The sequence below is a fragment of the Littorina saxatilis genome, linkage group LG16 (assembly GCF_037325665.1).
Source record: "Littorina saxatilis isolate snail1 linkage group LG16, US_GU_Lsax_2.0, whole genome shotgun sequence".
Lineage (NCBI taxonomy): Eukaryota > Metazoa > Mollusca > Gastropoda > Littorinimorpha > Littorinidae > Littorina > Littorina saxatilis.
This window is the reverse complement of record NC_090260.1, coordinates 94,005-145,000: the sequence shown is the minus strand read 5'-3', so window position 1 is coordinate 145,000 and position 50,996 is coordinate 94,005. Positions and strand designations below refer to the sequence as shown.

The 50,996-nt window shown below is 40.4% G+C and overlaps 2 protein-coding genes and 1 long non-coding RNA gene across 3 annotated transcripts in view; 2 read left to right on the top strand and 1 right to left on the bottom strand.

The window, feature by feature from the left end:
- LOC138950227 (transient receptor potential cation channel subfamily M member 8-like) overlaps positions 1 to 16,787 on the bottom strand; it is a 57,159-nt gene extending 40,372 nt beyond the window's left edge. The window contains exons 1-5 of the mRNA XM_070321966.1: positions 16,746 to 16,787; positions 15,240 to 15,414; positions 14,789 to 14,943; positions 4,483 to 4,583; positions 4,108 to 4,315 (exon numbers count right to left, since the gene is read on the bottom strand). Coding sequence (XP_070178067.1) covers positions 4,108 to 4,315; positions 4,483 to 4,583; positions 14,789 to 14,943; positions 15,240 to 15,414; positions 16,746 to 16,787 — 681 coding nt within the window. The remainder of the gene's footprint in view (positions 1 to 4,107; positions 4,316 to 4,482; positions 4,584 to 14,788; positions 14,944 to 15,239; positions 15,415 to 16,745) is intronic.
- A 10,569-nt stretch (positions 16,788 to 27,356) lies between these two features.
- Positions 27,357 to 38,106, top strand: LOC138950142 (uncharacterized). The gene is made up of 5 exons (XM_070321891.1): positions 27,357 to 31,875; positions 32,395 to 32,486; positions 33,384 to 33,615; positions 34,149 to 34,297; positions 36,715 to 38,106. The coding sequence occupies exons 1-3, from the start codon at positions 31,838 to 31,840 to the stop codon at positions 33,554 to 33,556; spliced, it is 303 nt and encodes a 100-aa protein (XP_070177992.1). The 5' UTR covers positions 27,357 to 31,837; the 3' UTR covers positions 33,557 to 33,615; positions 34,149 to 34,297; positions 36,715 to 38,106.
- Positions 38,107 to 47,195: 9,089 nt separating this feature from the next.
- Positions 47,196 to 49,337, top strand: LOC138950141 (uncharacterized). The gene is made up of 3 exons (XR_011450520.1): positions 47,196 to 47,619; positions 47,999 to 48,147; positions 49,185 to 49,337. It is a non-coding gene; the product is annotated as an uncharacterized lncRNA (long non-coding RNA).
- The last annotated feature ends 1,659 nt before the right edge of the window (positions 49,338 to 50,996 follow it).

Sequence of the window (50,996 nt, the reverse complement as noted above, 5' to 3'; positions counted from 1 at the left end):
AAACAATTCTAGCTCCGAACTGGCAGTAGGTAGGTAAGTAAAACCTCTGTTAGTTTTTAAAGGAAATTGAACCAAGAATCTGTTTTTAGTGTCTAAACTTAGAAATAACAATTAGTTTATGTGCACATGCACATGGCGGGTATACCCGTCTTAAGGCAGTCAAGGGAAAAAGACAAATAAAGAATTCGAGCGAAAACAGCAGCGTGTTACAGACTGCCAAAGCATCGTCTGCTGCAGTATCAAATCGATCGCTTCCGATCGCTTATTTTTCTTTTACAAAGACAAACCTCGGAAATACTTATTGATTTTGGAGGTTTTGAGTGGCAACTTCTTAATTCAAACTATACATCGCACAAACAAGACGAAATACTTTACTTACCAAAGATTTATTGATGCGCAGAGTTTTGCTTCAAATGCTCGCGCAAAACGAAGTCGTAGTTGTCTCCCATGGTAAAAAAAAAAAAAAGTCGCCCAACTATGGCTGGTCAGTAAGGGCACATCAAAATATACCGTTTTTCAACTTGAAAATTCTCCATTATGCAGAGGCGTGCATTGGTATAACTTGCTAGAATTGTTAAATCTACATTCACTTTACCATTTTCATTTGATATAATTTCTGTAACCATTATTTTTACCCCTTCCCCCCCCCCCCCCCCCCCCCCCCCCGTTCCCCAGGTTAAAGGATCGTAAGGAGAATCATATAGAGAAGAAAAATGTTTGAAATAAAACGTCATAAGGTGACGTCATTGTGTCTCGCCGTATCGAATGACGTCATTTGTTTGTTCAAAACTTAAATGACGTCATGTGTGTGTTCTAAACTTTAAATGACGTCTTTTTTGTATGAGTCCTCTGACAAGAATTTTAAAACTATCATTATACGAACATTAGAAACCCCTTGGACTTACTTTGTTTTGTCAAAACATTCATGCATACTTAAAAAGTTGTTTTTGGTTGTGGACTTACTTGTTCATATCAGCTTATCTGAGCACTCTAAAACGTAGAAATTAACACAAAAGATGTGCATTGATTTCTTCTTTTGGATGAACGAAAAATATCATTTTTGAAAAAAAAAAAGGACTTACTCGGTTTTGTCAGCACACGACAGAGTTACCAACTCTGTTGTTTGGTGGCATCTGACTGGCGCAAAAAACCAACCAAAAAACCGGAATCAGGGGATCTTTCTTGCGGGAAAGTTCCACGGCAATAACGGGTTGCCGCAATAGCGAGTTGTAACCCATGCAAACGGCGCTCCGTTTTAGCTATTCTGATTTATTCGCAGAACCTTGATTTTGTGAATTTCATTTTTGGGAGGTATCTTTTTTGTCGGTTCTACTGTACAAAGTTTGGCTTATGCAAAATTAATTCGTTTGTTGAATAAGGTAGGGGAATGCCATATCACTGGTTTTACAATAAACGACCGCCTCACAAAGATATGCACTCAAATGCATCGGCCTGGTTTTGTTACGATGCATAGTACATGACACATGACTGATAGTGACACAAGCTACTTAGGCACTGGCAAGATATTACATGGTTAATTGGTTATTATTGTTTATCGTTCCTTGAACAGTTAATGGTAAGATACATGGTAAATTGGTTATTATCCTATGACCTGCCTCTTTGTCTCTGTTAGCTGAGGAGGTCATTATTCTGGATAATCCATCACATCCATATGGATAATCCATCACAACTGAGTCTCGATCTCACCTGTCATTGGTCATTGTCTTTGATCTCAGAGTACAATTGAATAATTTATAGAGGTCATCTGCATATTTATCGTTAATTCGGAGACTACTTTCTTTAGCAAAACGATTGAAATATTCTGCGGTATAAAAGTCGAACTCACGTTTAGCTAACGATCTACATACGCAATCTCTGTAATTCGTCTTCTTAAGCAGTATTAATGACTAAATACAAAAAGCAGACGTTTTATGGCGCGTTTACCAAAAAGACAAAAGGGTACTCGTTCCGCACATGAATTTGCGGTGGCTGAAGGTTTGGCCAGTAGAAAACAGGCACTCGCAGAGTTTGTGTCAAAAAGTGGGTTTTTTTTTTAATGAAAACGTCGGAGTAATGGGATAAAAAAAACTTACACACCTCGTCCTTGATATTGTGCATATTTTCCCTCGGGTAGATTTTCAGGTATTACCTCGCCAGAGGCTCGGTAATACCTAAAATTCGACCCCAGGGAAAATATGCACGATATTTAGAACTCAGAGTGTGTAACCCATATTTATTGTTTATCGTCCCTTGAACAGTTAATAGTAAGATGCATGGTTAATTGGGTATTAACAGCTTTTGTGTTTTTAGCGTAGCAATAGTGTCGATATTTAGACGAGAAATGCCGACGAGTCGAAGACGAGTTGCATTATACTTGTTCGATTCTAAATATCGGAGCCTATTGCTACGCTGAAAACACAATAATGTTTATATAGCTATTCTGACATTATATTTTGTGTTAAAATCATGTTTTTGTCAGCAACAACTACCAGAATGGTCCATGTCGTTGATTGCAGACGGCGGTTATAGTGCGCATATCCCTTTGCGCATGAAGCCACGGAAATCACCGAACATTGAAAAACACACGGAAATGTATTACCTAGAAGACTCGAGATCACCGAATGTTTAGCATTACGTCAATATGCTAGGAATCATATGACGTCATGACGTATCATGCTTTGTTACATAGATTCTATGTTCGAAAGTCTGACTTCTGTTGGGAATTCGCGTGGTGAAGACTGCGGTAAATCTGTAGATGATAAGAGAACAAGGATTGTCTCAGAAGAAACGACGAAATGTTTCAGACCGGCAACTTCATTTCAACATTGTACCATACAATGGGCGTTCTATGTGACAGGAGAGTTTGCTGATTTTGTGTTAAACATAGGAAAGATCGTCTGCTAAAATCAAAGATAGGTCGCTTCAGATTGCAGCTTCTTGAACTTTGCCAGGTTTGTTGCCTGTTAAAGAACTGGATTTTACACGTAATGTATGTCATGTACATTAAGCAACAAAAAAAACACACACAAAGCAAATGGCATCGTCTGTCGACTAGTCCTAGAAACAAACCTGGCGAGGTATGTGTGTACTTATACACGTGGAAGAAAGCGGAACCATGCGTCTTTGTTATTGCCGATATGGTTTTTATATCGGCAAAAAATTACCAACTTCCGTGACGTTATCCTTGTATGATCGCAATAGAGATGTGTGAGACCATCCAATCACAGCCCCCGAATTCCCCCACGTGTCAATCAGAATAGCTATATTATTGTTTATCGATGCAGCTCCATGTGATAGTGGCCCTGTCGCGACAGTACGCTTGCAATATCCGTCGCAGCATCACACAGTGTGTGTTGTTCGTCCGTCGATTCGACGAGGACCACTCTAGATAGTCATCCGGGAGTTGCTGGGGCTGGCTATTTCTGTGTGTGCGTAGATGGCTGACAAGGCCGATCCTGGCACGGAAGGTTCGGACACAAAAGGGACAAGGGACGAGTGGGACGTCTCCAGGAGGGTTGATGGCACGGGCTTTTCGGGTCTGTCTCATCAATTCAGCGGCGGTGGTTCTGCTGGCCTCGCACATCTTGGCGCCTTTGTGGATGGAGGAGCGCCAGGTGGCACGATCCAGTGCAGATTTTTCCCACGTGTCAGGGTTGATGGAAAACGCTTTCAGTGAGGCTTTGAGAGTGTCTTTGGAGCGTTTCTTCTGTCCTCCGTGGGACCGCTGGCCCTGTTGCAGCTCGCCATAGAACAGTCTTTTGGGCAGTCTTTCGTCTGGCATACGAGCTACGTGCCCAGTCCAGCGAAGCTGGGACTGCATCAGGATGGTAGTGATGCTGGGGAGTATCACACAGTATCACATAATCTACTGAATGAGAGGGAAGGCACTAAATCTCAGTATTGATTAATTGTTCTTACATGATATTTGTATGAATGGTTTCCCTTGGCGTGCGATTTTGTTTCATACGCACTAACAAGATGAGGACAAAGTCAGTATGAATGCAGCCATACATATTGTATGCTATTGTGTAAAACCATAACATTATTTGAAGGAAAGGCCTTTGCAAAACTGGGGGTGAGTTTGTGGCACAAATCAAGGTAACACACCTGGTCATGGTAGCCGTCCCACTCCCGTGTCAGTTGCTGGTGACACGGCTCCTGGGAGATGAACAGCTTGCTCCTGGTCAGCATGGCCAGCTGTAGCACGGACACCCCGCCCCACCAGGGACACTCCTTGTTGAGCAGGTCACGTGTCTTATTCTCGTCCAGCTCGTTCGATGCTTTCAGTGTGGCCACAGCCAGGTCATCGAAGCGTCTGTAACATCCACATGCATGCACATTGTTTATATCACCTGCTAGTACCTCACATTTACACCTGCATTTGTAGCACAGCAATATTTACCCCCCTCCCCCCTTCCCAAAACATACATATGGTATTCCTCCACACAGGCTAAACACCCAGCAATCCTATTCAGTACACACCTGGCATAATCGTTCAGCTCCTTTTTGACGTCAACATTTGTCTCTGTCTTCCTCATTCCCAGGAACACGACACGTGCAAACAGGGCAGCCGCCATCTTGTCCTGCACACAGACAGACAGCCAGTGTTATATTTTGTCCTGCACAGAGACGGACAGCCAGTGTGACATATTGTCCTGCACACACAGAGACAGCCAGTGTTACATCTTGTCCTGCACACAGAGAGACAGCCAGTGTTACATCTTCTCCTACACACAGAGACAGCCAGTGTTACATCTTGTCCTGCACACAGACAGACAGCCAGTGTTACATCTTGTCCTGCACACAGAGACAGCCAGTGTTACATATTGTCCTGCACACAGACAGACAGCCAGTGTTACATCTTGTCCTGCACACAGACAGACCGCCAGTGTTACATATTGTCCTGCACACACAGAGACAGCCTGTGTTACATCTTGTCCTGCACACATACAGACAGCCAGTGTTACATCTTGTCCTGCACACACAGAGACAGCCAGTGTTACATCTTGTCCTGCACACACACACACACACACACACACACACACACACACACACACACACACCCACACACACACACACACACACACACACACACACACACACAGAGCCAGTATTACATCTTGTCCTGCACACAGAGACAGCCAGTGTTACATTTCGTCCTGCAAACAGAGACAGCCAGTGTTACATCTTGTCCTGCACACAGAGACAACCAGTATATCTTGTCCTACACACAGAGACAGCCAGTGTTACATTGTGTCCTGCACACAGAGACAGCCAGTGTTACATCTTGTCCTGCACACAGAGACAGCCAGTGTGACATCTTGTCCTGCACACAGAGACAGCCAGTGTTACATCTTGTCCTGCACACAGAGACAGCCAGTGTTACATATTGTCCTGCACACAGAGACAGCCAGTGTGACATCTTGTCCTACACACAGAGACAGCCAGCGTTACATTTTGTCCTGCACACAGACAGCCAGTGTTACATCTTGTCCTGCACACACAGACAGCCAGTGTGACATCTTGTCCTGCATACAGACAGCCAGCCAGTGTTACATCTTGTCCTGCACACAGAGACAGCCAGTGTGACATCTTGTCCTGCACACAGAGACAGCCAGTGTGACATTTTGTCCTGCACACAGAGACAGCCAGTGTTACATCTTGTCCTGCACACAGAGACAGCCAGTGTGACATCTTGTCCTGCACACAGAGACAGCCAGTGTGACATTTTGTCCTGCACACAGAGACAGCCAGTGTTACATCTTGTCATGCACACAGAGACAGCCAGTGTGACATCTTGTCCTGCACACAGAGACAGCCAGTGTTACATCTTGTCCTGCACACAGAGACAGCCAGTGTGACATCTTCTCCTACACACAGAGACAGCCAGTGTGACATTTTGTCCTGCACACAGAGACAGCCAGTGTGACATCTTCTCCTTCACACAGAGACAGCCAGTGTTACATCTTGTCCTGCACACAGAGATAGCCAGTGTTACATCTTGTCCTGCACACAGACAGCCAGCCAGTGTGACATTTTGTCCTGCACACAGAGACAGCCAGTGTGACATTTTGTCCTGCACACAGAGACAGCCAGTGTTACATCTTGTCCTGCACACAGAGAGACAGCCAGTGTTACATCTTGTCCTACACACAGAGACAGCCAGTGTTACATCTTGTCCTGCACACAGAGACAGCCAGTGTTACATCTTGTCCTGCATACAGAGACAGCCAGTGTTACATCTTGTCCTACATACAGAGACAGCCAGTGTTACATCTTGTCCTGCACACAGAGACAGCCAGTGTTACATCTTGTCCTGCACACACACAGAGACTGCCAGTGTTACATCTTGTCCTGCATACAGAGACTGCCAGTGTTACATCTTGTCCTACACACACAGAGACTGCCAGTGTTACATCTTGTCCTACATACAGAGACTGCCAGTGTGACATCTTGTCCTGCACACAGAGACAGCCAGTGTGACATCTTGTCCTGCACACAGAGACAGCCAGTGTGACATCTTGTCCTGCACACAGAGACAGCCAGTGTTACATCTTGTCCTGCATACAGAGACAGCCAGTGTTACATCTTGTCCTGCACACACAGACAGCCAGTGTTACATCTTGTCCTACACACACAGACAGCCAGTGTTACATCTTGTCCTGCATACAGAGACAGCCAGTGTTACATCTTGTCCTGCACACACAGAGAGACAGCCAGTGTTACATCTTGTCCTGCACACAGAGAGACAGCCAGTGTGACATCTTGTCCTACACACACAGAGACAGCCAGTGTGACATCTTGTCATGCACACAAACAGACAGCCAGTGTTACATCTTGTCCTGCACACAGAGACAGCCAGTGTTACATCTTGTCCTGCACACACAGACAGCCAGTGTTACATCTTGTCCTGCACACAGAGACAGCCAGGGTGACATCTTGTCCTGCACACAGAGACAGCCAGTGTGACATCTTGTCCTGCACACACAGACAGCCAGTGTGACATTTTGTCCTGCACACAGAGACAGCCAGGGTGACATCTTGTCCTGCACACAGACAGACAGCCAGTGTGACATCTTGTCCTGCACACAGAGACAGCCAGTGTGACATTTTGTCCTGCACACAGAGACAGCCAGTGTGACATTTTGTCCTGCACACAGAGACAGCCAGTGTGACATCTTGTCCTGCACACAGAGACAACCAGTGTGACATTTTGTCCTGCACACAGAGACAGCCAGTGTGACATCTTCTCCTACACACAGAGACAGCCAGTGTGACATCTTGTCCTGCACACAGAGACAACCAGTGTGACATTTTGTCCTGCACACAGAGACAGCCAGTGTGACATCTTCTCCTACACACAGAGACAGCCAGTGTGACATCTTGTCCTGCACACACAGAGACAGCCAGTGTTACATCTTGACCTACACACAGAGACAGCCAGTGTTACATCTTGTCCTGCACACAGAGACAGCCAGTGTGACATCTTGTCCTGCACACAGAGACAGCCAGTGTGACATCTTGTCCTGCACACACAGAGACAACCAGTGTTACATCTTGTTCTGCACACAGAGACAGCCAGTGTTACATCTTGTCCTGCACACAAAGACAGCCAGTGTTACATCGTGTCCTGTACACAGAGACAGCCAGTTTGACATCTTATCCTGCACACATACAGCACATTTTGCTAAGACACCTTGTGATGTCCTGATGAGAGGGCAGCATCTCACGCAACATTAAAAGTATGGATAATGTCCTGATCAGAGGGCAGCATCTCACACAACATTAAAAGTATGGTTAATGTCCTGATCAGAGGGCAGCATCTCACACAACATTAAAAGTATGGATAATGTCCTGATCAGAGGGCAGCATCTCACACAACATTAAAAGTGTGGATAATGTCCTGATCAGAGGGCAGCATCTCACACAACATTAAAAGTATGGATAATGTCCTGATCAGAGGGCAGCATCTCACACAACATTAAAAGTGTGGATAATGTCCTGATCAGAGGGCAGCATCTCACACAACATTAAAAGTATGGATAATGTCCTGATCAGAGGGCAGCATCTCACACAACATTAAAAGTGTGGATAATGTCCTGATCAGAGGGCAGCATCTCACACAACATTAGAAGTATGGATAATGTCCTGATCAGAGGGCAGCATCTCACACAACATTAAAAGTATGGATAATGTCCTGATCAGAGGGCAGCATCTCACACAACATTAGAAGTATGGATAATGTCCTGATCAGAGGGCAGCATCTCACACAACATTAAAAGTATGGATAATGTCCTGATCAGAGGGCAGCATCTCACGCAACATTAAAAGTGTGGTTAATGTCCTGATCAGAGGGCAGCATCTCACACAACATTAAAAGTATGGATAATGTCCTGATCAGAGGGCAGCATCTCACACAACATTAAAAGTATGGTTAATGTCCCGATCAGAGGGCAGCATCTCACACAACATTAAAAGTATGGATAATGTCCTGATCAGAGGGCAGCATCTCACACAACATTAAAAGTGTGGATAATGTCCTGATCAGAGGGCAGCATCTCACACAACATTAAAAGTATGGATAATGTCCTGATCAGAGGGCAGCATCTCACACAACATTAAAAGTATGGTTAATGTCCTTATAAGAGGGCAGCATCTCACACAACATTAAAAGTATGGATAATGTCCTGATCAGAGGGCAGCATCTCACGCAACATTAAAAGTATGGATATTGTCCTGATCAGAGGGCAGCATCTCACACAACATTAAAAGTGTGGTTAATGTCCTGATCAGAGGGCAGCATCTCACGCAACATTAAAAGTATGGATAATGTCCTGATCAGAGGGCAGCATCTCACGCAACATTAAAAGTATGGATAATGTCCTGATCAGAGGGCAGCATCTCACACAACATTAAAAGTGTGATTAATGTCCTGATCAGAGGGCAGCATCTCACGCAACATTAAAAGTATGGATAATGTCCTGATCAAAATGGAGCAGATCACGCAACATTAAAAGTGTGATTAATGTCCTGATCACAAGGCAGCATCTCACCCAACATTACAAGTATGGTTAATGTCCTTATCAAAAGGCTGCTTCAAACTAACAAACAAACAAACAAATTCCCTCTTTTTAACCGACTTTTTCGGAAGATTAGACTGGTTTTAAACTGGTATATTCCAACACAAACAGAAATATCCCAGGACAAATTGTCTTTGGGCAGATCAAACAGATGCTATTTGTTTATAGTCATACAACTTATTAAACCTTCTGAACTGCAGTATTTGTTTGACATATCTTATGTCTGTGTGGAAGGCACATGTTTGGCATTCAATTAACATTGCTTCATATGGGGAACAATTTCAGAAACCCTCAAAGTGTCTTCATTAAGGCTGTTCTTAACCAGACGAACCATTGGTTCGCCGAACTAAGGTTTGCGAACCATGGTTTGTGTCTTAACTGGGTGAACTTGTTCGGCAAACTCAAGGTCTAGTTCGTCCAGTTAAGACACGAAACCTGGATCGCCGACAAACGAGGGGAGCTCACTCCGAGTCGACAATAAAAGCAAGTAAGTTATTCCCCTTCCAAAAATGGCTGCCTCCAAGACGAAATCACCGATTGAGTGGTAACTCCGTGCTGGTTGTCGATTTGGGTCTCTCCTTCCCACTTGATCATGGTGCACGAAGCCTGGTAATCTTGAACTTTAGTGTGTTAAATTCATAGCTCAGAATCGAGAGACATACTTACTTATTTTAGATCCAAGTACCTGTAATCAAGCCCAAGAACATTTATCGTGAAATTAATTGACGGATTAAGCTCCAAACCTAAGCATAATTAATTAATTTGGTTGTTTGATCGGCGAAAATGGCGTACGTTGTCAACCAAGAGATTTCAATTACATGACAAAGTTGCCTCCCCTGTCCGCTGATACGGATAACTTGATTCCTTCTTTGACGCATGAAATTTGTAAACGAAATGTATTCGTACAAGAGTACGCTATGATTCGTACAGTTCATCGGAGTTCATTCCGTGACTTTAAAGGGATCTAAAAGACTTGTTATGATTACAAGTGCAGGTTCTCCAAATTTGGAGGCTTGAATGCCTCTGAATTATGAGCTATGAATTTAACACATTAAAGTTCAAGATTACCCGAAGCCTTCTAAGTTCTATGTCATTTACCCTCCTGGGTTAAAGGTTATAAATTGATTCGAGAAAATAACATGACTGGTATGGGCTGATCATTGTGTCTACCGTGGAGCCATCAGGGTTCTATGGGAAATGCTACACACCAAAACTTAGCCTGTGAAAAGGGAAAGACGGTGACCAAAAATAAATGATGATAGCGATATTTCTAATTGTGGATCAGCAGAGTCGAGAAGCATACATGATGTTTAGGCCAAAAAAAAAAAATTGTCTGTTTCTGGTCACCCGACCGACCCTAAATTTCGGCGCCGACCCTAAACTTTTTTTTTCCAAACTCAAAATTGTTTTGGTTTTTTGGGGTGGTAAAGGACAGGGTGAGAAAATGAACAACAAAAACGTGTGAAAACGAAAGTCCGCTGACGATTTGTAAATGTGTTGAGTGTCTTGTCTCTATGTATAGTGAATCCAGTCTCTTTGCGCGATTTTTAAAGTTAGTTTTATTGGTCTACATTTGGGGTAAAAAAATGTGTGGATGTATTGCTTTAAGGGTCTACAAATAGTACTACTGAACCAAAATCATCCTGTTTCTTTACGTTTTGAGCAATTCAATATATTGGTCTTGGTTTTTTTTTATTTTTTTTAATTTGATTCCTCTTCATTCTTCTCAGAAAAAAGCTTTCATTGCGATAAACAAAACATTACTGGATAGACGTTTTCTTGGAGAACGTCTGTATTAGCAAACATTTAAAGTAGGAGGACGATATGGAACGTACGATAAAAGGATATCTATATTTATTCCCCCCTCTGCTTCTTTACCTCTGTAAACTTGTAGAGCTAGTTATTTTTCGATAATGACCCAGCAACCAAACAAATAACGAGCCAGCAACAGCCTGAATCCTCGATAGTGCAATGGGTTGAGAAGCTGTTCTGTTTCGGTACTACTTTTGCGACTGAAAAGTTCCGAACGCTCTAACGTACGAAGTATACATTTCTGGAGCAAACAATACAAACATACCGCATTTAAATTAACAACTACAGCCCTGAACACATGAATCTCCATATAAAATCCATGAGTTCGGTTGTTTTCTGAATCTAGATCTGCCGTGCACAAACCGTTCATCACAAGCAAATTCCCAAGGCAAGTAACTCATACTCTAGCGACAAGAGTAGTTCCCCTTCTTTTAACGCAGTTTCTTCGACAACACTGACTGCAATCCGACGGTCAGTTTTTAACAATATTTCATTTTATAAACAGATCACACGCAACCAAATGCACACATCTCATCAATTTAAACAACATAAAGTTTCATACACTATTTTCCCCAGAAAACTGAACTTCATACAGTAATTAACGTTGGAACACGGGTGCAAATGTTCGTCTGCTAGTCCCATTTGACGAAAGAACATTATCTTAAGCGATACTAAAACATAAAAAGAATACACAATATCTGCCTTTACCGCCACAACAGAATAACAGCATATCTGTGTACTTGATTTTAGTCCAAAACAGGGAAACTGACAAGAAGTGTAAACAGAATGGAATGATTTGCACGGAACTATACAACCGCGCATTAGTCGATCGCCTGCGCATGTTGAGTGATTCGGATTCGATCAAACTTTCGCACAAAAACTATTTTGTTTGAATAACTGAAGAAAGGAGGAATAAAGAAGTTACACACCTCGTCTCAGTGATTATTAAAAATAATGGTCTCAGTTCGCGGTCATGAAAAAGCTCGCTGAAGCTCGCATTTTTCATGATCCGCTAACTTCGACCATTATTTTTAATAATCACTGAGACTCGGCATGTAACCTCTACATATATACGACTTGTGTCTGTGTGTGTGTCTGTGTGTGAGTTCGCGATGCACGGCCAAAGTTCTCGATGGATCTGCTTCAAATTTGGTGGGCATATTCAGGTAGACCCGGGACAGGACACAACCTGGTCGATATTTCAACACGTGCTCTCAGCGCGCAGCGCTGAACCGATTTTGGTTCCACCTCAGCTATTTTGGTTCCACCTCAGCTACCCGGGCCCCCAGTACCGACACACCAAAGCCAAAGTTCTCGGTGGATCTTTTTCAAATTTGGACACCGTATTCAGCTACACCCCGGACACAATATGTGACCCTCCACCACGAAATGAGTCGCATGTCACCTCATGCGGTTCTGCGCTAGGCATGATATAAGTCCGGGGAGTGTCTGGTAACAGTGTGAGGGTCACCATAGTCACAGGCTTATAACTCGACAAGTGTTCACTCTTTTCTAAAACGGTTTTCACCGCTGGATAGAGAATAAAAAACTCTTTAAGAAAATGTAAAAATATGAAAATCATGAAAAGGTGACATGCGACTCATTCCGTGGTGGAGGGTCACATATCATCGATGAGATATTTCAACACGTGCTCTAAGCGCGCAGCGCTGAACCGATTTTGGTTTTTGTGTTCATTTCACCATTCCCAGTAACTCTTCCTTATCTTCTCATCTTCTCCATGTTTTCAGCGTTTACCTCCCTTCCTTCGTATGGTGCACTATAGTATGAGGGGGCATCTTCGGATATTCCCGGCGTTCTGTTACTATTTTTAGAAGGTTACCGCAGTGTCCAGAACGTAAATTGGACCCGTAAATTATCCTCACTGTAAAAGTGCAAAGGTCGAATCAATTTATAGCCACGCGAAAAATACACTGTCATCTATCTCTCTATATATACGGCTTCTCTGTGTTTGTGTGTGTGTGTGTGCGTGTGTGTGTGTGTCTCTCTATGTGAGCAACACCTGGGGATTGTTCAGTTCTGTTTGTGATGTGGTCTGGCGGCTTTTGTGTATTTGTATGTACTGGCCTTCCTTTGAAAAGCCATAGCAGTTCAAAAGGGCTTACAGATAAGCTCTAAATTGCTCAATCCTGTTTGAGTGGAGTTCGCCTCCAAAGGTGACAAACACGGTTACATTCGTCGACAAGGATGGGACTCGATATGGTCAGGAATGGCATTATGGCCACTGAATCATTTTCGTGCGGTTCCCATTCCACGAATCTGGGAGGGACCTAAGCTTGGCGGGTCCATTGTTCGGACCCGGCAAAGCCGGCGTACGGCTCTAAGTATTTCATCCCGGCGAAGCCGGGTACCCGGCGAAGCGGGTATTCCTCTAGTATATATATATATGTGCTTTAGCTTTCTCTCTCATCATTTATAAATGTTGCCCATCAATCACACACACACACACACTTTTGATCCAGCTCCAACCATATTTCGTAAGGCTTTATTCAGGGTTGTTTCTTGTTCTTAAACATCCGATTTCTAAGCACACGTCTGTGCTGAGAATATGAACATCCGATTTCTAAGCACACGTCTGTGCTGAGAATATGAACATCAATGTCAGCCGCCTTTTTATTATGAAATAATGTTCATTTGTGTTCCAAACACTTCCGAAGAATACTTGTTGGTGTGTCTTCAGTCGCCCTGACATCATCACAACTCGACCCTGTCCTGCAAAAATACAAATATATATGCAGGGTGACACCCAAACATTCAACCCTAACAAATGCCTATTTCTTTTACATCTGTTGACCGAATTAGTTATCTTTCTTTTTTTCTTCTTTTTTTTTGGTCCCTGTCCTGTCCTGTCTTGTCTTGTCATGCCTTGTCTTGTCATGTCTTGTCTTGTCATGCCTTGTCTTGTCTTGTCATCCCTTTATTGGCCTACTGGCAACCTTTTTCTAACTTGTCTTGTCTTGTCTTATAATAAAATTATTGTCATCTCTTGACCTTTCTGGCAACCTTTGCCTTACTTGTCTTGTCTTGTCTTCTCTCGTTTTGTCTTGTCTTATCTTGCCATGCCCTGTCTTGTCTTGTAATGTATTGTCTTTTATTATTTCCTTCGCGTGACGTCTAACCCTCTTACGTCATAATGTTACGTCAATGTAATGTGACGTCTTCAAATGTTAGAGTTTCTACCACAGACATACACACGCACAGACGCACGCACGCACGCACGCACGCACAGACAGACAAAGTTACGATCGCATAGGCTACACTTACGTGAGCCAACGAGCTCAGCGAAATGAGTAACACTGCCTCACCTGCACTAACACAATGCTGCAGAAGCGAAGGTCGTCTACGACTGGAAATTTCGAAGTCGAACAGCGGCGTTTTTTCACTCTCAGCGGTTGTCTTGCTCGGAAAAGTGAAAAGCTTAACTTGAAATCGAACGGAAGTCACCATTCTACCTTTTCGTTCAAGCGTTGTTTTTATAAAATCTCAGAAAATGTAATTTTGACTTGGGTGATTTCGTCCGCCATTGAGATTCAGTTTTTCAATAATTTGTCTTCCTCCTTGGCAGAAGAGTCAAAGGTTCGGCCCGATCTTCAAGGTTTCCAAGACATGACTTGCAAACCTTTTCCAACCCACGAACCTTGTTCGCGAACCCCCCAAACCTTGTTCGAAAACTCAGGTTCGTCTGGTTAAGAACCAAGACAAGTTCGCCGAACCAGTCTTGAGGTTCGCCGAACCCCACGAACCTAGTTCGCGAACCAAAGGTTCGTCTGGTTAAGAACAGCCTTTAGATCTATATTTCGTTGACACCTGACCAAGTTTACAATGCACACATCGCATTCCCCTTCCCCTCCCGCGATTTGAAATTATAGCTGTCGTACATCACAGTGTATCCATAGCGACTCGGTGAGATCCATGTTTCCTGACAGGAGTGCCCACAGGAACAGTTCCTGTATGGGGTGTAGACACGTCTGCAGGAAGTGGTCTTTGGCCTCCTGCATTGGGTCCTGACAAGTAGTCAGCAAGCTGGCGTCGGCTGACATGAAAAACACCAGACGGAAAGGTTATGCATGCATGTCAAGCAACTTTAATGTAAACATGCCCGCCTCTGACAGTCTCAACCATTTCAATGGACATTCCCATCAAAGGTAGTGTGCCTATTTCAACATTTCTAGGATTTACTTTGAATTTGAGCATGATGTGTTCCGTTCCAAAGAAAAAGGAAAACGATGCGAAAAGAAATAAACACAAACCTTGCATTATTTGTTATATCATCATCTTCATCATCATGAGCATCATCATCACATCATCATCATCAACCAGCAAGTTTACCTTTACCAGTGAAGTTGCAAACTTGGCATTCGACTCCACGACATCTCAGTGGAAACCTGGACAAACTTCCTGCGTACGTCTTGAGGTCTCGGCGTGCATGCATGAACCTGGCAAAGGGCTTGACAATGTGTTTGGCGCCCTCTGTCAGCTTTTTGGTCAGCAAGAACCGGACGTCCTGCAAGATTACACAATACATCATGTGACCTCACTCGGCAAATCTTCTTCTGCGTTCAAATCAAGGTCGGTTGCTGCAATTCTCGTTGGAAACAATCTGTTTTATACTTTCTGAGTAAACGGAATTGCGCATAAGAAGCTAATTTATTCAGGACTAATGTTGATTAATAAATAAACCTGCTAGTGGGTGTATTTGTTTCTGCTGTGATTAAATATCTGCAGTTAAAATAAGGCAGAACTGTCACAAAACAGACACTATATACTTACATTTGAACACACCCGACGTTTCCCCATTCACCAGCTATAATTCAGAATGTGTCTAAAACTGCTCAACAGGAAGACAGACAGAAGCATGCTGGCAATAGACCTGTACCTCTGACCCTAGTCGGTTTATCGCGAGGCAAACCTAAACCTCTCTCTTTCTTTTATCGAGGCGTGTCTGACATACTTTTCCCTAGAAATATATCTATGGAACGCCAAAAGGCCCACAGTATCGAGACTGAGTATCGATACTGGGAGTATCGATACTCAAAGTCTCGATACTCCGAGTATCGAGACTCGTTCATTTCATTGGTCTTCCCTCGATACTGCGAGTATCGAGTATGGAAATGAACCAATCCGTGGTATCGAGTATGGTTGCTATGCCGCCCTAGTTCAGTATCGAGTGTCTACAAAACGATTGGTTAAATTCTGATCTCGAGTGTGAACAGCACCCTGGTGCGCCAAAAGGCCCACAGTATCGAGACTGAGTATCGATACTCAAAGTCTCGATACTCAAAGTCTCGATACTCCGAGTATCGATACTCGTTCATTTCATTGGTCTTCCCTCGATACTACCAGTATCGAGACTTTGAGTATCGATACTCTGTAATTTCATTGGTCGGACTCGAATTTCAAGAGTATCGCTACTGCGCATCTCGATACTGGTTGCTATGCCAATCGATCTGATCAAGAACGTAACAAGACAAGCGATTGGTTCAGTACTTGAACTCCAAAAGGAACTGGTAAATTAAAAAGTGAAACCAATTTTTCTGCTTTTATTGCCTTCAGTGGAATAAGGTTAGTTCATGCTTTGCCGGCAAGGTTATTTCTTTTATTTCCTGTGTGTGTTTGCGTGCGCGACAGATCATCGAGTATTTTCTATGGCATCAGTATTACAAAAATGAAATTGACGTTCATCGGCGCTTCAGTTTCTTTCATCGGCATGGCCCCTGATGTCATGTTTGAAGAGATCGAACCTGAACTTGATTATTGTATTGAGTGAAAATGCAACCAGAAGTATTCAACTGGTAGGTAAAATACGATGTTCCATAATGACTAACATAAGCTTACCCTTCTCTTCCAATGCCACCCAGCCAGGTCAAGTTGTTGCATTGTTGATCTGTTCGGTATTTTAAAGCCAAGTTGTATCCCAACACTCACTAGATCTACCTCTTCTGTATTTTGGGGGTATTCATCGTGCTCCTTCGGGTACTATATTGATTACGCATCCACTCTATGGGACTCAGCAAGTGATAATTCCCTAAAGCTACTCAGCAGATTACACAAAAGAGCGCTAAAAGTAGTATTACTCAAACAGACTACTCTCACCGACTCAGACTACATCAACATAAGGGTCCTACATGTAAAGTCAAGAATGAATTATAACAAAGGAATAATGATGCATACAATGATGACAGGAAATGCACCCGAAACCATTTGTTCAAAGTTCTTTTTGAAGAATTTGCACCACTTTATGAAACTAAACACTCCTCTTCTTATGATATACCTATTTAAATCAAGTCTTGTTTATTCAGGAAGCAGCCTCTGGAACGCTCTTCCGGACGCCCTGCGGCAATACACCAACACAGATTCTTTTAGAACCAAATATTTTTTCCATTTAATGAACTCTATGAACAAATAAACTTGATTGGTATGTTTTCTTTGTATACAGTTGTTCATTATCGGAATTATGGTTTATTGTGACAAAATAACGAAGATTTGGCTCTGTAATACATTGTTTTGCTGAGCTAATGTATTGTTGGGTTACTTTCCGTTTATCTTCATTGCTTTACACCCAATTTTGAACACTACCTTATGATCTACAATGCTTCTACATAATGCGCTTCATGTACATAAACTTATATGTTCTACCATTAATGTTTTTATGTAACCTTTTTCTCCCTAGTCATAGTTATAGTAAAATAGTTTAGTCCCTCTTTAGGGCGAGGGCCAGATGCAAAAAAGCATATCTATGCTTATTCTTGTCACCCTCGAAAAATAAAGATTTGTCATTGTCATTGTCACTATATAGGAGATATTTCTTTAGCCTATAAGTCTCATGCTTTTGGTATTAATCAGCATTTTCAAAATCTTCAAGCCACAAACAATTTTCCTCCTGTTGATACACTTGTTTAGATTTTTTCATTTTAAATTCCGATCTGGATTGCTTGCTTTCGAAGATGACAACTGTTGGACGTCAGCCAGGCTTCTGACAAAATTAACTCTAGACTCACGTACTGCTTCCCTGACAATTTCAAGGGGCACAATGATTTGAGGTAGAAAAGATCGAATGTCAAGTTCATATATGTCAAGCGGATTTGGAATAAATTCGACCCAAAAAATTCGATTTATTCGAACACGCTGAGCTAGATTACGTCCCTTGAATGAAAAAAAAGAAGATTTTGCGACGAAGCGCTTACCTAAGTCAAAATACATTTGTTCACCACAAATTAGATAAATGAGTGGAATACATGGTCCAAAGTTCGATTGGCAGTACTTTGGCGGGTAAGGGGATAGTCAGTATGGAGTTTATGCGACAATGTTCAACTAAAATGTATAAATTTGTTTTTGTAGCCCCACTCCAACAAAGAAGCAAAATAGTGTTTGCAAATCTCTGTGTGTGTGTGTGTGTGTGTGTGTGTGTGTGTGTGTGTGTGGTGTGTGTGTGTGTGTGTGTGTGTGTGTGTGTGTGTGTGTGTGTGTGTGTGTGTATGCACGCGTGTTTGTGAGTGTCTTAGGGTTGTTGTGGTTAGCTTAGCTTCTTTGGTTGATCGATCGGTACTTTGTGCTCCGATTTATTCTTCAGGAAAATGAGTTTTCAACTGTCCAGCACACCAGTGATATCTGGAAGGATGCGAGCGACATTGTTAAAAAAAGGTCAGTCGTAACTCATACAGTTGGGCCCTTCTGAGTTGTTTCACCAATCCATGTGAAGTAATCTTTATTTTCCAAATCAAAGAACATGTACATGAATTTACAACGATAAGTCCATTATTGTACGCCAGCTAATCATAAATGGGTATTTGAAATACGACTCACATATTTGTTAGATTCAGCTGTATATTTTCAAAACTCTATGAACAACAATAAAAGACAGATGAAGTCTGGCAGGAATGTCAAAAGTTGAAAACTAATGTTCAACAGTGCCTCAACTGTAACCATGCGTGCGCCTGTGCACGGACCAGACATAATCATGTTCTGTACTAGTGCCAGTCATGCAACACTGCAGCAAGACTGGTTCTGTGCAGAATTAAAGTCGTAATCCCACCCCTCCTGTTTAATACTTGCTTCTTGGTATTTTACTTTTTATTGTACACTTATTATTTTGGGTGGTTGTAAGCTTTGAACGTTTACGTTTTATGATGGATTGAATTTGATGAATAAACATTTGGTGCTGGTAGGTCTGTTTGGTTGTTAATCGCGTGCTTGTGTTCGAAATGTTGTGTCCAATGCAGCGCTATGAGACCACAGTCTGGTGGGGAACAGGGCTAGAGAACATTTTTAGTATCACTTTTACAAGGCTGCTAACAGAATAATACTGAGTGTCTCTTGCATGACACCCAAAAAACAAAACAAAAAAGCATACCAACTAACATGTATAGCAGACTGGCACAAATCATCAGATGACCTTTTTGGGGGCGTTGGTTCAGGTAATAAAAGAATTATTTATTTAAGTAAGTGAATTAAATGTATTTAACGCATTGCCATAGAAACTGATTTTACAAACACAATGCAGACACACACAGAGACAACCAGGCAAACAAATATTAGGTTTATTCCATGACATTTTTGTTAAAGACTACATATACAAATTATACATTTGCCCACCATCTCACTAAACAGATACATGTAAAAATAGGTACACATTAAACAAATAATACTAAGTCGTGTGAATCATGATAGTTCAATGATAATAAATGTGAATATTTGCCCAGATTTGCTCAAGAGGTGTGCAACCTGACCATGGAGAGTGCAGCCATGGAGAACTGATGGCAGAACAGCTGAAACCTTCGCTGAAGTATACCAATCCTGCCCTACATGTTCCTTATGCTGCCTTGCTGAACACATTGATTTTTGGGTAAACACACACAAAAATTGAGAGTCCATGAGTGATAATCTGCAGTCTGAAATGATTCGCTTTGCTTTTTTATCAGACGCGTATCATTGTGATGGTTTAATATTATATAAGATATATTTCAGCGAACAAAACATAAACTGAAACAGTAAGTTCAGACTTGATCCAAACACACATTTTCCTCAACAATAGTCCAATGCAAATATGTTGTGGATGTGTCCTTAAATCATTTATAGAATCAGAGACACAGGAATTGCTTGCTCGAATGGTTGAAACTGTAAATTTAGACAAATAAAGAGTCTGATCAAAAATACTGTGTGGAAATGTTTAGGTAATTCTGTTATGGTCATATATGTAACACTAATCAGTTGATCAATTTGCAGACGATTTGTCTTCAGTCAATGGTCAGTAGCAAAGGGCTTTATGTTGCCTGAATGGCGGGGTAAAAACAGTCATACAGGTAAAAACCCACTCGTGCTAAAAACATGAGAGAACGTGGGAGTCTAAGCCCAAGAACGAAGAAGAAGAAGAAGAAAAAGAGTGTCTGGGGGTTGATTATAAGTTGGGGTTGATTCTTGCAGCAAGTTCTTTAGCTGCAATATCCCCCATATAATCAAGAGGGTATAAATAAGATATTCTATGGATATGGAAATGGATATGTAAAACCTATGGAAACCATTGGTACAAAACGAACACAGTTAAAAATTATATGAGACTGTATAATTATGTCTACTGGCAGGAACAGCAGCTTGTCCCTGTGAATTTTAATTTTTCTCTACTGAGACTGTTCCCAAGATATATCCTTGCCTTATTGGCATTGAGAGCTAGCAGGTTGTAGATAGCACCCTCAAATTAATTCTCCGAGTGATTGTTTGAAGTTGCGCCCCCGGCCCCTTGAAAGTGGAACAAATCAAAAAGCTGTATTTATACACAGCTTGGTGGCCCTGCGATTAGACAAATTAGGAAATCACATTCTCAAATTTTGATTGCCCACATTTTTTGTGAGTAAGAGGAAAGGGTAAAGGGTCAACCACTAAATCAATGACAATGTCTGTATAACCCCCAGTACTATAAAGGTAAAAGGTCAACCACCAAATATATGTCTTTAGCCCTCAGAACAAATGAAGCCCAGGCATAGTATTGATCTACGACTTCGAAACACAAAACAACCATTTCATCTTCTTCTTCTTCGTTCATGGACAGAAGCTCCCATGTTCACTCATGCTTTTGCACAAGTGGGTTTTTACATGTACGACCGTTTTGACCCCACCATTCAGGCAGCCATTTGCCGCTTTTGGGGGAGGCATGCTGGTTATTTTCATGTTTCTATAACACACCAAACTCTAATATGGATTACAGGATTTTTTCCATGCGCACTTGTTCTTGTGCTTGTTGTTTTAAATGGACACACACAGGGGAATAAGGCACAAGCAGGTCTGCACATAAGTTGACCTGGGAGATAAAAAAAAAATCTCCAGCCTCCACCCACCAGGAGCGGGAGCTTGGATTCGTAACTGTGACCTTCCGTATAGGACTAGGAGGCCGATGGCTTATCCACTAGGCCACTGCGCTTGTCAACCATTTAATATAAATCATTTAAATCAATGTAAATACAACACTGAGACTTTGACAGACACCTACTTCTGACCAAATGTACACAGTTTTGACCAATCCAATAATGGATCAAGCATGCTCTTCCTGTGCGTAACTTGGTTCAAAAAGAACATGTATCCACAGGGGCGTCTTATCCAGGTGGGGCCATGGGGCTGGAGCCCCACCACTTTTTCCCCCCTAAAAAAAAAAAAAAGACAAAAACAAAGAGAGAGAGAGAGAGAGAGAGAGAGAGAGAGAGAGAGAGAGAGAGAGAGAGAGAGAGAGAGAGAGAGAGAGGAGAGAGAGAGAGAGAGAGGGAGAGAGCCTCAAAGGGAAAGAACTCGATAATGCTCTTCTTTCGCAATAGAGACAGAAAGTTCCGATTTGGTGTGTCTGCTTTTTCACGAGATTGTGCTATCGTATTTCCTAAGGTGTGTAGTTAAGTTTGTGATTCAGTAATGTAGATCTTTTTAGTTCATCACTACATTCAGTGCATAGTTTGTCATAATGATATGGTTCTGTGGAAGAATGTGTGGGTGGTAATCTTGTTCTTGATTAATTCGATTTGGCCCTCGTGTTACTAGATCTAGGGTCAGAGTGCTTGTAAAAGGCAGTTGGTCCAATGCCTACCATGCCGGCGTTGATCTTGTACAGCATGGCCAATCGGTTGTTTTTTCTTCGATCTTCTAAGCTAACCCAACCTAGGTTCTTGAGCATGGTTATTTACAGTGCCAGGTTCTCTATCTCTGTAGTTCAGGGACTGCAACAGAGCCAAATTTCGCTGATGTCTCAAGTTGGTGTTCTTTTGAAACTTGTTCTGGTGATGCCTGCCACGAATGCTACAAGCGAGCGTTCTTTCAGTGCCATGAGGAGGGTGAAAATGTACCTTCGCGCCAACATGCTGCAAGAACGTTTAAACCATCTCATGTTGCTTCATGTGCACAAGGAGCGCACAGACAGAATTGACTTGGTGCATGTTGCCAACAACTTTGCAGCGTCACCCCATCGTCGTGACATCTTTAGCACGTTCACCACATCAGACTTGGCAGGGACAAGCGTTCTTCAGGCCACCAAGGCCACTCAAACTGTCAAGTTTGACTGAGACAAAGTGAAAAGGCGTGACTGCCCACTGGACAACGTGACAGGGCCTTTCTGTGCGTTCACTGACGTTCAAGTAAGTGTAAAGTAAATATTCCTTGATATTGTTTGATAGCCCCACCACTTTTTCATAGTGTGTGACGCCCCTGCTGTCATGACAAGGGAACTCACCGCTTCATAGAGACACAATGACTGATGACATGTCTACAGTGTGTGACGTGACAAGGGAACTCACCGCTTCATAGAGACACAATGACTGATGTCATGTCCACAGTGTGTGACGTGACAAGGGAACTCACCGCTTCATAGAGACGCAGTAGCCTGGCCAGGTGGAAGTCGAAGAAGTTGGGTTTGAGGTGAGTGAGGAACGCTGACACAGCAGCCGGGGAGCGGCCCAGCAGGGAGTCTATGAAGTAGTCCAGCTGTAGCTTGTCGTTCTCTGAAAACAGTACAGTACAAAACAAAACAATACAATACAATACAATACAATACAAGACAATGAAGTAGTCCAGCTGTAGCTTGTCGTTCTCTGAAAACAGTACAATACAATACAATACAATACAATACAAGTCAATGGAGTAGTCCAGCTGTAGCGTGTCGTTCTCTAAAAACAGCCCACCACAAAACAACACAATACAATACAATACAAGACAATGAAGTAGTCCAGCTGTAGCTTGTCGTTCTCTGAAAACAGTACAATACAATACAATACAATGCAATACAATACAATACAATACAAGACAATGAAGTAGTCCATTAATGTGACGCCATAACAATCTGGAGAAACAAAACATCAGTTAAGCATGACATATATTGAACAACAAAAAGTAATTTGTACATTTGACGTCACCAATGCCAAGGTCACTCTCTTCAGGGAAACAACGAGATTGTGTGGCCCGAAGTTTAAGTCTGATTCGCTACGTTAACATCTTGTGTAAGAATACGGTGGACCTGGTGTCAAGTAGAAACAAGTCGCGTAAGGCGAAAATACAACATTTAGTCAAGTAGCTGTCGAACTCACAGAATGAAACTGAACGCAATGCAACGCAGCAAGACCGTATACTCGTAGCATCGTCAGTCCACCGCGCACGGCAAAGGCAGTGAAATTGACAAGAAGAGCGGGGTAGTACTTGCGCTGAGAAGGATAGCACGCTTTTCTGTACCTCTCTTCGTTTTAACTTTCTGAGCGTGTTTTTAATCCAAACATATCATATCTATATGTTTTTGGAATCAGGAACCGACAAGGAATAAGATGAAAGTGTTTTTAAATTGATTTCGAAAATTTAATTTTCATATCAAGTTTTATATATTTAATTTTCAGAGCTTGTTTTTAATCCAAATATAACATATTTATATGTTTTTGGAATCAGCAAATAATGGAGCATAAGATGAATGTAAATTTGGATCTTTGTATAAACAAAATATTTTTTTTACAATTTTCAGTTTTTTAATGACCAAAGTCATTAAGTACTTTTTAAGCCACCCACCTGAAATGCGATACCGAAGTCCGGGCTTTGTCGAAGATTACTTGACAAAAATTTAAACCAATTTGGTTGAAAAATGAGGGCGTGACAGTGCCGCCTCAACTTTCACGAAAAGCCGGATATGACGTCATCAAAGATATTTATCAAAAAAATGAAAAAAACATATGGGGATTTCATACCCAGGAACTCTCATGTCAAATTTCATAAAGATCGGTCCAGTAGTTTAGTCTGAATCGCTCTACACACACACACACACAGAGACAGACACACACACACACACACACACACACACACACACACACACACACACACACACACACACACACACACACACACATACACCACGACCCTCGTCTCGATTCCCCCCTCTACGTTAAAACATTTAGTCAAAACTTGACTAAATGTACACTGGGCGAAAAGTCACGTTTTGGCACTATAACGTGGCATATAACATGAAACATGAAGTTAATCAACTGAATTTTGTGGCATTATACCTGTGCGATTCACATCAAGTTAGAAAAACTGCCGTAACGCAATAAAATCCCTGGGATTTTAGCAGGGTGCAAAACACGGTAAAACATCGAGTTTTGGTGTCTGCGTTTTGGACGTTTTCGCTACGTTAACGCACGGCGATTCACGTCGTGTTAAACGCGTTTCAGCAGTGCGCAAAACACCACAAAACCTATGGAGTTACGATAAGTTTTTCTGGTTTCTAAAACTTGATGTTAGAGTGTTGTTTTGATGGATTATTCTGCGTTTTAATCAGCCTGGTGCCGAACCCCGGCCGCCTCTCGGCGAGTCTGCAGAATCAGACGATTATCGGCTCCCTCTCTCTCTCTAGTTTCTCTCTCAGCACGGTCACACACACACACACACACACACATACACACACACACATTCACACCGTCACTGCACACGGCACACACACATGCACACACACACACACACACACACACACACACTGTGACTGACACTGACTGACCGTCACACATACACACACACACGGGCACACAGTGACACACACACACACACACACACCCCTTGAACTGACACACACACACACATACACACACACACGCACACAAAACGGAACACACAAATACACACACTGATCATCAGTTTATAAATGTAAAAAAACATGCAGTGCATAAACATTTTTGGGGGGTATCTCTTATTTTCTCTATATGAGCCTTGTCAGGTGTACAGGAGAGTAGGCTATGCATTACCCGAATGCCCGTACGTTGAGCAGAGAAAGTAGGTCAGTTCTAAGCTCACAATTTTAGTGGAACCAGATCGTAGTTTCCTTCTGTATTGCCATGCAACACTTTTGCTTGGGGCCCTAGCCGAGTTAATCGTTTTCCCATGTGTTGCTGACCACAGATAGGCCTTTGTTCTACTTCCCCCCACCCACCCCCCCCCCCCCCCCCCCCCCTCCCCGAAACATCCGTCCGAGATGGTGGCTACTGACTGGACTTGCAAATTTCTCAACTTGTAGTACGTACAGTACAAACTGAATTGACTCGAATTTGAGTTTTGGGATTTCTCTTGCTCTACCTTTTCTGATAATGTTTTACTCACCTCGTGTTTAGATGCAATACATAATGTCTCTTTACATTTAGTCAAGTTTTGACTAAATGTTTTAACATAGAGCCGGGGGAATCGAGACGAGTGTCGTGGTGTATGTGTGTGTGTGTGTGTGTGTGTGTGTGTGTGTGTGTGTGTGTGTGTGTGCGTGTGTGTGTGTGTGTGTAGAGCGATTCAGACCAAACTACCAGACCGATCTTTATGAAATTTTACATGAGCGTTCCTGGGAATGATATCCCCGAACATTTTTTTTCTCTTTTAAAAAAAATACCTTTGATGACGTTATATCCGGCTTTTTGTAAAAGTTGAGGCGACACTGTCACACCCTCATTTTTCAATCAAATTGATTGAAATTTTGGCCAAGCAATCTTCGACAAAGGCCGGACCTCGGTATTGCATTTCAGCTTGGTGGCTTAAAAATTAATTAATGACTTATGGGGGACAGCGGCATCACTGCGGCTGACTGCAGGATTTGCACTCAACACTGGACTGGACATCTAGATGTATGGCCGGGAACGTAGAAGAAGAAGGTCATTAAAAATCTAAAAATTGTAGAAAAAAATGTAGAAAACGATCCAAATGTACGTTCATCTTATTCTTCATCATTTTCTGATTTCAAAAACATATAAATGATTTTTATTTTTTTTATCAAAATTAAGTTTTCGAAATCAATTTAAAAACACTTTCATCTTATTCCTTGTCGGTTCCTGATTCCAAAAACATATAGATATGATATGTTTGCATTAAAAACACGCTCAGAAAGTTAAAACGAAGAGAGGTACAGAAAAGCGTGCCATTCTTCTCAGCGCAACTACTACCCCGCTCTTCTTGTCAATTCCACTGCCTTTGCCACGAGCGATGCTACGAGTATACGGTCTTGCTGAAAAATTGCATTGCGTTCAGTTTCATTCTGTGAGTTCGACAGCTTGACTAAATGTTGTATTTTCGCCTTACGCGACTTGTTTTGTTTTAGGATCGATTTTGATAATGATTAAGAAAGGAGAATAGCCGGTGTTAGTTTTACAGTCGGTTTTATGAAGTTTGAGTAAAGAAGTGCGTGGTTTTTACCCTCCCTTTCGTTTTCCTTCCCCTTCTTTAGTTTGCTATTATTGTGCCTAAGAGCCTAAATGGCTGCACTCTAACTCATCTTTGATCTCCCAAAAGACTCCATAAACAAACTAGTGTATCAAGAGGCTGGCTGGCTGCCCCTCGATGAAGACAGAAGACTAAAGTCGGCCCAGTACGTATCAAGAGCAAGTACTTTTGACAATGCTGTGAACGAAGAGCTCACAGCTGAGTTCGACACAATAACCTCGGCCTCTTACCAAAACCTAACAAGTCGCGTAAGGCGAAAATACAACATTCAGTCAAGTAGCTGTCGAACTCACAGAATGAAACTGAACGCAATGCCATTTTTCAGCAAGACCGTATACTCGTAGCATCGTCAGTCCACCGCTCATGGCAAAGGCAGTGAAATTGACAAGAAGAGCGGGGTAGTAGTTGCGCTAAGAAGGATAGCACGCTTTTCTGTACCTCTCTTTGTTTTAACTTTCTGAGCGTGTTTTTAATCGAAACATATATCTATATGTTTTTGGAATCAGGAACCGACAAGGAATAAGATGAAAGTGTTTTTAAATTGATTTCGACAATTTAATTTTGATAATAATTTTTATATATTTAATTTTCAGAGCTTGTTTTTAATCCAAATATAACATATTTATATGTTTTTGGAATCAGAAAATGATGGAGAATAAGATGAACGTAAATTTGGATCGTTTTATAAAAAAAAAATTTTTACAGCTTTTTCAGATTTTTAATGACCAAAGTCATTAATTAATTTTGAAGCCACCACGCTGAAATGCAATACCGAAGTCCGGGCTTCGTCAAAAATTACTTGACCAAAATTTCAACCAATTTGGTTGAAAAATGAGGGCGTGACAGTGCCGCCTCAACTTTCACGAAAAGCCGGATATGACGTCATCAAAGACATTTATCAAAAAAATGAAAAAAAATTTCGGGGATTTCATACCCAGGAACTCTCATGTCAAATTTCATAAAGATCGGTCCAGTAGTTTGGTCTGAATCGCTCTACACACACACGCGCACAGACAGACAGACACACATACACCACGACCCTCGTTTCGATTCCCCCTCTATGTTAAAACATTTAGTCAAAACTTGACTAAATGTAAAAAGAAAAACACCCAAAATACACGAAGCAACGATCCCACTAGCAGACTATATGTTCAACCGATATTTCAAGAAAGTGGGGGTAAACCCAGGTAGGATGGCCCACATTCCCATTCACCCCTTCCCATTTTGGTTCATGTAATCCCCCATTATCATCCCTGATCATGATCTGGGTGTAACAAAAAAAGATAACCCTGTACTTGTCTCATCAATAGTAAAAGAAATAATCTCAAACAATAACAAAGATCACCTACAAATATTTACTGACGGCTCCAAAAAAATGATGACCAAGCTGACTGTGCTTTTGTCATTCCTGACCTCAAAATAAGTTTAAAAAAATTAAACTCAACAAGGATGTGTCCATTTTCACTGCAGAAATGCTGGCTACGTTATCTTAAGAGCATGCCACTATATCAATGACCTCCCCTCGACCTCCAACAAGAGTCGTGATTCTCTCCGACTCAAAACCAGCATAACTGCTCTTCAAAATGGTTCCAGAAACCGGGAAGAGCTTCAGACGGAATTGAAATATTGTTCCTCTGTCACCAGATCATTGCCTCTTGAACAGAACTGACCCTTTGGCTACGTACTTCCCCTCACACACATGGATCAGAGGCAAGGATATGGCTGATCTACGACTCGTTTGAATGTAAAACAGAAATGTAACACTATCTGTGACAATGACGGTTCTACGACTCGTTTGAATGACGGTATAGATCGAACCTTAACCCACAACTACGAACATTTGTGTCAGAATTTTTTGAACAGGAAAATATGCCTCTATTCAACAGTAACCAACACATGGAAGATGTTTTTGAAACTTTACAGAAATGTAACACTAGCCTATCTGTGACAATGTTGCTTTTGAATTGAACCCACATTTGTTGAACAGGAGAGAATGTTCCTGTTCAACAGTGCCCAAAACACTGAATCTGACGTTTTTGAATCTTTTCTGTCATCTAACCCAATTGCTCATGACTTCATCGATCTTGAACATGCCTACTTTTCAAAGAAAGACAGACAAAAGCGAAATCTGCATGTTAGCCATCTGCCTGAAATGGTCAATGCACTTTTGTAAAATTGTCACAGCTGTTATGCACTTTTGTGAAATGGTCAGTGCTGTTGTGCACTTATGCAAAACTTGGTGCTGTGCTGTTAACATTTGAACAAAATGCATTTTGTTCAAATGTTTAGTGCAACTTGCTACTATATAATCGCTGTATGCGCTTTGTGGTAATAATGCACTGTTGTGAAAAGTTTGCGCTAAATGTTGGCACTATGCATCATTGTTGGAGCACCCTCCTGTAGTAGATGCACCATGCATAAAAATGTACTTATGTGAAATGTTTCGTGTAAATTATTGTCACAATAATGTTTTGTGCGCCCCCATGTATGTGTTCTGTGCTAATAATGCACGGTTGTGAAATGTCCGTACACATTTTGTGGCACTATGTAATTGTTAGTGCATTCTCCTGCGGATGCTTCGTGCTAAAATTGCACTTCCATTAAAATATTGTTCGCTCATGTCAACTGGTACTATATTTTCAATTGTTTCTCTGTCAATTTCAGATGTTTGTTTCCAATTACTTCAGTATCTCCCTGTTGCAATTCCAGGTGATTCATTATGCATGTGCCAATTTGAGGTGTTTAATTCTGATTCCTGTATTTACAGTGTAAAATTAAAACTATTGTTTTCAAACATTCCTATGACACCTGGTAATGGTTCTGTGTTTTTTACATTTAGTCAAGTTTTGACTAAATGTTTTAACATAGAGGGGGGAATCGAGACGAGGGTCGTGGTGTATGTGTGTGTGTGTGTGTGTGTGTGTGTCTGTCTGTCTGTCTGTCTGTGTGTGTAGAGCGATTCAGACCAAACTACTGGACCAATCTTTATGAAATTTTACATGAGAGTTCCTGGGATTGATATCCCCGAACGTTTTTTCATTTTTTTGATAAATGTCTTTGATGACGTCATATCCGGATTTTCGTGAAAGTTGAGGCGGCACTGTCACGCCTTCATTTTTCAACTTAAATTTTGGTCAAGTAATCTTCGACGAAGCCCGGACTTCGGTATTGCATTTCAGCTTGGTGGCTTAGTAATGACTTTGGTCATTAAAAATCGGAAAATTGTAAAAAAAAAAAAAAAAATTATAAAACGATCCAAATTTACGTTCATCTTATTCTCCATCATTTTCTGATTCCAAAAACATATAAATATGTTATATTTGGATTAAAAACAAGCTCTGAAAATTAAATATATAAAAATTATTATCAAAATTAAATTGTCGAAATCAATTTAAAAACACTTTCATCTTATTCCTTGTCGGTTCCTGATTCCAAAAACATATAGATATGATATGTTTCGATTAAAAACACGCTCAGACAGTTAAAACAAAGAGAGGTACAGAAAAGCGTGCTATCCTTCTTAGCGCAACTACTACCCCGCTCTTCTTGTCAATTTCACTGCCTTTGCCATGAGCGGTCGACTGACGCTACGAGTATACGGTCTTGCTGAAAAATGGCATTGCGTTCAGTTTCATTCTGTGAGTTCGACAGCTACTTGACTGAATGTTGTATTTTCGCCTTACGCGACTTGTTACATTTAGTCAAGTTTTGACTAAATGTTTTAACATCGAGGGGGAATCGAAACGAGGGTCGTGGTGTATGTGTGTGCGTGTGTGCGTGCGTGTGTGCGTGCGTGTAGAGCGATTCAGACCAAACTACTGGACCGATCTTTATGAAATTTGACATGAGAGTTTCTGGGTATGATATCCCCGAACGTTTTTTTCATTTTTTTGATAAATGTCTTTGATGACGTCATATCCGGCTTTTCGTGAAAGTTGAGGCGGCACTGTCACGCTCTCATTTTTTCAACCAAATTGGTGGAAATTTTGATCAAGTAGTCTTCGACAAAGCCCGGACTTCGGTATTGCATTTCAGCTTGGTGGCTTAAAAATTAATTGATGACTCTGGTCATTAAAAATCTGAAAATTGTAAAAAAAAGTATTTTTTTCTAAAACGATCCAAATTTACGTTTATCTTATTCTCCATCATTTGCTGATTCCAAAAACATATAAATATGTTATATTCGGATTAAAAACAAGCTCTGAAAATTAAATATATAAAAAGTATTATCAAAATTAAATTTTCCAAATCAATTTAAAAACACTTTCATCTTATTCCTTGTCGGTTCCTGATTCCAAAAACATATAGATATGATATGTTTCGATTAAAAACACGCTCAGAAAGTTAAAACGAAGAGAGGTACAGAAAAGCGTGCTATCCTTCCCAGCGCAACTACTACCCCGCTCTTCTTGTCAATTTCACTGCCCATGCCGTGAGCGGTGGACTACGAGTATACGGTCTTGCTGCGTTTACATTGCGTTCAGTTTCATTCTGTGAGTTAGACAGCTACTTGACTAAATGTTGTATTTTCGCCTTACGCGACTTGTTTGTAATTTGTATTTTGTTTTTCTGCAATAAATATTTGAAATGGATCTGAGACTGACTTACTACTTTTAGCACTCTTTTTCACCACATTCCCACGTACAGATATTGCAATATCAACTCTTCCTTTCTACCTGTTTCAAACAAGCTCTATTTTTTAATTAAAAAGTTGTTTTTTTCTTGTGGCTGTTTGATCAATTCATAGCAAGCATTGACTGAAATAAACAATTTATATATCCAGCACAACATGCAATTCATTAACTTTTGACCCTAACCTTTAACACTTCCCAAAATAAATCTTTGGTGGACATTGCATCGACGCTGTTCATTTTGAATGAACATTTTTCTTGTTAGATCAGTGGTCTATGCCGGCGCATAGTTGTGTATTGACTGGATCAATCGCCAACTCGCTGCGCTCGCGGTAAGTGCTGACAACCGGAAGAAAGCTGCATTCCGAAAAAAGTCACTTCCGTTTCGCCATTTTTCGATGATGCCAGAGAAGTGAACCATGATTTCAAGATGCCCGGTGCAAATTGTTGTATGCCTGGATGCAGCGTGAGCTCACTAAGATCTTCAACGCTTATAACTTTCCATGGTATACCAAACGGAAAAGCGGATGCCGAATGGAGAGCTGCTCTTATACACAAAATCAACCGTGCTGACAAGCTTTTCAACCCGAAGAATGCGAGGATATGTTCCCGACATTTCAAAGAAACATGCTTCAAATACGGTACGTAAAAAACTAGTAATACAGCGAAAATAAGCTTTCATCTGATTGTCTGTGCTGTGTTGTTTTGCTTGTAATGCTTCAAGTGACGAAGTTCTAGTAGTATCAATCAATCAATCAATCAGTATGAGGCTTAGTACTAGTAGTAACTAGTACTTTTACAGCTCGCAGACAAAAAATAACACAATCGTATTCTGAATCATACATTGACAAAGGCGTAATTCTGAGCTATAATTATTAGGTAATGGGGAAAAAACCACTCTTTGTTCTTGTGATAATGTGTTTTTGAATATATTCTAGTAAACTTCTGGGTTAGAACTTAGATTTCTTTTGTTGTTTTACTCGGTCACTGAGTCAGTCTTGTTCATTCTTGACAGATTTGCAGTACTGTAGTGTGTTTTACTAATTCTTGTTTCTATTTCAATAGATCTAAATGTATAGGTCTGTTTAGTTAATTTAACTTATAATTTCGACTCAGCATTTTGAACATTTTCTTTGCATGTTTTTTTGCTGGGCCTACAGGCAAGCGAGCACTCATTCCAGGAAGTTTGCCAACCAACCATGTGCTACAGAAGTCAGTAGAAACACCAAAGACTCCAGCCAGGAAACCCCCAGTGAGTAAAAATTGCTGTTATTTGCCCAGTATAGTATGCTATTAGTGATACTGATAGTGATAATATGCTACTTGTAACTCTTTTGTGAGTACCGGTACATGTATACTGGGTGTTTTCTCAGTTTTTGTCCACTGTCAGATTTATATTGTGGTATAACCTGTTTTTCTAGTTTCATGGTTTAGCCACGACTCACTTTGAATGAGGGTCATCTGCCAGGCATTTAGCTGATTATCTGATTTATAAGTGATATTTTTTAATTTGCTATTTATAAATTACAGTTACAGTAAACTAACACTGTCGCACAAAGTATGTGACTTTAAAAAAAGATTTGTTTGAAATCATGTGAGCTCTGTCCACTAGATGATGGAGAAGGGAATTTTTCCAGTTGAGTCTGCAACATGGATTTTTTCTCTCTCGGATAACAAATACAGTATGGTAGGAAAAATTTAGGGTTGGTGTGGCGATAACTTCTTCTTCTGCGTTCGTGGGCTGAAACTCCCATGTACACTTGTGTTTTTACGTGTATGACCGTTTTTACCCCGCCATTTAGGCAGCCACACGCCGCTTTCGGAGGAAGCATGCTGGGTATTTTCGTGTTTCCATAACCCACCGAACTCTGACATGGATTACAGGATCTTTTCCGTGCGCACTTGGTCTTGTGGTTGCGTGTACACACAAAAGGGGATAAGTCCCTAGCAGGTCTGCACACAAGTTGACCTGGGAGATCGGAAAAATCTCCACTCTTAACCCACCAGGCGGCCGTGGCCAGGATTCGAACCCTCGACCTTCCGATTACGAGGCCGACGTCTTACCACCCCGCCACAGCGCCCGTCGTGTGGCGATAACAATAAAGATATGTCATAGTGACTTGACTAATTGATTTGAATTCTGCTGCAGGTCAGTCGCCCCCCACCTCCTGCTGCCTGGTTGCCTACTACAACTTCGAGGAAATACGACAGGACACCCTTCAGCTTGCTGCACCATGGTGTCTCTTGGAGAACAGCAAGGAACAGATACAGGTGGGAATAACCGAAGCCAGCCAAGTGAAACTGTTGTCCTCTACGTTATGATTACGTACTCCAGCAGACATCAACTTGTGGTCGACGTGCGTGGGTTTTGCTCAAAATACGTAAGTATTCGTCAGTGTTTGGCTTCTCGAATTAAGTTTCAACTTAATCTCTGTCTCGAACCACAGGCGGAAGGTATCGTTCACTGGACCACTACTTACATAGAAAGACTATACTGAACGAATCGTCGGTAAGCTTACCACACTGTCATACTGTCATACTCACAGTGATATCACTGATACATTTGTACAGGTAAACATGGCTGTTTGCTGAAAAAATCGTTGTGAAAAATTGTAATGTCTCTGAAGTTTGATTCAGTCCGTCATTCATTTTGATGGGAAGTCAACCCTTGGTGAGGCTAATACTAATATTGTTTTGATCTGTATTCTGCCAGTGCCATTGCCAACTGCCATGGTTGTTCTTGTGGAGTTCTAGAACAAGCTCTGGTTTGAATGACCAGCTAAAATTAATGCTAATAGTAAATAAGTACATTATTTTTGCATTAGCGGGGTATACAAAATATTTTATTAAAAAAATACCGCATGGTTTTGCTTGATCAAATCATTTATCAGCTAACAATATGCTTTTATTTCAGTTGGACCCGACTTGAGCATGGTTCCGTTGTCTCCGCAACAACAGCTTGATTGAGATACAGGCATGTCCAGTTTTCAGCAAGTGCAGGCTGAGTGTGAAGATCTGATGGCTGATCTAGACACAACATAAGCTGCTTGACACTATTCCAAGGTAAGCGAGAAGCTTTGAAAATAGTTACTTTAATTCAGTAATGCGTAATTATGTATGCAATACTCCTGCTGGTGAGTTCACTACAAACAGGTACTACATTAGAACTAGAAGAATAGGTTCCACAAGAACATTTCTGACTGTTGATGCCACTAAAACTCTCGTTACATCCTGCATTCTGTGTAGATTAGATTACAGCAAATCCCTTCTCATAGGCTGCCCTGACTCCACTCTCCAACCCTTGCAAAAAGTACAACACTCTGCAGCACTCCTCTCATGAAAGAACTTCACTGGCTTCCTGTGTCTCAACGTATTAGGTATAAAGCTGCCTGCTTCTGCTACAAGATCATCTCTGAATCGGCACCTGCCTATCTTTCGGAACTGGTCTCCCTCTACACTCCCTCTCGCACCCTTCGTTCTTCTGCTGATGCTCGACTTCTCCGTCAAGGTTGCTTTAAGCGCAAGGCTCATGGCTTCCGCACGTTTTCATATCATGGCCCTCAGTTATGGAATTCACTCCCCTTTCTATTACGTCACTCTCCATACATTTAATCTTTTAAGTCCAATTTGAAAACTCACTTGTTCCAACAACATTACGGATAGTTCCTCAGGCCAAACAAAAAAAATAGTCTGTTTACGGTAACATCGGCCCAAAAAATAGGGTCGGTAGGTCGGGATTTTTTTTTTCTCCAAAAAACATTATCAAATTATTTTGCCAAAAAACAAACTTTGTTTTAAAATTTTGATTTTTTCTCTTTTTTTCCCAAATGCCAAAAAAAAGTCTAGGGTCGCGCAAAAAAATAGGGTCGGTCGGGATACCGTAAACAGACTTCTTTTTTTTGGGCCTTAGCATAGAGTCTGGGGATGTGAGATGTGCATGATGTGTTGTTTGAATCTGACAGTGATTGTATGAATTTTTTATACACATATTGTTGTCACGCGCTTTGAACTTCTGATAAGGCGCTTTATAAATGCCCGTTATTATTATTATTATTATAAGTAGATACACACTTGTAAACTTATGTTAGTTTTCACACGTGAGCATGAAGTGCCTTTATGAGGAATGTATAGTGGCTTGCAATACAGTAAAACCTGTCTCTAACGGACACCCTTTGGGAATGGTAATAGTGTCCCTATTAGACAGGTGTCCCTTCTTCACAGGTGGAGGGGCCGGGGCAATATTTTACAAAGAGCACGTAAAATGAACAAGACACTTTTTGTCAGTCCTGTAGTATGTATTTATTGGATTGAACATGAGACTCACTGAAAATGTGAGTAAACAAATGATACATGTAGCAAACAACAACAACATTCCCCCCACCTACCCCGTTCCCTACACACACTGTGCATTCAAACTTACGCAAGTCGGACGTCACAAAGCTAAAAATAGCTGACTCTTCATCAGTCATTCAACGGGAAATTCCGCAGTGTGTCTCGACCAAATTGGGTCAGCTCTTGTTTCATTCAGTTTTTCTAGTCTCAGCATAAATGCATGGAACAAAAATTTAGCTGTGTTAACTATTGTTTCCTTCGAACGATTGCTTACAAAGAGAGAGAGATCATCACGTCTTCTTTTTCCGATTTGATCCTCGCGATCTGTGTTTTACCACATCCCATCTCCTTCGCCACATCTCGGCATGATTGGCCGCTATCTAGTTTTTTCAAGGCAGCGACACGCTGCTCTAAAGTCAACGCTTTTCTTTTTCCTGCTGGAGATTCCATTTTCAAACACAGTAGTCTACTGTTGCTTTTGGTTGTGACTGTATCCACAATGCGGAAAAGCGAAAGTGAGCGAAGCGAAAGTGAGCGAAGCGAAAGTGAGCGAAGCGAAAGTGAGTGAGCGAAAGTGGGTCTCCATCTAAACAAGCCACTTATTGGTCAGAAAAGGGACAGGACAACCAATCAACAACCATTTGTGCTACGGCTGTCGAGCACTGTCTGCATAACAGTCGAGTTTTGGAAGTTGCGTTTTTATGTACGTTGTGTCCATTTGTGACAGTGTTTACACTTCCTACGGTCCGAAAAATCGCGTCCGTAAGTGGCAGGTGTCCGCCCGTTAAAGGTTAGTTATTGTTGAAATCGTGTTCGTGCCATGATAAACTGTCCGTATGTAGCAGGTGGCCGTTACAATAAGGGTCCGCTAGACTCAGGTTTTACTGTATTGAATTTGAGGGATGTTTGCAGTTATATAATATATTAGCACAGCTCAGTTTTCTTCAGGGTTCCGTGAGAACAGTGAAATTCTCCTTTGAGGACTGAAAAATATCTTGGATAATTGGTCTTAATTGGGGGGGGGGGGGGGAGATTTAAAACATAAGTACATTCACATGTGTTTTTCATTTTCACTGTGTCCTTCTCTACTTGTTTCTTTGTTTTCCCATTGACATATATTTTTGTTCTTGTCTATATTTTTTACATAGGTGCTGTCCTCATCCCCAGCCGACTGTTTCCGCTGAAGCCGTGAAGGATGCTTCTTCATGTAGGCGTGGACATCTTTTTCGTCGCCGTGCAAGGCTTCCAGTTCCAGTACCATATAATTTTGTGAATACTCTGGGGACCTGTCATCAACTTTGGAAGGACGCTTTATTTTAACACTTTGTACCCCATCTATGTTGACCAAGATTTTTTAAGCCGAGACCAGCTGTGCTGCAGCAGGTCACTCAGAATTGTAGAAACTGTATCAACAGGCTAGAATCCTGGCGTTAGATCAACGTTACTTAAGCGACTGAAGCTAACCGTCTAAGCAGGATGCGGATATGTGCCGAATGATAACAGATGCAATGTACATAGTGACTGTGTGTACCTGGGAGACAAGGAGTTAAGACCACATCTGAACTGAGGATTTCGTCTCTCCATAATCAAACGCTGAAGAAGATTTAAGAATGAACTTTGTTAGATAAATTATGGTTGTTATGATCGTCACATTTTAGGTCCCCCCCTCCCCCCCTTTTCAAACTTCCCCGCTTTTCAGACCTTACATTTTTGGATTTTCTGTTCACAACCTGTTGTACATTTACCTACATATTAAGCAGGTTTCCTCCTTTTTAAGACCAGCTTATTTTTTTATTCTTGGAGGCCTGAAAAGGGGGTTTGGAAGGACACTGTATTTGTTTGTTCGAAATTCAGAATTCAAATAATTCTTCATCAACGAGTTATTACTGCCTCACCATAGCAGTTAGGCCAGTCTTACTAACTCTTACTTTTATTAATGTGCCGTGATGCAAAGACGTTGAGCAGTTTTCAGATGTTTATGAATCCAGGGCTTTCAAAATTTACTGACATGTTGGACTCCATGACATCCAAACATGAAGTTCAGTTACCCCTTTTTAACTTTGAAGGTCACATTGTGGACGAATTTTTAGCAAAAAGTTGGAACATGGTATGACTGTTCTTACTCACAAGGGAAGTGATTTTGTTATTTACTGATTTTCATTTTGTGTGGCCTTCTTTCACCCATTTAATCATTCATAAATGTTCATACCCAAGGGAAGTAATTCACATATATCTATGGCCAATGTTTTCACAGGGCATCTGCCCCCTCCCCCCCCCCCTCCCAACACACACTCACATGGGCTAAAACTTACATGGCTCTTATGGGTATGACTCTCTTACTCACAAGGGAAGTAATTTACTGATGGTGTGTTTTCATTTCGTGTGGCCTTCGCCGATTTAAATAATTTATTTTAGCTTATCCAATTATAGTGTGGATGAACACTGTCTCCACTCAAAATAGTCCTTTGCTATTGTACATTGTGAATCAGCATTTTTGTTTTTGTCCTGTTTGAATAAAGTGCAATCATTTTACAACCAAAGTGTTAATGTTAAAGATGTTTACATAATGTGTGAAGGATGATGCATTTGAAAACTAATATTGTTAAATGTAAATTGACCTGTGACAAGTCAGCATAGTGCAATATCCAAGCATGAAACCCGCACACAATTCCCAAACAACATGCTTTCTTTTCCACAAAATTCCATCCAGTGGAAAACAATTATGTGAACGTCATAACATGGTGGTTTTTTTACATTAATAATCAAGCCTTACACCAACTAAAATGGTGTTAATAGGCATTTGAGCAAGCTTTAACACCAACATAACATGGAGTTAATAGGCATTTGAGCAAGCTTTAACACCAACATAACATGGGGTTTTGCATGTTATACCAGCAATAACATGATGTTAATCACATTACAAGCAAGCTGTAACACCACCAAAACAAACAGTTTTGCAAGTTAAGTCTACGATAACATGATGTTAATCACATTACAAGCAAGCTGTAACACCACCAAAACAAGCAGTTTTGCAAGTTAAGTCTACGATAACATGATGTTAATCACATTACAAGCAAGCTGTAACACCACCAAAACAAGCAGTTTTGCAAGTTAAGTCTACGATAACATGATGTTACTTGGCGTTAAACCAAAGCTTTAATGCCATCAAAACTTGGAATTTTTGCATGTTACAGACATGCTGTAACATGGTTTAACATGATGTTTTGACCGTCGCAAAACGCGCTGAAATTCCAGGCAATTTCGCTGCGATAACTTCAACAAAATCCAATCAAAATCTGGCGTTATCGTGAACACCAAAATGTAATAAACCCATTGAAACTTGAAGTTTTGTTGGGATTTTGAGTAGTTTTGTAAGATACAAAACGCCACTTTTCGCCCAGTGTAAAAACAAGTCGCGTAAGGCGAAAATACAATATTTAGTCAAGTAGCTGCCATTTTTCAGCAAGACCGTATACTCGTAGCATCGTCAGTCCACCGCTCATGGCAAAGGCAGTGAAATTGACAAGAAGAGCGGGGTAGTAGTTGCGCTAAGAAGGATAGCACGCTTTTCTGTACCTCTCTTTGTTTTAACTTTCTGAGCGTGTTTTTAATCCAAACATATCATATCTATATGTTTTTGGAATCAGGAACCGACAAGGAATAAGATGAAAGTGTTTTTAAATTGATTTGGACAATTTGATTTTGATAATAATTTTTATATATTTAATTTTCAGAGCTTGTTTTTAATCCCAATATAACATATTTATATGTTTTTGGAATCAGCAAATGATGGAGAATAAGATAAACGTAAATTTGGATCGTTTTATAAATTTTTATTTTTTTTTACAATTTTCAGATTTTTAATGACCAAAGTCATTAATTAATTTTTAAGCCACCACGCTGAAATGCAATACCGAACCCCAGGCTTTGTCGAATATTTCTTCAGCAGAATTTCAATCAATTTGATCGAAAAATGAGGGCGTGACAGGGCCGCCTCAACTTTCAGTTAAAGCCGGATATGACTTCATTAAAGACATTTATCAAAAACATGAAAAAAACGTTCGGGGATTTCATACCCGGGAACTCTCATGTCAAATTTCATAAAGATCGGTCCAGTAGTTTAGTCTGAATCGCTCTACACACACACACACACACGCACACACGCACGCACGCACACACACACGCACATACACCACGACCCTCGTTTCGATTCCCCCTCGATGTTAAAATATTTAGTCAAAACTTGACTAAATATAACAAGTCGCGTAAGGCGAAAATACAACATTTAGTCAAGTAGCTGTCGATAGGCCCGGGGATTCCCACGGCGGCGTAGCCGTTTATGTAAATAGTAATCTGATTTGCAAACCGAGGATCGACTTGTGTATACCTGATTTGGAAGCGATCTGGATTGAGACTAAGTTGGGTCAAGATACTCTTCTCGTGGGTGTGTTTTATAGACCACCGAGTGCAACCGTCGACCATTGGCTTCTTATCAACGATTCCGTTCAACTTGCCATGAATACCCCACATAAGTTTATTATCTTTGGTGATCTCAACGCTGATTGTACTGTTAACCCCCCGTTTCATCTGCGGGAATTAATGAACACAAACAGTTTATCTCAGTTGATATCAGAACCCACTCGAATAACCGATACCTCGTCAACTATAATTGATCTGGTATTAACTCCGTGTCCTAACTTGGTAAAAAGAGTTGGTGTTCTACCACCTGTATGCAGTGACCACTCGTGTCCTTTTGTATATTTGAATTATGACTTACCGTCGGGTGGTTCATTCAAACGAACACTATATAATTATTCCAAAATCGATGTTGACAAGTTGTTGCAAGATATGGAAAGTGTAGATTGGAATAATATAGTCGATTTAGAATCCATTGATGACGCCGCTGAAATGTTTTCCGATAAGTTAATGATGATAGCTAAAGAATGTATGCCTGTAAAGGTAGTGACAATGAACGGACACGATGCTGTATGGATCACCGAGGAAATCAAAAAGTTGATTAGGAAAAAGCAATACATTCACGCATTAGCCAAACGTCTGGATACTGTATGGTGCTGGTCTCTTTTCCGACGGTTGAGAAATAATTTGACTGATGTTATAAGAAAAAAGAAAGAAGAGCACATTAGGGAACTAGAAAATAGAATATTGTCACCTCATAATTTTGGCAATAAAGACTGGTGGAAGGTAGTCAACTCTTTTTGAAAAAGAAAGGAATGAGTACAATTAAATGAGATTCTGCTGATTGAAAGCAATGGAATTGTGTATTACTCTGCAGAGGACAAAGCCGAGATTTTTAATGAAGCATTTCTACGACAGTCGCATATACAAGGTCATGATGATGACGTTCCACCAGTTGAAGAAGAGCCCATTTCCATTAGTCCTCTTGTGATAACTACCGAAATGGTGTACGCTGTTCTAAACAACCTCGATGTTAGGAAAGCAGTAGGTCCTGATTTGGTTCACAATAAACTTCTTAAACTTGCTGCTTGTATTATTTCAAATCCGCTTGCAACCCTTTTCCAGAGATCGTTGGCTGAGGGAAAGTTTCCGAAAATTTGGAAAGTAGCTCATGTGAATCCCATTTATAAGAAAGGTGAAAAAGAACACTGCAGTAACTATCGTCCGATCTCATTACTCAGTTGCATTGGAAAAGTATTGGAAAAATGTGTTCAAGCCCATGTTTTTCGATATCTCACAGAGAATGATTTATTAACGGTTTCTCAGTCAGGGTTTATTCCTGGTGATTCAACTAGTTTTCAGTTGTTGAGTATGTATGACGATTTTTGCCAATCCTTAGATAAGCAGTTGACGACTCAGGCTGTTTTCTGTGATATATCAAAAGCCTTCGACAGAGTGTGGCACAAGGGTTTGTTGCATAAATTATATGCTATAGGCATAAGAGGTGTTTTATTAAAATGGTTTGAAGATTATTTGACAGGCAGGTTACAAGCCGTTGTTATCCAAGGCAGGAAATCGACATACGGACGTGTTTGTTCAGGTGTTCCCCAAGGTTCTGTTCTGGGGCCATTGTTGTTCCTTGTGTACATTAACGATATTGTCATTAATATCGAATCTGTCATTAAACTTTTTGCTGATGATACCAGTTTGTATTTATCTCTAAATGATGCAAACACGCGGACACAGATCTTAAATGCAGACTTAGCCAAAATTGCACACTGGGCGGAAAAATGGAAAGTTAATTTCAATAATTTAAAAACAGATTTGATGACCTTTTCTGGAAATAGAATGCCTGAAACCCTTCCTCTTGTATTTGATGGAACAGTTCTGAGAGAAAACCACGTTCACAAACATCTTGGTGTACTGATTCAGAGCGACTGCAAATGGGAATCATATGTTCAGTCAATTATATCTAAAGTACGTGTTCTTCTCTCATGTGTTCGGTCCTATAAGTATCGCCTTAGCCGAAAGGCACTTGAACTTATGTATAAATCTTTTATTATTCCCCATTTTGATTTTTCTGACGTCATTTGGGATAACTGTTCTGACAGATTAGCTACTTTATTAGAAAACTTGCATCTTGATGCCATAAGAACCATTATAGGTGCAGTTCGTGGCACGAGTCACCAAAAATTGTACGATGAATCAGGATTTACAACACTGAAGGAGAGGCGAAAAAGACACAAATTGATTTTGTATTTCAAATTAGTTAATGCACGCGTGCCACCATACTTACTAGAACGTCTGCCTCCCCTCGTTGCTTCTGTGAACCCTTACCATAGACGAAGACCACTTGACAGACAGACTCCCCACTCTCGAACTGAATTGTATAAAAAGTCATTTTTTCTGTCTTCGACTTCCCTGTGGAATGAGCTTCCAGAAACTGTAAAACAACTTGATTCTATTGGGTTATTTAAAAAACGTATTAGTTCTGATGATTCTGTTGTTCCCTCGTATAGATACACATCTGATCGAAAATCAGAAATTATCCATTGCAGACTGAGATTGAGGATCAGCAATCTAAATAGTGATCTATTTGACAGACATTTAATTCCCGACCCGTCATGCACTTGTGGTTATCCTGTTGAAAATGCGGAGCACTATATTTTTCATTGCCCCTTATCTCTTCAAATACGTGAAGTCACCTTGTCAACACTGCCCAACTATGATTTGCTAACCGCTGATGATTTTCTGTATGGCAATAGAGACAAGTCAGACAGCGAAAATGCATTGATATTTGACCAGTTATTCAGGTTTATCTTATTAAGCAAACGTTTTGAATAATGAATGCATTTATCTCATCCACCATGTGCAGTACTGTTTACATTTCCTTGTTCTGGTAGTATTCTATTTTCAACCATGTGGAAGTCATTGTATGCGTGTGTGTGCGAGTGAGTGTGCGAGCGCGTGTGAGTACTGTTGTTAGTTTAGCATTGTTTTTTTGTTTGTTGTTTTTTGTTGTTGTTTTTTCCTTTTATTGTTACATGTTTGTCTACCATAATTTATCATTATTATTTTGACATTATTTCAAATTTGTTATATTAAAATCGTCCGCCAAATTTCATTTGCTTCTAAGAGTACGCTCATAAGCTTAGCTTGTTGTGCTCTGTGACGAATGGAATTCGTGTATCGACTCCCTCTCTCATATTAATCGAGACTTCACTAGTTGCGTACACAAAACGAGGTTAAATGACCGAGACTACGTCATGACGACACTGTATACATATGACGTCAACGCTCGCGCCATTAGTCCAAAACTAGTGCAGCGTAGAAGGCAAGAATGTGTTTATCTTCATGGAAAGAAATTTAAACGAAGAGAGCAAAAGAAAACAGCGTGCATTGGTATTAATTCGTGAATATGAACTGTACATATATTCAGTTGAGGTTGCTAGGATGCAATGCTCTGACCGTTTCATTGACTCCAAGATGGCAGCAATCAACGAAGCCACATAGATTGCACTAGCATATGTTTCACCTTCCGTGGACGGATTTCCACATTTTTGCGATCTCCAAAGGTCCACTAACCGCAGGTAAAACACGCTAATACATTTTAACATTATTGATTCACAGGAAAACACAGGTATTGTTCATTTTCCATGTGTTTGTGTCAGTCTGTGAACTCTTGTTTCTGTGTTGTTTTAGAGAAACAAATTGAATGATATCGATGGAAATCATACTTGATAATAACAGATATTGCACGTGTGTGTTGCAAAAGGTGCAAGTGAACAGGGGTGTACAGTGCTTGTGTAAATGATGTCGTGTGAACACTGTGGGAAGGGCAACGTCAGCGGTAACCACGGAAGGAACCACCAACGTCCCCAAGTGTCACCCAGATCGAGTTTATCATGATGAGTAGACTACTTTATATTTTGTGAACATTATCTTCATGTCTTCATTTGTGTAAACTGAAATACATTTTCAACGAGAAGAAGTACGTTCCGCTCTTCGATGCTAAACGTCGACGCAACAAGAAGAAGAAAGACAATGTTGTTACGTGTGTGTGAAATCACACCAGCGAAATCATAATCTATAAAACTTTCATTTGAAGATTCTAAGAGAAAGGGATTGATGTCTGCAAGAATGATCATGTGCATGTTTTTGAAAGTACAGAATTATTAAATTTCTTATTATTTCTTTGCACTTGTCTCTGTTAAACACGGATCAGCCCTAGAACGAGAAGCAGACGTCACATGCTCCATGTTCCGTATTTCATGTATGCGGTAATAGTACCAATGGAATTTATTGAATAAACTTGTTTAAACCAAGTAGCTGTCGAACTCACAGAATGAAACTGAACGCAACGCAACGCAGCAAGACCGTATACTCGTAGCATCGTCAGTCACCCGCTCACGGCAAAGACAGTGAAATTGACAAGAAGAGCGGGGTAGCAGTTGCGCTCAGAAGGATAGCACGCTTTTCTGTACCTCTCTTTGTTTTAACTTTCTGAGCGTGTTTTTAATCCAAACATATCATATCTATATGTTTTTGGAATCAGGAACCGACAAGGAATAAGATGAAAGTGTTTTTAAATTGATTTCGAAAATTTAATTTTCATATTAATTTTTATATATTTAATTTTCAGAGCGTGTTTTTAATCCAAATATAACATATTTATATGTTTTTGGAATCAGCAAATGATGGAGAATAAGATGAATGTAAATTGGGATCGTTTTTAAACAAAAATATTTTTTTTATAATTTTCAGATTTTTAATGACCAAAGTCATTAATTGATTTTTAAGCCACCAAGCTGAAATGCAATACCGAAATCCGGGCTTCGTCGAACATTACTTGACCAAAATTTCAACCAATTTGGTTGAAAAATGAGGGCGTGACATTGCCGCCTCAACTTTCACGAAAAGCCGGATATGACGTCATCAAAGACATTTATCAAAAAAATGAAAAAAACGTATGGGGATATCATACCCAGGAACTCTCATGTCAAATTTCATAAAGATCGGTCTAGTAGTTTAGTCTGAATCGCTCTACACACACACACAGACAGACAGACAGACAGACACACACACACACGCATATACACCACGACCCTCGTCTCGATTCCCCCCTCTACGTTAAAACATTTAGTCAAAACTTGACTAAATGTAAAAACCGATCTTACAGCACGAACGGAAAACGACACAGATAGTGAGTGCCTCAGTGATTAGGAGTTCTCTTCATTGTGTACAATCTTCATTTCTCGACGCTGTCAGTATCACAAACCAAGTGTGTGATGTTCGATGCAGACGACATAATTTTAGTTTTCAACGTTTCTCTTTTTATATTTAGTCAAGTTTTGACTAAATATTTTAACATCGAGGGGGAATCGAAACGAGGGTCGTGGTGTATGTGCGTGCGTGCGTGTGTGCGTGCGTGTGTGTGTGTGTGTGTGTGTGTGTGTGTAGAGCGATTCAGACTAAACTACTGGACCGATCTTTATGAAATTTGACATGAGAGTTCCTGGGTATGAAATCCCCGAATTTTTTTTGAATTTTTTTGATAAATGTCTTTGATGACGTCATATCCGGCTTTTCGTGAAAGTTGAGGCGGCACTGTCACGCCCTCATTTTTCAATCAAAGTGGTTGAAATTTTGGTCAAGTAATCTTCGACGAAGCCCGGGGTTCGGTATTGCATTTCAGCTTGGTGGCTTAAAAATTAATTAATGACTTTGGTCATTAAAAATCTGAAAATTGTAAAAAAAAATAAAAATTTATAAAACGATCCAAATTTACGTTTATCTTATTTTCCATCATTTGCTGATTCCAAAAACATATAAATATGTTATATTCGGATTAAAAACAAGCTCTGAAAATTAAATATATATAACTTATTATCAAAATTAAATTGTCCAAATCAATTTAAAAACACTTTCATCTTATTCCTTGTTGGTTCCTGATTCCAAAAACATATAGATATGATATGTTTGAATTAAAAACACGCTCAGAAAGTTAAAACAAAGAGAGGTACAGAAAAGCGTGCTATCCTTCTTAGCGCAACTACTACCCCGCTCTTCTTGTCAATTTCACTGCCTTTGCCATGAGCGGTGGACTGACGATGCTACGAGTAAAATGGATGTTGCGTTCAGTTTCATTCTGTGAGTTCGACAGCTACTTGACTAAATATTGTATTTTCGCCTTACGCGACTTGTTACATTTAGTCTAACGTTGAGGGGGGAATCGAGACGAGGGTCGTGGTGTATGTGCGTGTGTCTGTGTGTGTGTGTGTGTGTGTGTGTGTGTGTGTGTGTGTGTGTCTGTGCGTGTGTGTGTGTAGAGCGATTCAGACTAAACTACTGGACCGATCTTTATGAAATTTTACATGAGAGTTCCTGGGACAGTGGGTATAAAATCACCGAAAGTTTTTTTCATTTTTTTTGATAAATGTCTTTGATGACGTCATATCCGGCTTTTCGTGAAAGTTGAGGCGGCACTGTCACGCCCTCATTTTTCAACCAAATTGGTTGAAATTTTGGTCAAGTAATCTTCGACGAAGCCCGGACTTCGGTATTGCATATCAGCTTGGTGGCTTAAAAATTAGTTAATGACTTTGGTCATTAAAAATCTGAAAATTGTAAAAAAAAATAAAAATTTATAAAACGATCCAAAATTACGTTCATCGTATTCTCCATCATTTGCTGATTCCAAAAACATATAAATATGTCATATTTGGATTAAAAACAAGCTCTGAAAATTAAATATATAAAAATTATTATCAAAATTAAATTGTCGAAATCAATTTAAAAACACTTTCATCTTATTCCTTGTCGGTTCCTGATTCCAAAAACATATAAATATGATATGTTTGGATTAAAAACACGCTCAGAAAGTTAAAACAAAGAGAGGTACAGAAAAGCGTGCTATCCTTCTTAGCGCAACTACTACCCCGCTCTTCTTGTCAATTTCACTGCCTTTGCCATGAGCGGTGGACTGACGATGCTACGAGTATACGGTCTTGCTGAAAAATGGCATTGCGTTCAGTTTCATTCTGTGAGTTCGACAGCTACTTTACTAAATGTTGTATTTTCGCCTTACGCGACTTGTTTTGTAATTCATTTGCAAACAGGCATAATGTAAGAAATATCCTTACATGTCAAGTAACGACTGAATGTCTTGACAAGTGCGGAGAGCGAGGTTTGTCTCCCGACGGCGAAATTTTTTTTCACACGTCAGTTGCGGGCTTTCAATCCCGAAGGCTATTTCCGAGTAGCTACGAACGTAAACGGAAGTTCCGATGTGTTCGGATGCTTATCGATTTGAGTTGTCGTTCGTGTCTCGCTGACCCAGTACACGGTAGCGCTGGAATGAATGCAATCCGAGCTACGAACTTTGCCGATTGCAATCTAGAAATGATCGTCACTGCTGCAGGGTCAATGTGTGAATTAATAGGATAGAGCGAAAAGAATGCACTCAGCACTCGCTCAATCCATGCTGAGGCTCATAAACTCCCAGCCTGCAGAACATCATACAGACAGCAGTCTTTCTTTCCTCGCACCATTGGCGAATGGAAACCACAGGCAGTATCCTCAGCCTCGGACATTTTCCTCTCACTGATTGTCAATCATCGGTTTGGATCAACCAGCAGGTAAGTTATTGTTTTTAAAATCCAAGACATGACCATTGCAAACGTGGCCTTTGTAGAACTGAGCAAGATCATCCATCTGTTGTGTATGTCATGTGTGTGTTACTGAGTAACTGGGTGTGACTGTGAGTCACAGACTAGAGTGTGTGCTTGTTGTGTTCTTATTTTTTTTACTCAAGTTTAGAAAATGCTTGATCTTTAATCTATATGCACAGAATCAAATGTTGCTGTATCAGTGTATGAACTATGGTTGTAAAAGAATAAACAAAACAATTACTGAATTAGTGAGTGATTTGGCTCTGATAGTGAAGTTGAAATAGTACTTATTTCATTTTCAAGACATGTTAATAGTTATGTTAATATTGTTATGTTTTTTTTCCAGGCCTCCCGAGAAACCAGAGGTGATGTGCATCATTCATACAGCTCCTGTCTTTCAGTTCCAACAGTTTACCTTTAAACATGGATACATGTACTGGAGAGGTATCAGGATGACTTGGCATGGTGCTTTACATTACAGACTACCCCTGAAGAGTAAGTTACACATTTATAAGGTATTGGTGATGGTAGTCTGTAGCTATAAACATGCATGTACTGATGTAGATCATTCAGCAGTCTTTTGTTCTTTGTAAATTGTATTACATTTACAAGTACTTTGTAGATGAAATTATTCATACATTTGAAGATGCATAGTAATACTGTGCATGGTAATTCACTAATTGGTATGATGTACTTTGTATACATAATGGTACAAATATCTTTATTTTCTCTCTCCTTCCCATCTTAAAGTTTGTTGCAACCCTATACTCATAAAGTGCATTATGCTGTTTGTATGAACATTGATTTGAACTATTGTGATGCAAGAAAGTAAAACATGAAATAGCTAGAATGAAAGATTTACTCATTACTGGAATTATTTTAAATACAGTCAGCCCTTTCCTTGGCATGGCTCACAATCACAGATCTGGCCAGTTTTTGTTATAGTTTTTGTTAATTTTGTACATGGAATAAGAGTTATATAATATAGTAAAACGTATCAACACCCTGACTGCCCCTGCGCAGTGTTAGAATTTTCTGAATGACTTCACATCACATTTCTCAACAAAACTGTAAGGTGTCAACGCTAAAAAGGGAATGTGTGTGGGATGAGGGCTCATGCTGTCAATTAAAAAATAGTAAATTTCCAGAAAAACCGCTCACATCAGCAGCATAACAAGATATCATGTTGTTAGAAAGGTTCTTGTGAGGAAGTCTTTTTAATTTTAATGATGGAAGATTCTTTTTAATTTTAATGATGAAAGTATATAAATAAATGGTTTTCACAGGAAGGAATGATGGCACCTGTAATATTACAGAACAATGTTTACAGTTTAGTTAATAGTTGTCACTGTCAGTATCACCCACACCATTCTCCATCCCACTGATTGTGTGAAGAACAAGTACATGTATTACTTCCTACCTACCTTCCGGCACCCCCACCACACACCCTCTTCTCAATACCAAAAACATATCCCCATCAGCGCACAGCAAAGTCTGAATGTGCTCAGTAATACATTGTCTTTATTTTCCAGGAAGTGAGGTGCCTGGCTTTGCTGAGGATGATGATCAGATTCAGTCCATTCTGTGCTGACAGAGCTACCAGAACTGACCCACACTGCTGGCATGACCTTTACAGCTGCATTCAACACTTTACTTTTACGCTGGTAACTTTACGGTTGCTCTCTCTCGATTGAGCATTTTTATTTTAACTAAGGGGAAAAAGTAAATGCCTCTGCGGAGATTCGAACCTAGGACCTTGAGATTTTCAGGCCCATGTCCTAACCACTAGTTTTTTTTATTGTAAGATGGATACATGTCTAGTGGATGCAGCTACATGTACAAATGTGCCAAATTAGAACTTGCATTCTCAGCCTATAGTTTTCTTGGGCCATTCATGTGAGTACTAAATATTGTGAATGCATAGGAGGACAGGCACAATACTGAGCAATGAAATTCTGACATGAGCATCAAAAATAAAAAATGCTCAGATGGAAAAGTCTATGATTGTAATGGGAGCTAAAACACAGCTTTACCGGAAATAAAAGTCAAAACATAATTGCCTTCATGTCTCTTTCCTTTATTGATCGTCAATCATAGGTATGCATGGACAATGATGTAAGTATTTGGTGGACACCAACTGCAAGATATTTCTATCAAGTTAAAACTTTTGGAATCTTTGATTTTGTCTAGTGTTTGAGTTACATTTTATCCATAAAATCCAGCCAGACAGCACCTACATTTTGTGTAAATCAATTGAGCAAGAAATAGTTGTTGTGAAGACACCATTACTTACATCATTTGGCAAGTCCATCACTTTTTTACAAGAACAAGATTAGGCAGCATTGTAATGCTGCTGATTTAATTGATCACCTTTCTGGTAGACCATGCAACACAACTGAAAACAAAAGTGAAGGCCTGAAAATAATATGGCAAGTGAATCAGATGTAGCGTAAGTTATGAAGACACCAAGCGTACGTTATGAAGACACCAAAATTGTGAAGTCTGTTATGCTTGAATTCTAGTACTCTTGAAATCTAGTCTGGTGTGTAAGAGGTTCCTGATACAGTTTGAAATGATCTCACTCATTCGATTCATTGCAACAATGGCAAATATTCACAGTTACAGGCTAAAGTCTGAAAATTATTACGTAAGTTATTTTTGACACCAGAATTGTTGTGTCCAACATTACCAACATCATCAATTATCATCGTTTCACAACTGATTATTTTTCTTATTCGCTTGTTTTCTTTTTCTGTTTTCTGTAGCAGATAACATACGTAAACATGTTTTGATTTACATTGTATCTGCCATCTACCACAATTAACTGAATTAATTGCTGATTGCGTTGGTTCGAGCGAAACGAAAATGGTGTCAGAAATACGAACGTAATCTAAAACAAGCCACACTATTAAAATGCAGGAAAATGTAACTAATATTTCCCCTTCACAGCTTTCTTTATACAAACTCGAAGAAACTTTAAGTCAGTCACAAAAATATAAACTTTGGTTCAAGAAACAGCCAAATTTTCCTGACGTTCGTATTGAAAGACACCAAAGTGGCGAGAATGACGAACGAAATCCACTAAGTTCAGCATCAATTTAAACAAATGCTGGTGATTTTGCATAAAACATGAACAAAAGTAGTTGCCTGTTGGGTAACTCAACTGAATACAGCAAAATCAATTAGGGATCGATGATTCTTGAAGTTCGTCTGTCTGAAAAACTCTTGAGATGTCGTAAGTTTGCGCGAAACGCCAAAGACACGAACAACTTCCAGGTCAAAATACCTCCTCTCAATGCATTGTGGGAAAGGTGAAGGCCATTTATTCTTAATCTGTGGAAATT

Bases quoted from the DNA above. Each gene is read 5' to 3' on its own strand.
- LOC138950142 (XM_070321891.1), top strand. From the start codon at position 31,838: ATGTTCCCGACATTTCAAAGAAACATGCTTCAAATACG. The intron at 31,876-32,394 runs GTACGTAAAAAA...CTGGGCCTACAG, and splicing joins AGAAACATGCTTCAAATACG to GCAAGCGAGCACTCATTCCA. The intron at 32,487-33,383 runs GTGAGTAAAAAT...ATTCTGCTGCAG, and splicing joins CTCCAGCCAGGAAACCCCCA to GTCAGTCGCCCCCCACCTCC.